The 72,089-nt window shown below is 39.6% G+C and overlaps 1 protein-coding gene across 1 annotated transcript; it reads left to right on the top strand.

Annotated features, from left to right (window-relative positions):
• The first annotated feature begins 37,737 nt into the window (after positions 1-37,737).
• Positions 37,738-53,320, top strand: has2 (hyaluronan synthase 2). The gene is made up of 4 exons (XM_059339750.1): positions 37,738-37,753; positions 48,759-49,385; positions 51,994-52,095; positions 52,234-53,320. Exons 2-4 carry the CDS (start codon positions 48,759-48,761, stop codon positions 53,161-53,163), a joined length of 1,659 nt encoding a protein of 552 aa, XP_059195733.1. The 5' UTR covers positions 37,738-37,753; the 3' UTR covers positions 53,164-53,320.
• Positions 53,321-72,089: the final 18,769 nt, after the last annotated feature.

The following is a 72,089-nucleotide window of genomic DNA, read 5'->3' as shown; positions in this document are numbered from 1 at the left end:
CATGCTAGCTTATTTATTCTACCCCTTCACACCATGACCGTGACAGGAGCAATGACCCCCTGTGATGGCTGCATAAAGTTTAACCGGTTGTAGGGGGGTCTATATTCCATTACTGAACTTGTTACATAATAATCCAGGGACAGAGGCTAATATTTTTTAAACACCCACCGGCCACTAAGCCCCTAAATTTGGTGGCCAAAATAAATTTTTGTTGGCCCATCTTTAACACTGAAATAACCATCATGATGAATTGAAGATGAATAAACTTCCATGGAAAGGGGGCTAGATCTGTGGTTTTTTTTCTATTGACTTGGTAAAAAGCTACATATTTGATCTACAATAGTTGATTAAAAATAAAAAAAATTAGCACTCTTAAATGGAACCATGTGCTAATGCCATGGTAAAGCAGCCTATATAATATGGACATTTTTCATGGAACTGGAGGTGCGTTACTCTGTCTTGTGTACTGCAACATTGATTGGGGTTTCATACAGCACTCCGTTGACTGACAGTGCTTGCAGTTGCTGTCAAGACCATAAAAGAGGGGAAGAGAGGAAGGAAACTAACTCCTGATGGGCTATCACTACCCAACATTTTCCTTGCCAATGCACAGTCTGTGGCAAACAAAATGGATGAATTGCAGATGTGATTATGCTATTTTTGAGCTGTGTAAAGATAAGACTGTGAGAGAAATGTCATCATGTTTGGTTGTCAGTTATGAGTGGTACTACATTGCACAGCAAGCCACTGACAAAACCCACTGACAGCAAAATACCCAAAAACCGGAGGTTGGGGTTGGGGTTGGGTTGTGCAATAAGTACACTCTTAATCTGGCCTTGATAACTAATGTTGACAAACAAGGAGACAATTACACAATACAGGAGGTGCTGACCAGGAACAGCTGTAGTAATGTAGGTTAAATAAGAAACATCTATAAGTATGTGTTTATGTACTGGATGATTTTAGAAAACCTCACCTCCTTGTGTTTTCATTAAATAAGATCTGCAGCTTAAGCTTCTGGAGCCATGTGTATTAGACCACCCATTGATCTTCCCGCAGGCCTCAGAGATGGTTTACTTGTATCTCAGAGTACAACAAGTTTCTCTGGCTCTGACCCTGGATGTAAGGTTTGGAGTTTTCATTTAAATCCTGAAGGGAAGAATGTTTTGATTTTTACTTGGCTGAGGCTCAGACATGGATTTGATCAGTGATTGTGATGGATGGAAGGGTCTATAGCTCTCTTTCTCTCTGACTTCCTCTCTGTCTTTCCCCCATGTGTCTCCCTTAGACAACATCAATCAAAGGCACTGAAAATGTGATGAAGCCTGGTACTAAAAGTGAATTAACATGACAGGGATGAACCAACATTTGATCAGGAAAATACATCTGCCAGCAGTTAACAGCTAATGGACAACATACCACCTGGCAAAGAGCATCTCTGATTGTGCAAAGTTGCCAGTTAACTTTCTGGTTCTTTGTATATGGTGTTTTACTGCAAATATGGTTATGCAATATTAAAGCCAAAAATGTAAATGGTCGGACTGTGTGATGTTCAATACTCATATTTACTTTTTAAATTGCATTTAACCAAAATAAACATTTCTGTGAGGATTTTCGAGATTAAACTGTGTGGATTACAAAAAAGGCTGACCTTCTATGTATTTGTTGTAACAGAAAGACTCTGTTTGGTTAGATGACCAAAATGTCCGATGTGCCCACCTTCTCTGGAGTGTGTTTCAGTAATTGACAATGCTGACACGTAAGTAGGTGATATTTACCATCTTCACCATATAAGTAGAGCATGCTTACATTTTTAGGGAGCATGAAAAACTAAGGAAACATGAATGTCTCTACAAAAAGTGATACTTCGGTCTGGAACAAAGTGAATAACCAACTGACTTACGGTCAGTCCAATATTGACACCCCCAGAGCCACAATGCCAGCATGGCTAAAAACTGGAGGCACTTACTGGAGGTAATCATTGTGAGTAACACATTACTGTACATGAGTAACACATTACTGTACTTTTCTCCACCTAAAATACTACTGCAAATTATGATTCAAATGTTTTTATCTACAGAGGATGAGTAAACCATGAGCAATGGTTAATATTGAAAAGAAACTAATTAAAAATAATGTCTTAAGCCAATTTTCATCAAACTCAATAAAAAAACCCATGCACATTAGAGCCCCACTACACATGTGAATCAGAGGTAAACAGAAGGGATGTGCATGGGCAAATGTGAGAAAAGATTGTTGTGCAATAGCTGCTTTTTTAGTCTTGGTCTCGGGGTAACCCTGTTCCCCTAACAGACCTGATGGGAGAGATAAAGAAAAAATGGGGGGTAAGAGCAGAACAGAAATAAATAGGAGAGGAGGGAGCTGGGAATAGGGAGGGAATAGATGAGCGAGTGAGTGACGGAGAAAGAGGGAGAGAAGAAGGAGGACAAACAGGGACGTGTAGAACTGTGGAAGAAGTGGGAATGTGAGAGGGTTAACACAATTTAAGAGAAGTGGAGATGGTGGGGGTCATTCAGGCAAGGAGAGGCAGTGTGTGTGTGTGTGTGTGTGTTTGTGTGTGTGTGTGTGTGTGTGTGTGTGTGTGTGTGTGTGTGTGTGTGTGTGTGTGTGTGTGTGTGTGTGTGTGACTCACTGGTAGCAGGCAACAGATGTCATTGCAGGGGGTAAGGCTTTCTCCAAATTGAACAGCCCCCCCAGGAACATACCAAAAGGAGAGGACGTGGGGTGAAGAGGGGGAGGAGATGCAATGAAAGTAAGAGAGGGGGTAGAAGAAAAGAGGAGGAAAGAGACATTAAAACAGGAGATCACAGGAGAGGATGTGGCCTCAAATGTGGGGCAAAAGTCACATTGTTAATTCAAAGGTCCTCAAAGGCAAAGTTGAGCCAACGAGGGGTGTTGGTGGCAGACACACGGTCACAAATAATACTCATCACAATTTATTTTTTTTGCACTACATTTCAAATAGGAGGTGAGGGGAGTAGGTTAAAGTGTATTTGGATTTACTGCTTCACCAATTTAATGGTTGGAGCTGTGGCAAATCAGAAATATAAGCAGCAAATTCCATATAACGAACTATGGTCACTGTGTCATTGTGATAAGTCCCCCTCTAGCAGCATGTGGTGAATAAATATATAGAGCTCCAACATTGGGGCTTCAAAAACCTTGATTACAAAAAGTTGAATTGAACTTATTTTACTTAAACAGCATGAAACCTGTACTGCAGAACACAAAGGACCAGACAAACCTATGAAATTGATATAATAGCATGTTGATTTAGTTTTCCCTGTGACAAATAACACTTTTTGAGTTTAAATGTAATTTACTACCTTTGTTGCACTTTGACATTCTCTCTTTCACCCTTTTCAGTGAGGTACAATAAAGAGATTAAGTCAACCTAAAACAACATAGTAGTAGATTCAGAACTATAGTTTTTCCTCCACTACCTTTCCTCATCACATTTTATTTATTCATTCTGGGGGGTTACAGTTGACAAACAGTTTCTGGAAACGCTTTCTTTTGCCAAAGAGTCTAAAGCAGATGGGTTTGGATGACAGCTTCTCTGACAAAAAATGGAACCAAATCTGTGTTGAAAATGTGTCGATCCGCCATAAACACATTCCACCGCTGACCAAATAAACTGACTGTTATCCCTGAAAGCACTTCCTGTTGGCGAACAACAACTGTGAAACCACAGAGTCCCTTCAGAGGCTTCCTAGAAGCTTTGAAAAATAAAGCATTCTTAGAATCAGTCAGTCTTCAGATTATTCACATTATTTGTACATCAGTTTTCAATCTACCCTCACTTCTCTCTTGCAGTGGTATAATAAACACAAATACCCCACAATATTATCAATTCGCTTGGGACAAAGTTTTTTTTTCCCTTCCTCTACTATTGATGCTGGCATGAGCCAACAGTCAACAATCAACTCCTTAACTTATAGAAATTCAATTAATATAGAATGACAAAGAGGGCAGAGGATCATTCATGACCAATATTATCTCATTTAGCAACTCACTCACTGAACAACAAGGAGAATCTAATACACTTATGTTACTTAAGTTAAAATTACATCCATTGTATCGCTCAACAACAAAAAAGAAGTGTATCTCTGCACAAACCGCATTTTACTGACCATCAAAAGTGCTGAGTAACTGTAACACAGTCGTTAGCCACTATACAACTATTAGTGGGAAATCAGTAGTATTTGATATATAGGGAGTAGTATTTTAATTAGTACGTCCTTATTTGGAGATATGGTTCTCTTTTTGTCCAAACTGGAAAAGTACATACTCATGCCAGGTTCTGTACACCTTTCCTTGATACATCTCAATCAACGTGAAATCGCACATACATGAGCCACATATGCCGCACTAGCTCTTCCAGCAAATGATGATACAAATGACATGACATGACTATAAATATGTCATCTTGTTAGCTTGCTGTCCAAAGAACAATGGCTAAACAAACTGCTCCAAGGAAAAAGAAAAAATCACTGCATACAGGATTGAAGTGCTAATGTCTGTGGTGGCCTCAGCACTGAGATCAGCGACAAGGGAAAACAGACGGAGTGGCGCTATGGCTGTGAAGCAAGTGTCAGGGACCTGTAAATTTAAAATAACAATGTCAGTGGGGATTCATTTTAGTTTAGTTCAATTTATTTCTAATATGAAGTGAAAAACATTGCAAGTGGAGCATAAAAGACCGTAGTTTCTTCCAGACAATAGTTTGCGGTGCAGCCTGTTTGTGGTTATGACTGCTTGAGACTCTCAAGTACTGCACCATGGTTCTCACATTGTAATGGCAAGTTTCCTTTTCATACATGTGGCGTGTGTGTTACATGAGGATCCTGCTCACTGATATTGGTAGCAGAAGGTCCTTCAGAGAGGTTATGACATGCTGATATAACTGACATTCAAAACATAACCTCAACTCTTATGGTTCATTTGCTTAGTACAAGTAGTAGCCTGAATACAGTTGTGTATTTCCATGACTTCATAAATAATCAGTGTGCACACATGGCCAACATAAGGTGAGGCAAATGAAAACAAAAATTACATATGCAGCCATGGGGAAATCCCAACTACTTCTGTCCAGCATTACTTCAGATTACATGTTACTTAGAGGTCAGCGGTGATCACTCGACATATAGACCTTCAAATGACCTTCTACACCATGCAAAAAGATCCACATTATGGCAAACATGTATATGGAATAGTGGCTTGATGCAGTTTTAGGTTATTTTGCATTGTTATCTAGTTTGTAGTAGCAATGACAGCAGTAAATTTCCAAAGGTTTCTAGCTTGAAAAAATTGGCAAATAACAATCATTGCCTGTTACAAAGCTCCTTGACCATGTTTCTTCCTATGTAACTGACCATGAGAAGAATTGTGTGTTGTTGTGATCGCTGTAGGAAGGCATGCTGTCGACCGACAATACAATGATTTGATGGTAGAGAAGCAAAGACTATGTTGAGAAGCACCAACAAATGTGTTGTGGAATCGATCATTGGTAGGGCAGGATGGCGATTGTCTCATTGTCCAGGTCCTGCAGAACAATAAGCTGAATGTGATTAGGTGTGCGGGCCAGCCTGAGAATAATTGGGCTTCACCTGTGTGTTGCCAGGGAAACAGTGGCAGCAGAGAAGCTTACCATACCACAAAGAGTAAATTAAAATAATGAAAAAAACTGTATAATTCAATGAATGAAAATTTTACAGCATGACTACACATCACAGACAATTTTCTCACGTCATGGTAGTCAGCAATAGCAGCAATGATGGTTTCATTCTATACCAGTGTACTGATAAGCATGCACAGTACCAGGACCCATTCACCTCTATTCTACTGAGTGGCAGAAGAAGTCTTACAATGCAGTATAAGAACAATATCTGCAGTGACTACTGCATCATAATAGTGCAATTAAAGGTAAGGATTTTTAGAATAAAGTACATACTCTAACCCTATATTGCAGTCAATCTATCTCTTTTACCACCTTTACTCACACTCATTCACTGGTTGTCATACCCACAGCTACTCAACCAGACGCATTCCGACAAAAACCTTTTAACTGCAGTGAGAGCAGCTGAGGTATGAGAGACGCGTCGCCACACCACAAAATTCATCTAATCCCCTGAAGCGGCTGCTTCAGAGTGTGCCGAGAGCCTGCTGGAAAATGTCTATCTCAACATGTTGGCCTGCCAACTGCAGCGCCTTGCCCTCGTCAGAGCCATGATTAGTAGTGTAAAAAGAGTGAGATTAATGATGTGACATAATGTGATTTCAACTCCTGGAGTTTTGTCGTATCCATTCTCCAGCTCAGGTCCAGTGTTTCCTACTCAGGTTGTCTGGTTAGGAAGGTGCCTGGACGGTTGCTGGTTTAATTCCAGCTGAGAAAACGAATCTGAATGCAATGCCAATAAAATGAATCTCCGCACTGCCAACAAGTGCTTTATGTAATGTGGTCAGAGCCCACTTTAAATCAAATTAGATGAGTGAATTTGCTGCTTCTTTTTATCTGTAACTGCATCTTGCCCTTCATAATTATATCCAACGACCTTTGGGCTAAACCAAACCTAATAATCCAGACCTCAAAACCCCTTCTCCCCTTTGGGGTCCTGCTCTTGAACACCAACTACCCATATTTGTCCTGATTGCTCAAAGCCAGAGCTTTAGCCATCCCCCTTCCAACACTAAATCAATCCCATCTCCAGCTTTAGATGCTCTGCCTTGCCTAATAACCTTTGCTCCAACTACCCTAAAATGCCCCAGCCTCAGGTCTGGTTACATTCTCTTAGTCACACCTCCCAGGTCTCCTTCCCCTGATTCTCCCTTCAGCAGTATTAGTTTCAGCTTGGCCCAATTCATACCTCGGCCCAATCCAAACAAGGCCCTAGCCAGTGTAAAACAGGGTGCACTTCATAAAAAGGTGATGTCAGCTAGCAACGTGGACAGACAGGACTCTGTACTCTGAGCATCTGACCGCGTGTGCTGGTGCACGCATGCCTGGATGTGTGAATGTTGTGTATGTGTGTCACTGTGACCCTGTCTCCATCAACAGACAGTTTTCAGTGAGCTACGAAGCTTGCTTTGAAGTGATCTCATGGGAGCCATTAGCCAAAGCAACAGCCGTGTTAGAAGAAGCATGGCATCATGGAATAAAGAGAGGTGACAGCATTCGAAAAGCACGTTTTTGGATGACAGAAACAGTTAACGAGTGCTTACAAACTGTCTGGAGCCCGGACAACACCTTTTAATATATTATATAGCCTTCTTTCAAACCTACACCAATAAATGATTTTTGACTAATCTACTTCAAAGCAAAATTGTAAAAGATGCTAGTAAAATCTAGCTTGTAAAAGTAAAAATGTATATTATTTAAGTTATGTGGGGTCCTTGACTTTCTTAACTTACTCAATTAAGAGTGAGTTGAAATTATTTTCAGTCTTTCAAATCTTATCAAGATTTAAATTTGTAATGTGTAATGTATTCCTTACTGTATTATTTAATATTTAAAGCTGCTACTTTAAATGTTTAAATGTTTTATAATAACAATGGCTCAAATAACTGTGTGTAATGTGAAAGGGGTCAATGTTAGTGATGAACCCACAGTGGAATGTCATGTGACTCTGAAGCTCTACAGAACTTTATTGTGTCTTTCAGCATTTTGTTTTGGTTCTCAAAAGCACAACTTTACAATCTCAAAGCCCCATTTTTGGACCCAGCAAAACAGCTCTAAAAACTCACTATACACAACCTGCCCAAGACCAAACAGTAGACAGACACAGTTAGCAACAACCTGGTTGTGCTTTATAGTGTAGCATTTAGCAGTTTAAGAGCCACTGAATGAAATGACCTGTTCTGACCTCTGTGATAACCACAACCTCATGAAACTTTACAACCACAAACTAGAGACCTAGGGTATTCAGATTATGTTTATCAATTCTCAAGTAGTAAAAATGGTTACAATTAGCACCAAATTGTTGTAACAAATTGCTGCAACAACTTATGAGACACAAGTGAGCATGGGTATGGCCATCATATACTCTCATAATGTTTCCACTTCTATGTGAAATCCACTGTTGATCTTTTAATCTACCTCTGAACATCCCCTAACCCGCCTGTGAGCACAATTATAGGAAACGATGCTAAAATATTGCCTCTTACTCACTAACAGGTTAAAAACATCAAATGAAACACCAGGAGCTTACTGGTAGCTACCATAAATATGAGTGAGTGTGTATGCTTGACAATTTATCATATGCTAAAACAGAAAAAAATGCTTTACACTGTAAAAGAAGATTTCAAAACTTTGCAAAGTCATCTTGGTGGCCAATATTTTTTACTCTCTGTTTTGACAATTTCATGGCAAACAGTGTCAATTTATCCTGCGGTCGACAGTAACGTGTCAATACTTTGACTTTGTCAAGTCTTTGATGGACCAACGCAAAGCCTTGATGGATTATGTAACCCTACATTGAGGAAAAAGTTGAGCCAGGTTGAACTTTTTTTCTGGGCTATACTATGTATTTATGCTGAAGCCCAGCTTTGCCGTGGTCCATTTAAAAATGTTTGAGGGAGCTGCATTTTTTATGCTGTGCTAATGTTGGTCTGAAAATAGCCAAAAACACTTCTGCCACATCTTTAAAGAAATAGTTTGGAGATTTGTGGAAATCATTTTCTTTTTTTCCCCCATTTCTTTCTCCCCACATTCATGCATTATTGTCATTCATGCATAATTTTCATTATATTTGAGATCAGTCAGTAGCAGAAACACTAAGTCAGCTTTCCAGACTTCTGGCTGTCTACTTATTCACCAGAAGTAGGTTTTTCGTATTTAAGTCACTGGTTTTGAGGCAATTAAACAATAAATCAACCAGTTACTCAATCAAAATAAATCAATAATAAATGAATCACTAAAACGACATTGTAATGGACATGTTTCCTTTTCTATCCAATTCTTTTTTTATTTTCTGTCCATCTGCTTTTCTTTCTCTAAGCCCTTCTTTCCTTCATTATGCTCCTCTTCCTCTCTATTTCTCTTCTGTTCCCAATGTTTTATCCACCTTGTTGTCTTCTCTCTCCCTCTTCTCTTTCATCCCCCTCATCTTTCAAGCACACAGAATGAAACACACACTCTCCCTCCATTTGTCTCACATATACACATCTAGTAACAAATAATTTCGAGGCACCACACCCTGGTGGAGTCACGCCTTGATGCATTACAAGGTTACACCCCTGTTTGCTCTGGCTCTTGTTCCAATTGGACAAAGTAGGCAAGAGCCCATTTTTCCCATTGGGCGATATCGATGAGGGCGATTTGGCATTTGGAGCAGAACCCACACTCACACGCACGAAAACAAAAACCCACACAAAGAGGATTTACTGATAGATGAATCATCAAACATGCCAAATTGCTGAGCCTCATTAACCCATGTTCTCCTCTTTTTCCCCTGTTTATGTGTCTTATATTTGGCCATTATTGCCGCCTTGTTCCAACACATTTTTCTTCTCATCTCCTTAAAACAAATCTTGTTTGTGAAGTGAAGTGTATTAAAAAGGTCTGACACATATTGTTTCTGTTCTAATCTTTGACAGCTGCACTTGATGGAATTAAACAAAAATATTTTTACCTACAGTAATAGCTATTGTTGGTTTTTGGCTTGGCATTCCCAGTTTAAGAGAGCATGTCTGAACTGAATTGAAAAATGCTTGATTAAAGAAATATGGGGGAAATTGCCAAGAATTATAAACTAAAAAAAGGAAAATGGATCCAAAAAAAATTTGAATGTTACTCATTAACCAACAATTTCTGTTCTCAAAAACAAAGAAAGGAAAAAGGGTACATTTATGTTCTAAAAGTGAGTGTAAGCATGCATGTGTTGCTTAAAACATTTGGTGAGCAAGAAAAGGAGCAGTTTTCTTCTTTCTAAGAAGTGGGACGTAATTGTTATTTGGCTCTAGCTGCTCACAGCTGCTGTGCTGTGCATGCACAGAAGTGTGTGTGTATGCCTAAAAACAGACAAACGTGCATGCATATATATTGGAACCTTAAAAAGTATTTGGACATTATGAGGTTTATACATGTTTATTTTCCGCAACATCTGCACACCACTGTCTATTTAGCAGTATTCATGCTTTAGCATGTCAAATGACTTTGAGTGCATCTTCATCTTCGCGCAGACCCTAATGTGTGTACAAGTTTCCACCCAAACACAGAGTGTTTCCTAGAAGGCTAGCTAGCTGATGTGAAGCGTGGTGGTCTGGCTGTTTGGGCTGAGAGCAGGGGATTTTCCCCAGCAACCTAATTAGACTCAGCAATGATGTCATAAGGCAACCATGGGTCACTGTTGTCAAGACGACAGGTACTGTGTAAACCCAGAGCCATTCAGACGCAGTTTAGTTCAGCAATTGCAGTTGAATAAGTAGACAGTTTAGGTAGAAAGCACTGCTTCACGGTGCCTGATAACAACCTTTTAATTCAGTAGTTAAGGTCACCTGTTCCTCACATTCACTGGTTGTGTTCATTTTTCAGCCACCAAAATCATTGTAACATCAATAACTAATGTTGCTATGTTATGAGAAACATAAAGTAAAAAGCACTGACAATTTTAATGGGATTTTAAGTCATTAAAACCCAGTTGCAGCAATACATACACAGAAGTCGTTTATCAATATGAACTGTGAAACTTAGCTGTCCTACACTAACCTGACCACTTAAACACTCCCATGCATGCCTACATCCTGGTAGGTCAATCACACACATGTGCTCTGCTGCAGGATGTTTGTGTGTGTTAGTCTCAAAACAATACTGTCTTTCTCTGTACTGAAGGAGCTATAAAGGATGGATGGCCAGATGTTGCCAGGGTAGTTGTCTACCAGTTTTACAAAAGAACGAGAGCGAGAGCGAGAGAGATAGATAGAGAGAGAGAGAGAGAGAGGGAGAGAGAGCGTTCCCTCAATGTGTTCCTCATTTGATCAGGCATAGTGACACACCACAGACCCACTATCTCCATTTAAAGGCACACACACACAAAAGACACACAGATGAATAAACTCTCTGTCTCCAGGTTTCCTGGAAGTGTGTAAACACACATGCATGTACACACATCCCATCCACATTTTACATTCAGCACTTGTGTGCCCATATTGTATTTAACATAATGGCCCTCATTTATCAAACGAGCATATGTATATTTGGTCTTACGACAGGGTTCACGTGGGATTTATCAAACGATCGTATCTCTCCAATCACAGTGTAAAAATGATCAGCTGTTGATAAATTAGGTGGCTCGAAACGAGCGTCATTTGAATGTCACGCCTTAATATATACCCGACTGAGAAGGCTCGCCTCCAGAGTTTACGACACCAAAGGACACAATGCGGCCAAAAAGAGGATTTTTCCCCCCCTAAAGTCAACTTTATTAGCAATGTGCACCGTTACATATAATAAAAGGGGCAATATAGACATATTACAGAAATAAGCAGTGACAGAGGTTTATGAAATAAAAGTACTTATAGTTACAAACAAGTTCAGTGAATATTTTACATTTGGAGCACGAACTTAGAAGTTTTCACAGATTTTTGCTTGAAGGAGGTAAACAATGTTTTAAAGTAAGTTTTAATTCAAAAAGAAGAGGAATTTCTCAGAGCCAGAAAGTGAAACGCTGACGTCCAACAGCTGCAACACTACAAACAAACTGGTTTTGTTTGGCAGCCTAAAAAGTGCAAAGGAAGGAAATCAGTGCCACTGTCAGCAAAGTAGCGGACCATTAAACTCCTGGCGAGGTTTGAGTAATTCATTTATACATTGTGATATATAAAGCCTAATAATCTATATAATATCCGAATACCTCTTTACATTTACTAAGAGTTATATCCCAGTCAGAGGAGCGTGTGGCAGCGCTGATTGGAAATGTTTCTGTCCAGTCAGAACCGCTGGTGAAGGAGACGTTGAGGCTCCGGTGTCCAGCAGGATAACGGTAAATAGCAGAAGACAACATTTAATATCCTCGGCTAGTATTCTGTTTAAAGAATTTCACGATCGCAGGGTGTATTTATTTTGGATTATGTTTTAGTGATAAATTATGTAGTATAAACATGTTTTGCTTTGTCACCATTAAAAATCAAAACACCACAGAGTTTTATCAGCTCCAGGCATCGATACTATAGTCTAAGATCAATTCTCCGACTCAGACGTGTGGACTTCGCGCTGACTCAAATTTGCGTACACGAGCTGAGAGCAGACGTGAGATCTGATCGTACCCTCCGCTCACGTCCAAATTGATAAATGCCGAGGCTTGCGTAGAAATTATCTTACACCCACTTTACGCTCACTTTCTGACGTAAGCTCGTTTGATAAATGAGGGCCAATGTCACCAAAGGGTTGACAGGGCCAACCATCCTTTTCCTATTGGAGTTAAGGTCAGTGTCCTTAGAAAAAGCCGAGCTTTTCACAATACATACTGTAAAGCACACATTGGTTTGATAAAAAAAAATGTGTGGCAGATTAAAGCATTTCCCACTACTGTCTTATGGAAAACCAAACACATAAAACACAGTCACAGAAAAAGTGTATATGTTACCTCCAAAGACGAAACCCTCTAAGAGGGTAAAAGTGATTAATGATTCACTCAGTGAGTAACAATCAACTCAAAGTAGATGGGATTCTGGGAAGAGAGAAGAGGAGACCGTGCTGTTTATCACCCAAATACAGACCTGGCCAACAAATGGAAACAACCTGGTAGTGATTTTACAAGACAAAAGGTAGTCTGTCTTTTCCTTACACAATTCAAGCTCTGCTGTTGAACAATGTTCTACGCTACATGTACATGATGATGATAATATAATGGTGTAGCTGGAAAGCAGATGACAGTTGGCAGTGTGTGAGAGAAGAGGGAGATGGAGAGGCAGGGAGAAACAGATATAAGCGCTCCTGGGAAGTAAAGAGAAGGCAAGAGCTGCAGGGACATGACTGTAAAACTCAAAGGGAGTCTGGTGAGACAAAAAGGAGGGTGGGAGAATGCAGAAAAGCAAAAGGGAGAATGGAAAGGTGAGTAAGTGATATAGTATAACTCTGGGTGAAATTGATGGTGTGGCGAGAAATCTTTTGTTGTGTATTGAGCTGCCACGTTCTACAGTTGACAGCAGAGAAAAACATACTTGTACCAATCTGCAATCAGCCTGCAGAAATGATGTGGGAATACAATGTATGCTGATTTGTTTATAGAGAATGAGGTAAGCAACCTTGAATGAGTGAATGAAGCTTCATTGGAAACACATTAGCTGCATTTACACTGACTAAATAGAAAAATAAAGTCACTTGTAAGCCAGCAAAGTAATCCATCAATGTTGTGAAACACTGAGCCTTTTTAAAACAATTTTATATGTTGTCGACAGTGTGTGAGAGGGATGGCAGTTCCCCTTTCGCTAATTTTTTTTTTTTAGCTGCCACTACCAACCGCTGCTTTTATTGTTGTTTGGATTACACTACACTGCCAGGGCTCAACAATAAGGATTGCCCGATTGCCCGTGGAAAGTAAAATGCCGAGAAATCGGCCAAGTAAATCTCGCAACATCGGGCAAAAGAAGCAGGTTTGTCTGTATAGATACATGGGACTCTTTCTTCTCTACTTCCTCTATCACAGAAAGTTGACGTTGACTACTGCCCCGTCTCCTCTCCCTCACCCAGTGTTGACTCTTGTTACTTGTCTCACTTCTCCGGTTGAATATAATAATTTGAGTGTTTTGTGATTCCACCCTCTGTCAATGGTGGTATTTAGCTTGACAGCAGAATGCAGAAATATCTCCTTACATATAAAACTCGCGCTTAGTCTGTTCACTCAATGCTAAATTCATACAGCCATGTTACTCTTTTCCAATTACTTTGGATTTTAATAATTTGAATATTTTTAATATCCATGCTTGCTTGTGTGATCTCTATTAGTTTCCATGAAATTTCTGGCTACATAGTGTGTCATTGCTGCCATCCTTCTTTTAATAAAAATCACATGTGTAAACCATTATTATTAGGTCCATGCAGGTTTTATTGATTTCTGAAGCTCAACCATGCAGGAGTGCTGGATTCAGACTATTATTTATGTCAGAGCTCCTCTTTCAAATTGCTTATTATAGAGTGTGTAAATAGGACACCATATCCCATCATTTTATTTGGAGCCCATGTAAATACTTTGGTGGTAGTCATCAACTACATTTGGACAGAAAACATTTAGCCCATGTAACCACAGCAACTATTGTTTTAACCACCAAAGCCAAAATGAGTAAGTTCAGTGTGTCCTGGGACTCCTGGGTCATTAACACTTGCTGAAACCCCCTCGCATGTTTGGCCACAACACACCCACGTGCAAACCCATCATTATCCTCCCTGCATCTCCCCTGCATGAGCCATGGGTTCGCTTACGTTCACATACATGCTGCACTTCCTGGCATCTGTAATGTGTCACCTTTTCAGGAAGAGAGGAAAAAGCTGCTCAGTTTCACCACTGACCTCAAAGATTTTTGACATGGGACAATGCATCATCAGTGCATATGTAGCATTTTAAAACAACATTTCTTCATTTAGAAAATCACGTCTGTTGTGAAACCGAGAAAAAGCTGATCACTAAATTTGGATGACATCTAATTGGCTTCTTAATACGTTGACATGTTACAAATTGGCAGCATAGGTTCCAGATTATGTTGCTCTAACCGCAAAATTAAGCAGGTTAAGGATGAAATGGCCCGAAGGAAACTCTGTGGTGGTCAGGTCTTCCTATGAAAAATAAATAGGGACTGAGCAGTTTATTTTCACTGTGGCTAAATAGGGGGGACTGAGAGAGAGAGAGAAAGAGAAAGAGAGAGAGAGAGAGAGAGAGAGAGAGAGAGAGAGAGAGAGAGGTTTATTTTCACTGTGGCAAAATGGGTTTGTTTTAACTCTGCAGTGTTTGGAGTTGGAGTTATCCCCTGTGTGAGGCAGACAGAACGTCAAAGAAAAACAGAAGAGAGAGGAAGGTGACAGAGCAGCAGGAAGGTGTAACACAAGAAGGAACTGTAAATGTAATACTCAAGAAAAGGTTCGGGAAGAGAGAGTGAACAGAAAGGGTGGCTGGGCTCATATGTTCATGCTTAGTGTTGGGAAATCAGAGGATGAAACAAGAGATCCCAAGAGTACCACTGCTGTGCCACAGCCAATTCTCTCTCTTATCCTGAGTCCTTCTATTAGTTTCTGTCTTGTTTCATCACAATACACACACCATTTCCCTGGTGTGAAAGTCAAAAGCAACTCCACTATTGACGCATTCATGACGCCACTGGCCTAATTGATCCCTGCATCTGTCCACAAAACAAAGGAGGCAGGAGGTGCAGGGGGTCTCTGATTTTTAGCATGTAATGGCTCCGTCTATTGGGCTGTAATGTTATTAAAAAATAACTTCCATACATATGCAGGTTTTTTTAGATGATGCAGATTCAGTTTGGCCTCAAGGAACATTGGAAATATTCAAGGAAACAAAATCAATGCCATTAATACAGTGGACAAGAGGCAAGAATGACATTGGAAAAGCACTGTCAAGGTGAATATGAGTTGTTTCAGAACAACTTAAAAAAAGTTAGGGCTATCTTCAAAGGCAACTTCAGGTCATCATAGACCCAATTTACACCTGACATTAACATGAGATGATCTGATACTAGAGAAGGAAAAGCACATGGTCATGCAAAAAAATAAATGCATGCAGAACTAATTTTTATTAGACTGTGTTTGTTTTGGCTAAACAACATCTGAAGGTGGTCTGGTTTGCATGATCAGATCTCAATCAGTTGTACCTAGTTTTCGCATGGCCGGCTGGAGCTAATAATAGCAGTTGGTTGCAAGTGTTCTTGGCAAAAAATGATTTAAAATAATTGACACCCATGGCATTGGTTTCCTTTCCTGAGCATGTTTTACTTCTTTTAAATAGCGTTTGAAGAAGCATGTAACCAGCTTTAGGTTAGGTACTGAAGTTGTGACCAGTGGTCACATGTGTAAGCTAATTGCTCCTCAGCTCTTGCAGATGATATGGTTGTATTGGCTTAAGACTGTGACCTCCAGCGCGTACAGGGGGTTTGCAGATGAGTGTGAAGTGGTCGGGATGAGAGTCAGTACCTCCAGGTCTGAGGTCATGGCTCTCTACTGGAAAATGCTGAATTGCCCCCTCTGGGTTGGGAGTGAGTTGCTGCTCAAAGTAAAGGAGTTCAAGTATCTTGGGGTCTTGTTCAAGAGTGAGGGGAAAATGGTTGTGGTGAAGACGGAACTGAGCCAGAAGGTAAGGCTCTCGACATACTTGTTTGTCTGCGTTCCAACCTTCACCTATCGTAACAAGCTTTGGGTAGTAACCAAAAGACTGAGATTGTGGATATAAGCAGCTATACAAGTTCTTCTGCAGGATGGCTGGGTTCAGCTCTAGAGATCAAGTGATGAGCTCCGTCATCCAGGGGGAGCTCTGAGAAGAGCCACTGCTCCTTCATCTCGAACAGGTCCAGTTGAGGTGGTTTGCCATCTGATCAGAATGCCTCCAGGACACCTCTTTTTCTAGGCATGTCCAACTCTTAAGTGTAGAACCATCTGGAAAACTTTGGTGGGGAGAGGGATGTCCTTTCTTGGCCTGCTTCATCAGCGACCTAGCACTGAATAAGCAGATGAAAATGAATGGCTGATTCATTCATGTCAGAATGGTTCCTGCTGCGGCTACCTCCACCTCCCCAACCTTTGACTTTACTGAGATATAATGTTCATGTGTTGTGTATGGGGGATTAGTTCTTCAGGTTTTGACAGCCCCCTTGAAAAGGAGAGGCTTTTCCACCAAAGCTATATTACCATTTGCTATGAATGATGAATTTCTTGAGGTAAATGTCTCTGACTGAGATGTTTTTGTTTTTGAATAATACTGCCATTAAAAAACCTACCTCCCGGCGAAACCACTATTGCTCAATATTATGTCTCAAAGATTCTTAAAGATAGAGTTTCAGCAAGTTATGGTTCTAATTATAGAGAATCATGTTAGGAGCAGTATTGCATAATTTCAAATGCAAATGCCCCAGTTATGAAGACCCAAAGCTAAGTTTCACCAAGTTAAATCCAGGTAGGTCACATTTGGTCAGTTGGTTCCCAGACTACAAATGTATAAATGTCGAGAGACCACTGTATATAGTTAAAACGCTCGCTATACAGTGTGACCTCTCTCAAAAAAGAACCCTTCAGAAAAATCCTCTGGGCTTTCTAAAGTAAAACAAAAGTGAAGTAAGGTTAGCAGAACTGTAGCACACTGATTTCTTATGGACATAAAGTGTGATTCACAGTTGCTGTAATGCTCGTTACAAGACCCAGACTGCCACACATCTTGTGCCCACATTATCTCGATTTATAAGTAATTCTCATGAAAACCATGCAATTTCCCAACATTTGACAATATCCTAACCATTATGTATGAAAGAAAAAGATCAGAAATCTTCATGTGCCACACGTGGTGAATAACAGATCAGGTAACTGTTAACTTAATGACACAAAGGCCATTATAGATCTCTTAGAGATATAAAATGAGAGGCTTGCCACATCATCTGAGAAAAGATACTACAACAGAAACAAAGGCCCACATCGGCCCAGTAGCTTTACCACATTTATAACACAAACAGTTTAATAAAACATTACTCTTATAATAAATTAAAATCATTCAGTTTAAATTATATTGGCAGGGTTTTATCATTTTGATTCAAAGCCTTATACTACTCATGAGCTAAACGTGCCTTGTAAATGTATGTAAAGTTTTATTGGTTGAAGTAAAACAGGCCTGTATCATAGTGTATATCTGTAGCACCTGAAATGTAAGGCACACCCTTTGAACATTTGTATTGGCAGCGATCTTTGCAAGTTCTGATTGAGTGTCCAGTCTGCTTTTCATCAGTCTGTGATACATTTCACTTTGCTACCAAGAAAAAATGGTGTCAAACCTCCATTGGACCACAACTCCCGTAACCAAATCCAACTGGAGAGCAATCATCTGTAGCATCCCATCAACGTCTCCACCCTAGACAGGCGGATTTCCACTTTTATTGTAATTCTGCAATTCTACAATGTCATTTAGCAGACGCTTTTATCCAATGCGACGTAAAAATGAGAGTAATATAACACAAGCAAGGATGAAGTCAAAAAACATAGCAAGAGTAAGTGCCGTGGGTTAAGTTCGAGTCCATTAGGACACAAGTGCTTTATAGGTCGCAAGAGCGGTCAGTGCAATACTTGTCATAGTCGTCAGTGTAGGTCTAGAGTGAAGGTATTCAGTAAAGAGCAGGGTCTCAGTCTCTTCTTAAAGATTGAGAAGGACTCAGTGGGGCTCTACAGAGGAGAAGAGTCTGTTTTGAGACGCAGAGGCCTTCAGCGGTGGAGGAGCCAGACGTCTTTCACTCGAGGAGCGTAGTGGATGGAAGGGTTTGTGAATCTGAACAAAGGAGTGGGCTGTGCTGTGGGCAATTGCTATTTTGTAGGCAAGAGACAAGGTTTTTAATTTGATGCGCAGAGAGATGAGGAGTGGAGTGACATGTGCTCTCCTGGGCTGGTTGAAGACCAGACATGCAGCCGCGTTCTGGATCATCTGCAGAGGCTTGGTGGTGCATGCAAGAAGACCCGCCAGTAGCGAGTTGCACTAGTCTAAACACAAGGGCCTGAACCAGCGGTTGTGTCAATTGCTCGGTCAGATAGGATCTGATTTTCCTGATGTTGTACAGGGCAAATCAACAAGATCGGGCAATTAAGGATACATAAACCTTGAAGGTCATTTGGTCCTCAATCATGACACCCAAGTTTTCTTGCAGTGCTTGTGGGTAAAAGTTGCATGGATCCAAGCTGAAGATTGATTGGCTGATATAAGGTCGGACGGGGTGGGATGACAAGGAGCTCGTCTTTGAAAGGTTAAGCTGAAAGGGGTGTTCTGTCATCCATGTGGAGATGTCCACAAGACCAGCGGAGATGCGGGCCGAGACAGTGGGGTCAGTTGGTGGTAAGGAAAAGAACAGCTGGGTATCATCGGCGTAACAATGGTATGAGAAGCCATGATTGCGGATGATTGTGCCAAGTGAGGTGGTGTAAATTGAGAAGAGAAGGGGGCCAAGCACTGATCCTTGAGGCACCCCAGTGGAAAGGTTTTGTAGTTTGGACACTTCTCCCTTCCAAGATACTCTAAAAGATCTCCTTGATAGGTAGGATGCGAACCATCGGAGGGCAGAACCTGAGATACCAAGTTCTGCGAGTGAGAGACTGAACTGAATAAAGAAGTGGTCGGAAAGATGTAGGGGTGTGACCATCAAGTTTGCAGTGGAGCAGTTGCGAGTCAAAATCAAGTCAAGTGTATTTCCCGCTCTGTGAGTAGGAGGGGTGGCAACCTGTTCAAGGTCAAAGGATGACAGAAGAGACAGGAAGTCATAAGCCTGGGCTTTCTCAGTGTGGATATTCATGTCCCCCATGACAATCAGTGGTGTTTCATCATCAGGGAGGGCCGAGAGTAGCATGTCAAGTTCTACAACAAAGTTCTCAAGTTGACACCCTGGCGGGCGGTATGTAATGACAACAAAGAGTTTAACTGTTTATTCTACAAGTCTACTTAATGCCCATACGGCCACAAAACAGCATGAAACCTAGAAAAACTCAAACGAAAATACCACAAAACCTTACTGACCTGTCTCTGTCTCTAACATACAACACAGTGCTTGTTTATTGAGTCAAATATTTACATCTAGAAAAACATTCAGTGGTCAAGTTGATCACTTGTCTGTTTGAGAAGACAAAACTAAACCCCAGCACTCCATAAACCTTCAACATATGAATGAATGCAACATGTTTTCATTGAAAATGTGTAAATCAAGTAAATCTGAAAATGTCCACACCAGTGTGTTTCCTGTTTTTTTCCCCAAAAAGTTCTCTAGCCACATTAAGAGTCAAAACAAAAGGCAAAAAATAAGTTTAAATACTTTTTCTATTCACTTCCAATTTGCAGGGGAAAGAAGTGCAATACAACCATTATCTGGTGATGAGTTGGGCAGACAACTCAGTACAATTAGTTTCAACAGTTTAAGCATACGTTCTACCAGACACATGGGCTATCACATCTTTCAAGTCATAAAATCATTCTGTTTTTATTATCTTATACAACTATACAATAGTGGTATTGTTGATGCTTATGAATCTACCCACTGTAGTGTCCGTACTGCTGCAAACTAAGGTTGAGTCAAATTCTGCAAATAATGTTTGCTTTTTGATGCAAAGATCACAAGGTAAATAAATATGAATGCTGTCAGTCTGAATGTGGCCTTAGTCTTTTTTCACATTTTGTTCTACGACAAATTTGTATTTCAAATTTCTATTATTACTTAAATATGTGTTCAAAATATGGCTTAAGGTGTGTGTTGATTTTTGGAAATAACCTTGAAAAAACATTTTTGATTAAAAAAAATTTTTTTTTTTAATATAAAAGAAGCAAAAATGAATTTGGAAATATGCTGCCAGAATTGTGAGCAGAGCCAACTTCAACAAGGGGTGGCTAAACAAATGAAAGGTGTGATACTGAGAGTAAGGACACTAAACACAAGGATCACACAGACTAATGACAAATGAAAATAATGACAGAGACTTTAGTATTTGGGTCAGAGAGAATTAGTGTGAAAGACCAGGTTACTAGGAATGAGAAGGTCCAAGAGCCACAGAGCAGAAGATCAATGGGTCGGTCAGAGGGTTTGGGGGGGTTGGCTTGTGGTGACTGGAACCTCCCGATTATTGATTACTGCAGGCACCAGTCCATCTCACCCCTGGACAGCTGTGGCTTGTCCACTCTGACCTCTGGATGAAATATACCTGCGCCTCAACAGCATGGCCTATATTCTTTCTGCTTTATCTACGCCAGGCCTGCTGGGAGAGGAATGAAAAAAGGAAGATTGACAGGCCTTCTATTTAAAGGCTGTAATGAGACAGGACCGCAGTGCCTTTAACATGAAAGCTGAAAAAGTGCAATTTAAATCCCCCCCCCCATTAGTAGGTATGCATTCTGCTTTGTAAGGCACTGCCTACAACACCACTGATGCCCTTTGAGCCTCTTATCACTAACTTAACAGGTATCCTAAAGGATGACTGGATCCTCTTTGTAGTGTTAAAGTAGGAAGCAGTGTTTACAAATCACTGACAGTGATCTATCTGGAAGATAGAGAGCTGATAGGCCGCTCTGTGGGTGTGTTTTGCTCTCTGTGGTACTGTACTCATGGAGCATTATGACTAAAATCACAAGGCAAGATATACTTTAAATTATCATTGTTAGGATTGATTGATCAATTCTACACAGACAGGAGCTTCAAGGGGCCTTTGCATGACTTAAAAAAGTCAGATAGCATTAGTCATAACATTACATTATCCACCTCCATTTTATATCAATAGATCCCATGCAGTTCTAATCACTGTATTGGGAGAGATTCAGGCCAACGGAAGCAGAAGAAACTGAGGTGGATGACTTCATGAGATGCAGCTGGGAATGACTGTATTGACGGCTAAGTCCTGATAAAACAATACAAAGATATGCATGCCAAAAACTACACATGTTGTGTCAAAACAGAAAATAAATGGGAATGAAATCACTGAGAAAGACATGTTTTCCTGAATTTGTTATCAAATTCTCAGAAGAGTAACTGTAATTCACTACGTAATGATGAGAGGAGTTGTTGCAAATTTTGACTGAAATTTTCCTCAGGAATGAAAATTAAAATCTCACATTTTTTTAGTAAACACCTTTGCACCACAGGGCAAAAAGGTCAAGTCCTCTAAATACTGTTGCCTTTTCAGATGTTCCTGTTTCTGCTGGAGGCTTATAAAAGGTTTCAGACCCCCTCCTTTTTGGGTCAGACAGGACTTTACAGCTGGTTCTATGACCATAGCCCCAAAGGGTCAAATGTGACCCTTGAACTTCTGGGATCCCGGACATTCTACACTCTGACCCCTGAGGCTAGAGATCGTGCTGGCGATTATGTTTGGCCACTGATCACGTCTGAATCAAAGGAAAAGTTGGGCTTTGGTTTATGTGTGTGCGTGTTATGCAGATAATTGTGGCCATCCAGTCAACAAATCAACTTTAGGATGAAAGTATATACGCTGAAGTAGTTTGTAGTTAGTAGTTAGTAGGGTTTGTTTTTCTGCATGAGAGAGCAGGTGTGTCTAACACCAAAGGCGGAGGTGTTGCAGAGAGAGAAGAATTTGACCCAAACTTTCTCTGATCCTGAACTAGCAGGGGTCCTGTTCTGTCACATGTTCGCCTGTCTGTTCAGATAAGACCAACGAACACGAAGAAAAGTCCGCTTAGTCGTCAGACAGCAGGGTATTCTGATGATGTAATGGGTTAAAGCCCACATATCCAACATTATCACAGGGTCTTATCCAGATCGTAAATAAGATGACAGATAAGATTAAATTATTTTATCCCATCATGCTGCACGGCAGCAGCAGAATCAAGAATTTGCTAAATGAAGACATGCTTAAAGGATATTTAGAAGGTTAAACTAAGGTGTAGATAACATTTAGTCCACAGCAATAAAGCAAACCCAACATTACAGACAGTGTGGATAAGCAGCAGGTCCAACTGCATAACGGATGTTCTTTTTGTCCTAAATGTGATTTATGTAAGTGCCAAATCTAAACCCCTGTCCTGTAATACAGGGTTCCAGAATGAGCATTATATATGGATGGGTTCCTGGATCAGCTGGAGCAGCATTAGCTCAACTCAATTTAGGTTCACGTTTTATTTTCCACACAGTTACAACCAGGTGGTAAAGCAAAAACAAAAGGTCATAAATTGACACAGTCACAGTGGGCAGATCACAGGAGATGTCTGATTCACACATGTTTGATGTACATGTCTTCTGATTGCCCTTATGAAGACATCTTACATAACACACTCTGATATATGAAGGCTAGGGCTTTGGTGAGACATCGGTAAGTAATGTCATGCTTGTGGCCATTATTCACCCACTGTGTGACTGTTGTACAGTTGAGTTAAGGCTTCTCTGTGTGTTGCCGTGTGTTCTACACAGCAAGGTCCCCCCAACTGTTCTACCATCTCTCGTGTCACAGTGATTGTTACATTCATTCACTGATTCATCTACTGCTTAAATGTATTTTACAAGTTAATTTGATGAACAGTTTTAAAACAGTCAAAACATGTCAACTACATTAAAGTCCAATCCTATATCAGCACTAGGGCTTAAGCAGTCCAATCCTTACCCATCAATTATCAATCTCTAGTGGGGAATTCCTGATCAAGACTTTTTGGCGTTAACACAAGTAAGGTAACTCAGAAAATGAACAGCATTTTCTACTGACAGTCTACATCGAATGGTGTTGGTTTTGGTGTTTTTTTAAAAATGCCTTTTTTGGTTTGGTTTGGTTTTTGGAAATTAACTCTTCATATCTAAATGTCACTTTGATTTTGACAATGTTCTAGTATATAAGGATTTATTTTTAAGAAAGATTTGTGGATGGAAAGATGGGTTGAAAACACATCATCGGGTAATTCTTAGTCAAGCAAAAATGCAAAGGGAGTGTTCTCAAACCTTAAACTCTCCACAACAAATCACAAAATTATCCAGCGGCTGCATACTTTCAACGGCCATCCTGTAAATTTTACATAGAAGTCCTGTTCATAAGGATATTACAGTTTGCAGTTTAAATGTACCCCATTCACATACAGCAAGCAGCTCCACAGTTCGTAATGACTTGAAATAATGAAGCAGGTTACTGACAGTAATGAGGGTGGGCTGTTGGTTATTGGTTTTTGTGACATGTTGCCTAAAGCAAAGTTTCTCACCATCTCTCACAGTGGTGCAAAAAAAATGCAAATATAGAGAGCTGAAACGTCATGGAAACAAACTTTGTCCCAAAAGAAGACTGAATCTGGCATTAACTTTTTTACTTTTGTTAGCCAGGGAGGAGGGGGCGATCTTAACTATTATGTTTCCATACAATACGCAACCATTTCTGCACCATATGCCTTTAACCTTAATGTAAGTACAGACTGAATAATTAGTACCGCTGCACAATAAAAGGGCCTTGTATGGCAAAGACAAACTTTTTTCATTGTCCATTTGATACTTCTTATTCTTTCTTGGAAAATAGATCTTAATCGCATTGTGACTGCCTGATTAAATAAAGATTAAATTCAAATTATTAAGGGAAAACTCCCTCTGCTGAGGATTGTGTAATATTAATAATATTATAACAGTTACTTTCCAGTCAGAACTTTTTTGCAAATGTTCATATGAATTAAAAAAAGTATGTCTAACATCATGTACAGAGATCTGCATCACCATAAAGTTCTAAATTCTTATCATTTACAACCAGGTGACTGCAAAAGAGAAAACAAATCTATAAACAAATAACACTTTACAACTCAATTGTTACCTTAACCCACTTTCAATGTGTATGTTGAAGACTATCGAAATAATCAGGACTCATGGCTACGTGGATAATATAAAGTGATAACACATGAAAGACTGTGTGGTCATTATGTCATCTCACACTCACAGTCATTCTTTAGGTCTATAATAAGACCCATAATTTTCATGGAGGACTTGCTCCATCCTTTGTAACATCCATTACAGGAAGCATGGGAGGAGGGGGGCAAGGCATGTTTCCCTTTAGTAACCGCTTCCAGTCTCACTGTTGTCCTGCTCATTTATCAGAAAAAAGCTGGGGTGCCACTGCAATGTCTGGAAGTGTTTACCTGAAAATTTCAGGTTTTGATACTAAACTGAACTCAAGGCCAGCAGTTACTTTACAAATGAGTAATGTGTCATTATCAAGGAGAATCAAATGTTAGTTCTAATGTTTGTTCTAGTGTTATAACTAGTGCACTTGATGTTAAAGTTCAAAATAATAAAATGAATAACATAGTCCTCCGGCCAACTTAAGGAATAGCCCATCCTGAAATGCAGCATTTATGATAGTTTTGACAATACACTGTATGTCTGAGATTTTGATACCAACCACTCTACAACTATCCAACAACGGTAGTTTTCCGGCCACAGTGAAAACACTAAAAGAAGCCATTAGTAACTTAAATCTGTCATTTAGCTCTCAGATAAAAGCCACCGAGTCCCCTGAGTGAGACCATTACTCTGATAATAGCAGCTCTTTGAAGCAAGGAGAGGACAGTTAAGGCAGTAAAGAATGACCAGCAGACTTCCTGCTTAGGTTAATTGTTTGTGTTGGACTGTCCAAGGGGGAGTGTGAAAGAGTATTCATTAATACTCATACATCTCTTTATTGTTTGCCATGATGTTATAAAACAAATGTTTTAAATAATCAATGTATTGGCATAGCTGAACTTTTACTATTTTTTAAACGCCTTTACAAAATAAATGGTCATACATGTCTGATATTTTAAGTTCAAAGCATATTAGTGTAACAGCATAGTAAAACTGTATGCTACTTTAAAAACAATGACATTTGGTCTCATAAACTATTAAAGCAGAGCTAATCATTATAGGGAAAACAAATTAGTTTGCTATTTAATTATATTCCGTTCCATTACAGTAAATATTGTGCGTTACAAGGTAATTTTGGAGTAATTTCAGTCTTAGTCTCAAATCGAAAGTGAAGTTATTGTCATGTGTAAAATCTGTGGGATGCCCCTTTAAATTAGAGCTTTCTTAACATAACCTTCTATAAATGTTTTAACATGAAAGGTTAGTTCAACAAAAGTTTATTCTTTGGCAACAGAATTGGAAAGTTACTTAATAAGATGGATGTCTCTCAGAGGACATTAAGGGGGGCTCTGATGACATATTTCATCTGGAATTATATAGGAGCAATCAATCAATTTCAGATTTTTTAACCCATGTTGCCTTGAATACTCTGAAGATTATTACTCATGCCATCATCATGGGCCAACCCTTAAGTTGAGTTAGATAAAGTGTAAAATCACCAGAGCAATATCTGTGTCTCAATCACTCTTTAAAAAGATCATTGCTAGTGAAGGAGACTGATAAATTATAAGTCATAAATCATGGCTCTGGTGGTTTTTGAATAAATAACTAAATAACACTAAATCGAAAACATTATTACCAAAATTGTCAATACAATTATGTGAGGAAGCATCACCTCCCACACTTGCTGTTGCTTAAACCCCTTTTTCTTTAACAAAGTGAACAGACTCATACATGGTTTCCTTTACTTTGTATCAAACGGTTACAGGATAAATTTAGAAATACTATTATTGGTCAAAGGATGTATAATGAAAATGACAGCTAATTAAGATAAATCTTGAATGATAAAGAAATGATTTACTTAATTTGAATGTATAATATTGATTAAATATTGAAGATCTTAAATGGGGTTTGTTGGTGTGAGCAAACTAAGAATAACGATGTATATTTGTGTTTAACCTTGTCACCTCTCATGTTATAGTGCTGACCTGATAAGCCAGTTTGAATTGGCAAGGTGGGCTCTCATACTACATATGAGTGAAATGACTGAGGCAGAGGTCTAATAGAGGGAGAGCGGCGCCTGAACTGTTTGAGCTGTGACCAGTTTTTTAGTTCATATTTTATTTTGTCTTTTTCTATTTTTTGAGACTGAAAAAAAAGTCTGACTTATTTTTCAGCATAACTCCTGGCTATTGTGATGTTTTGTTGTCCTCCCCAAGTCTCACTATATTTCCCTGCACCTCACATTGCAACAAATTACAAAGTAAAAAATACTGATGATGCTATTTTGTATATGTGTACATTTCCGACATTTTACAGGAGCTGATGACCCAAATGTGATCCCAGTGTGGTATTTTACACAAATGACAACATGGCAACACTGATGTGTCAGTAGCACATCAAAGCATCCACTGCTCTCAGCAAACAGCACACAATTCAATGCAATACATAAACATAGACAATGCACTTAATACTCTACGTGCTGTAACCACAGGCATCTTCTAAGGATAGTTTTTAAACATTGTTGTGAGAATCATACGATTTAGTAGCAGGTAATTAACATATATATTCAAATGTTTAGTAGGATTATGCCAAAGAACTGACTATAGCAAATGGAAGTTAGATTTGGTGTTGATGGTTTGGTGTTAAATCAACTAAACAAACTACCACATAAGGAGAGGTTGGGGTGGTGGCAGCAAAAGTTGCAGGCTTGATTATCAGCCTAACAGTGGTAAGTATGATGTCTGCACTGTATGGACATAACTGGATGTTAGAAGCCACAAATTGGGCCAATCATGAGTGTATTGCAAACTGCTGATGCCAATCAGCCAGTCCATGATCCACTTGAGAGCTTTGCCTCAACGAACACTGTGCTTCAATAATACATGCAAGGAACACACATTTTGATAACTTGTAAGATTGTGAAACAGTTTGTATGAAAAGAAAACTACCTTAACCATAAAGGTCACAGTTTGATATAACAAGGTTGGATACAGTAACAATGCTGAAGCACCTTAAACACGTCTGAATTGAATGTCTCCAAAAGCACATCTTGTTTGTCTTATTAAAAAAGTGCATTCAGTAGAAGCTTCGCTGCTAGTCATTAAGTATACACTTGTCAACCACATTTGACACATTTGTGTACATGTGCATCATTTTTGGCTTGAAATATCATAATCTCTCTGTGCCGCCATGTTGCAGACATATGGAGCTGTTGTAAATGCTGCTCATTGTCCTGTGAGGGGGGTGAATGATGATTGAATACATGTCAACTGTAATTCTCACAGGTTGTGGCCCTAAGGTCTGCGTGGCCTCAAATAACACCCAGCAGAGGCTGAGACGTCAGACTGACGAGGACGGGGGCCACTGGAGGAGGGGAGAGGTGGGTGGGGGGCAGGAGATATGGAAACAGTATGAGGGAAAAAGGAAGACTGGCAGACAGGGAGAAGTGTAAGGAGATAGTTATCCTTTAAAACCTTTAAATTATGCTTCTAATTCTGCACGGTGGTCTGGGCTTAGAAATCACCATGGTAACAATACCACAACAAGATGGGTGGGGTATCCCCGTCCAGACCCTCTTTCCCCACTCGTTCAGGCTCTCAACACACACACAGTCTCTCTGCTGCACTGAGGCATTCGTGTCCCACCACAGCTCCCTAATGAGCACACACACACTCACTCTCAAATCAACAAGTACCATCCTGATTGCTCCAATCTTCTTTTTTCCTAAAAAAAAAATCAACTCCCTCTCTAACTCAGTTCTGTGAAAGTACAGTGTTGTGGCCAAGCTCTTGTTTGTGTGTGTGTGTGTGTGTGTGTGTGTGTGTTTGGTGTGCCTGACAATAGGTTCCATCCACAGATGATAACAGCTGACCAGGTCATCGTGGCATTAGTGGAAACTCTGAGCCAGCATGCAGGGAAAGGATGGGGGAGGATGAGGAAGAGAAGGAAGATGCTTTCCTCTAAGGGTTCAAAGGTTATTTTTATCCATTACCAACACTGCTCCACCTTAACTGTCTGTTTGGAGGAAGAGATTAAAACGTCTATGTGTGTGTAGTTTCATCCCTGGTTGGATTTGCGTTTAAGTAATCTCGTCAATATAGCATCTGTTATTTTATTGAAATTAAAAGCCCTTTTTAACTCACTGCCTTGCTTCTAATATGGTTTCATTGCAAATAAAAGACGTCACAAAAGATCTGATTGGTTTACTCTTTCTTACTGCCCTCGTCACACCAGTATCATACATTTGGGCACCAAATGTCAGAGTCTTAAGGGGAAAAACTACTGGATCAACTTCTATATAATATCATTTCCAGCTGCAACCATAGCTTTTATGGATGAGTTCCAGCATTAGTCTGGGTGTGAAAGGATCAACATTTTCAAGGCTGTATCTTGGCAAAATACTAAAGTTTAAACAATTCTGCAGAACTCTATGCTGAAAATGCTTATCTGTCCACAGTGTATCCATTCAATTGCAGGATAACAAATCAAATCAATTTTACTGCTTTCTGAGACAAACTCAGTGCTTGACTTCTGCCCTGCCTAAATGTCGTTCCTTCCTGATGACTTATTACCTTTTTAGGGAGGTCTTAGAAGAACGTTTTCCCAATTTTCTTAAATTTGGGAAAATCATAGCTTAACATACAGCCCTCTAGAGAGATGGGAGGAAATCATAGACTGAAGGTTGCGACATATTTAAGAGCACCGACACGTGGTACCAATTGGACCTAAACTCCTGCAGTAACACTTTTTATGTCAGGGCGGAGAGAGTCTGCTCTGTGTGTACATGTGTATTGGATAATACTATACGACTGTGACGGTCCCAGATTCGATCCATTTCATTTGTGTGTCTGCACTTGAGTCTCTGTTTCTGACAAAATCCCACCAGAGCTGATGTCAACATCCAATCAGCATCCTGTTTTCAGTGGCTTTCTGATTGAGCTGTCTAGAAACTACTCTTCACGCCCTAAAACCACGCCTTCAGACGATGCTGATTTGCGACTGCGGTTGAACTTCACTTAGCCCTGATTTATACCTTCCACCCATTTAACTACACTCAATCAAACTTTCAGCTTCTTTCAGGCCCATCCCTTGGACAGGGAGTCATATTAAAAATCTGTCCATGTTTAAACCCATGTGTATTGAATGCACTTTTAACACCAGGGATTTAGATTTTAGAACATTGAATCATATATATACCTCCTACAATAAAGCAAATACTGGGATCTAGTTTGCTTATTAAACGAACACATCATGAAATTGTGTACAACAAACAAGTCAAATCTAGTGGACACGTAATGGAGAAAAAATGCTATATTAATGTTACTCATTTACATTTTGCTGTTCTTAAAGCACAGGAAACATAGGGGAAAAGTCATGCCATCATGTGAGATAAATGAAGTTGAGAAAAGCCTCTCAAGTCACTGTGTCCAGCCTTTTATCACCCAAGTAAAAAGTAAGAGGAGGAAAATGTGTGCCAGTGATTCCCGATCTGGGGTTCCTGTATATGTAAAGGTGATAGAGTAGCTCAACAAATTTTAAAGAAATTCAATTTCATTTTAAAAACAAATTCAGCATATTGAGTGGACCGAACTGTGGTATGACCGAGAGCACATGACAAGTAGTTAGCAAGCAAAACTGAGAGAGGGAGAGAGCTATAAGTAAAAAATACATGGTTTATATTGTAATAAATAAATATTTAATATGTCAATCGTCTGACAATCTAAGTCGTAGTAGTAGTATGACTGTTTATTTGACTGACCAAAATATCGCCACTTCAACTGTGTGAAAATAGTTATCCCCTTTTATCAAGTTAGAAGTGCAAAATAGCATCCAGTTGAGGATGAAGGGGTACTTAAGTTCATAAGACAGGGCTATGGGGTGTATCAGAATTAGAGGTTTGGGATCACTGTCGGTTGACTGAAACACTTTATCACCAAAGGGGTGGTGGGGATGAAGTGACAGTGTATATTTTTCACTTCAAAGCAGTCACTGAAAGATGAGTAAAACAGAACACACACAAATATACACACTATTTAAGGTAAGAAAAGCAAGAGAAGACAGCTAACTCCAGTGTTTTCAGCACCATGACACACCTGCAACCTTTCATCCCAACACCTGAAGCTCAACTAGTGCAAAACTGCTAGCATGGTACGGACAGCTGAAAGTGATAGAAGTTGGAGTGGAAGCTATGGCTTATTAAAACAGTTTCACTTATACTGTTTATACATCTCATTCAGGCCACTTACCACCCTGAATATAAAGAATTAGGAGAATTATACAATTTATTACAATTTAATACGTCTAAACATATCTCACTTGCCTGTTTCTTACCTTTTTTAGTCATTGGTGGTTTTTCACGGCAAGTCCATTACCTTCACCTTCCACTGGGATAGGCCGGCCTTATCCAGTGCTGTAGACAGAGAGATACTTTGTGTACTGTTCTACTCAAAATGTGAAAACACAGCAAGATAAACAACAGATTAAAAATCCAGGCTTACCAGCACTCACCGAAGCATCATGCCCAGACTCTGTGGCATGCTGGAGCTCCTCTATACTAATAAACATTTGCTTAGGCTGTCCAAAGCTAAAGATCCTACATTGTGCTGCTTTGATTTCTGCTGCAATGTCCCCCTACAGCAAATTTTAAAAAAGGACAAGTAAGGACAACTAAGATAGTGCGTGTATCTAACGTATTTAACTTATTTGCTCATGCCAAAGTGTTCATTATCATATTAAAACAGAACAGAGGGACTAGGCTACCATATTCTCCCGCGGACATGTGACTGGCACAATTGGCAAAAATGTGAACATGCACACGGGTAAACACTGCTCACAAGTGCCAAAGAGGATTTAGAGGAAACAATCCAACTGTACTGCTGAGGGCCAGGTACGTATGCAAGAGCTCACTTAGAAATGCAGCTCTTTTTTTGGCAATTTGAATGTGAAGACTAGATATTAAATAACATAAGTCATTGTGAATAATAACAAAAGCAGCCACGCAGCTTGTCTTATATTTTTATATTCACACGCAACAGACACTAAATAATTATGAATAAGATTGTCTATCTTGCTTAAGGCAGATGGTTAAATGTAGCATCTTGGCTACAGGACATAATGTGGCTTGGTTGCTAGCTGGCTGACTGATAGTCAAACTCATTCATGACACAACTGTAGTTAACTTTTGTGTCTACCGTCATTTAAGCAAAGTTACAGCAACACTTACTAATGTACATTAGCTCAGTAACTTACCTTGCATGCGACCGTAACAGATGTACCGAGTGTGTTCTCTCCTCTTCTTGAAAAGGGCGACCACTCTATCGTCAGAAGTGAAGGGGAGTTTAATTTTGATGTTGTAAGCAGTTGTTATTAACTCCTCCACGTGTTGGATTGTTTCTTTGGCTGTAGGGCCATTGCTTCTGTCAAACGCTGCTTGTAGTAGTTCACTATTCAGAGTAACAGCAATAACAGGATCACTGTATGCAAGGGTACAATAAATAATACCATACACGAATAATCAGATGGTCAATGACCTCCACAAAGACAGTGAATCAGTTGTAGGGGTATACCACATTTCTCTCATTTTCATCTTTTCTTTGGGAAATGGGACATCCTTGTTCACTTGAGTGTCACTTTTAAGTAATATCCTTTTGTTATGCCTTGTGAACAACTGTATCACCTGTCTCTGGGTCGCATGCAAAAGAAATCCAACACTGACATACAAGTTTACATATAGTTTTAATGTTTATTTGAAATTAATTCTTCAGTCCCTTTTATCAATGAGATTAAATGCATTAATTTTGTTCACATATTTGTGATTCCATGTCTGAAATGTAAAATTTCTACCTTGAAGACTGAATACACCTTGATTGTTCTGCGCTTCATGGAGGAGTAGCATAGTTTGGTAGCTCTCTGATTTAAACCTCTAGCCTGTCTCATTATTCCAGAGTTACCAGACTAACTGAATTTCCCCTCTGGGATAAATAAAGTAATTTTGATTTGATTTTGACCCTCATGAAATAAATAACTGATAATGCATTTCACACAACTGTAAGCACTTAAATTTGTGAAGTGGTGCTTGTCCCAGCATTGCTTGTTTACATTTTGCCAGCTGTAGGGCTGGGGATGAAGCATTTATAGCTGTGTGTCTATAACACATCTGCATAGGCTGTACCCATGTATCCTCACTTATCTCTACTTTGGAAGCCTCTCATTTCAGAAATTGGGACCAAATGATCAAGGAGAGAGGAGTCAAGGTCGGCTATTATGACAAGTCAGAGAAATAGTCTCTTCCGAGTCAATTCATAGCCAAGGAATTGAGTTGTGTGCTAGTGAATGTGTGTCTGGTGCTAACCTTGATTTTATCCTACTACTGTTGCAGGAAGAGGGGAAGTTTGGCAGGCTTTGGCTCTAGGATCTTCTGTTCAGGAATCCAGGGATCTTGAGGTCTCAGCCGGGTTGCCTTGCCATCAGTTTCAATCAACTGCAAAAAGCCTGACCTGCAGTTAATAACATGGCCAAAATTAATTTCTCACTTAAATAAAACATTACACATATTTTGATGTAAACATTACATGCAGTATTATGCTCCTTTTAGGTCAGACTCACTATACAAAATTGTATAACTGAAAATTCAGCTCATCAGAGATGTTGCTTGAGCATTAAAACATGAACCAAATACAACAAGTGCAGAAAAAAACGTTACGTAACTGAACACTGTTCAGGTCACATTTAACATTATTACCTTTAAATTGTCAAAACCGCTGGTGGACAGGGCACAAAGCCACACTGACAATTTCTTGATAAGGGTAAAGAGTATGTGCTTTCAGCCCCCTTTCAATGTTGTTGTTGTTGTTGTTGTTGTTGTGTAAATAACTTAAACTTAAATAATAAATAATAATAATAATAAATAAAAAACTTAAACAAAAATATTTAACCCAGCAGATTACCATTGCATACTTTAAAACCGTTCCAGAGGGGGACTGCTATAGTCAGCTAGCTTTAATTCAATATTTTTGCTAGCACACTAATTTAGCATTGGCAGCTCATGGCGTAGCATTTAATTATTTATTTCCATCGTAACTCACCAATTCGGAAGCTCCACTCTTGCACTCGACAGGACTCATTAAGCAGGGCCTCTTTAGCACACATAAACAGGCTTATAAACAAGTACCTGCTGCAAAACCTCATATTTGACAGTTTTATATTGTGTTTTTACTCTTTTATTAAAGTTAGCTGCTCGTCCTACAGTGTCACCAAGCGTCTGATTAGCGTACAACGTCACCAGCGTAAGGTGCTACTGTCATGCGTTCTGATTGGCTAAGGCGCATCTTATTTTTAAACGTTTGTGGCCTGGGTGAAATAAAGCAGTAACACAGGCAAAATTATTTTTGCTTATTTTCCTGTTAAATTTTCCAGTTGAAGCTGTCTGTGTAGGAAAGTCAAACATTAAACTGATATGATGATCAAGAACAAGCAGATTTGAAACCTAATATAAACTTTACATAAAACAACATTTATGGACAATATTTCAGAGCATTGGTTGTGAATGTTGATGTTGCTGATTTTGTGTAAGCAGTGCAGGCCGGTGACATCATAGGCCTAATGATTGCAGCTGAGATATCAAGTTGCACATCTTATATCCATAAGCCATTTATTCACCTTTTCCTGGTCCTGATAAAACTAAGAGCTGAAACACAGTCTCTGCCTTTTTTGAAATATCTCTACTCTTATATGTGTGTTTTTACACTGTTTCCTTGGCTGTTTGCAGTAGGTGCAGCAATAAATAATCATCATTTTCAACAGGAGAGTGACAGCTTTACTATCCCTGGAAAAGCACTGTCCAAAGACCTACTGACAGCTGTCCACGTGGGAACAGCATTGCTCATTTAATCTTGCCCCATTGAGTATTTCCTTGAATTGAATCACCCGTATTATATTATGCTCATAATTTACACTTTGGTGGAGGCGTGCTTGTGTCAGTGAGGGGGATTTGTGTTGAATCTCAGGCTGCCATAATGGATAAGGCAAAAGTAAAACAAACCTCAGATTGACAGTGTGACATGTTTTGTGAACTTAGGCCCACTGCTAACTATACCTCCCAGAATAATTGCTCAATATATTCCCCAATGCTCCACTGCTGTTTCCTGCCTGTAGAGTCTCACAGCAGTAGACATACAACATATAGAATATGTGTATTTCCATATGGAAGCTCTACAACAACCATGTGGTGCAATCTGTTGATTTTGATGGAAATTGAATTGACAAACAGCACTTTTCATTCTTAACACACAGTGTATGATGGATATTGTTAATTATCAGCATTGATAGCATGTTTGCTCCCATCAGCCCTCGCTGTTTTCTAAGTGAAATGTCCTGCAGATGCTAAAACAAACAGGAAAGAAAATGTTTCAAAGTATTTGGGTCAAGAATGCTTATTCCTGTGTGAAATAAACGTACTACTGCTACATCTAACAGAAGCCCAACAAAATGATTTGCTATGGGTGCAATTTCAATTTCAGAGAAACAACATAACTGAATTTTAACGACTGAGGCCTTTATTTTGAAAGTTTCTCCTGTGACATCGCTGTTCTACACTGTGTTAGCTCTACACTTTCTTCCAGGAAGCCTTTAGGTCTGCATGTGATTTTGTATTTCCTTGTTTAAATAAATACTCAAGTAAATGTGCTTGTATAAAGGTAAAAGAAAAAGAAGAAAAATGCAAAGAGTAGGGGGCTCATTTGGCACCAAACAATATGGCCCCTGTGACAATGTTGCTCACTGACAGGTACAGTCAAGGGTAGACCCACTGGAGCTTGGAAACTGTGTGTTTTTGCTGCATAATACGTATACAATGCAGGTCTACTGGGGGTTGCTTCCACAGGCCCCACTTTCTATTCATCACCTCGTCTCAAATGTGCTCATGTTCTGACTGTGATGTTTTACAAAAAGGATGTTTTTTTTATGTGAGCCTGGAGCTTTGACACAGATTCCAGAGTTGGCACAAAACATGACATCATTATGAGCAAAACCTTTTGGGTTTAATGAGAATATTGTCAATATCAATCAAGTTCCCTTCACAAAGAACCAATTCACACATTTGCCCAAACAGATGATGTAATCTTTACAAGACACTAAATTCAAATGAGGAAAATGTGATTCAGAAATCACAACAAAGTGACACACATAAACCTGTTCAAACCTATCCATGAAGCATTTGAATCACCTTAAAGGAAATTTTCTTATAACATCACAAAATTTCCATAATTTATGTCGGTTTTTGTTGTTGTTGTTTTTACAGTGTAAGGTAAAAGATTACAATGGCACTCATGCGACTTTACACATTCACTGTGCTACTCTGCCTGTGAACAGTCATAACATAATACTGACATAATACTGTATCTCTTGTCGGCTGGAGGAGCTTTTTGAAATTTGAGAAAATAACCCTGATAATGTGGGAAGACTAGTTTCTTGTGCTTTGCATCTTACTAGAAACAACAGCAAAACAAAACGAAGTTAGTTTTATTATTAATAATAATAATAATAATAATAATAATAATTGTGAATGTTTAATTAGTGCGTATGTGAAAACTGTTCTGTGTGACTTTGAAGTTGTAAAAGACATCTTCATCTCAATAAAATAGCCTGAATAAATCAAGCAAGAAATCTATTATATTAATATAAGCCATGTTGTGTACAGATGTCTCCTGAAATAAAAGTGAGGGAGTCATTAAAAAAGACCTCCCAGAAATGAAAATAAAAATACCCAAATGTTAACTGGTCAGCAATAATATGCAACCCTTTTTTCCTCCTAACTTTAGATTTCCTGCAAATTATGAACACTTGTCTCCTGGTGGTAGGAGTGACATGATTCCTCATTGTTGGTTGGATGTTCCTTTTAGACAGCCTTTCAGAGGAGCCACTGTACACTTCAAAGCCCACACTCTGGTTTCTGCATTACACAGCACTGCCTGCTGGTCAAAATTAGGAACTGCGCTCTCCTGAATCAATGAAATGACTGAAATTCCATAACATCAAAGCTCCGGCTTACACGTGCATGTGTGCGCTTCCTGCTTCCAGCTGTTCTCTCAGCGTGAAACAGCTCCTTGGATGAATATTTCTGATCATATGCATTATTTTCACTGTCAGTGGCAATTTACACTGGCTCACTCTAAAGCTCAACAGTCAACTTTGAACTCTGCCAGTTTTCACACTATGTAAGCTATAGAGGTAATTAAAGATGAGCTGTGCCAGTTTCCACACAGAGTATAGGGGTGATTAAAGACAAAACGTGCAGGTTTAACTGCCTCTCAGGAACATGCTATAATCCTCTGCGCTCAGGTTTGGGTTTGAATGGGGGAATGGACACTCTCTCCCTCTCTCTGGTGACGCTACCTCAGAATGAATGAGTGAGTCTCTCTCTCTCTCTCTCTCTCTCTCTCTCTCTCTCTCTCTCTCTTCTCCTCTCTCTCTCTCGCTCCTCCTCATACCCCCCTAACCATCCCCTCTTATTAAAACAACACGCCAATCTGTTGTAGCCCGGTAAAAGGGGTTTGGGAGCCGAGGAAGCCGTAAAGGAGGCTCCACACACACAGCCGTCTGGAAGGAATTAGACAGCAGCACAGAGACTTCTGGCCACTTCTCTGCGCTCTGTGTAACCTGGATGCTTGGAGAAACTATAGAAATATTACCTGCATGCCCCTTAAGACAGCACAGATACACAGATCTGACTCATATTTTATTATTAGTCATTGCTGGAAACCTTTTTTTTTAAAAGCATGAGTATTTAAGAGTATGACTGCCAGAGTTAATGGCGTTTTAAAAACTTTTAAAATATGAATGAAACTGTCAGAAGTTGATGGAGATAAATATTTATCATTTTTGCATAGTGTATTTTTTATTTATATTTTTTTACATGAATGATGCCAAAGTTGACTGACATGATGTTTGTACACTCAAGAAGCATGCGGTGCATAGTTAATGACTGCAGACAGACTGTTAGAAACTAGAGGAGACAAGCAGTCGTGAATATTTTTGAGCATCCAGCTGAACAAACTTAGGGGAAAGTGCGTGAAGCTTATTTTTTTCCTTCTTATGAATGAGGATCAATGTCAGCGGATTCATGAGAATCATTACCACACAAGTGTCCTTTGAAACTTTCTCGATACTTTTTCTCCCTGTGGAGCGGTACCAGAGCCGCCGGAGCTGACCGCATCCTTTCTCAAGGACGAACAGAGAGGACAGCAGCTGCTTCAAGGTAGGCGGCCAGTGATCATTTGGTCTGGTGAGTCTGCAGCTTCTTAACAGACAATGAGAAATGTTTCATCAGAGACCATAATGTTTATGAACTGCATTTAAATATTATTTTTTGGCATGTTGATGCTCCAGACTTTAATTTTAATTCATTTAGAGGATGCGCTACATAGAGAAGTTTCTTTCACAATTTAAATAATAAACATTATGTCCGATATTTGAGCTCAATAAAGGGTGTGAGGCTTTAAGTTTGGGGGCATGCCAGCTGTCACTACAATAGTGAGTTTTGTCACAAGTCGTGCGTAAAATGCGGATATAATTTCTGGATTTTTTTCCAATTGAAAAGGAATTGCGTTCCTCTATATATTACCTTATGTATTAAAATGACATTACATTAAAACTGAAAAAAAATGTGTCACAAAAGTTTAATTTGGCACGAAAATCTGCATTACATTCATTACACTCTGCCCAGCAGTGCCAGATGTGGAAATGTGCGAAACATATCCGCCCAGACTAGTCTTTCAATCATACCTTTGCCAGTTAATCATCAGCCTGAGAATAAAATAAATGAATGACGTCGCAAAGCGTACGTCATTCTTTGAGGTCTGTGAGCCAATGGGAATGCTGGATTTGGACACGTTCAGCGTGACTCCTGGTTGGAGCGCGTAATTTGATGCCAAATGTAAAAGACCGCTATTTGCGCACACGTGAATCCTGAATGCCTTTCAAGTTTCAGAATTTTGTTTTAAAAAAGTAACTGTTTATGATAATGTAATCGGAGTGGCTGTATAGTGGTGGCAGCCTGATATGTTCATTCAGCACCTCTAAGCTCCAGACTGATCTTGTCTTCTTGTGCAGATGCGTGAAAACTTGACTGACAGCTCATGCAGTAGTCTCCAGAACACAGTGACCTTAAGAAATAATGTTTGCACATTTCTTGCTTGCTGTTGGCGTTATAACTTCCTCACTAACCCACGGCTGCACATTATACACAAATGCAAATGAACATCTGTCACACTCTTTTGCCATAGTCTCTCCCTCCACCCGCCTACACTGAACTCTCAGTGCACAGATACCGATGTTCACTCTTATAAAGCCCACACAAGGAATGTCCATCTGTGAGTTGGATGGCAAGGCATTCCTGGCATCAATCTAATGATGTACAGAACATAGTTTCTATCCTACATGGGGAATCCACTTCCTACCGACCTGGTTAATAAAGTCCATGATGCATTGTAGTGCAAGCTGGAACCCTGGTGGTACCAACCTGTACATTTTTGTCTCCTGTCAGTATTAATTCATCATTGCAGGGTCCCCTTGCCCCCCTACTGTGTAGGAACTCAGATATGCCTGCTTTTTTAACACTATGTGAACCATGGATGCAGTTTATGCACAATATCTTGGCTTATCGAAGTAGAAACAATAGACTTTTTCACATTAGCTGCTAATTTTAGAGAAATATGTCCAGTATTACTGTACCTCTGGGGAAACTTTTACAGTAGCTACCACAGCAATCAGCAATTATTATTTTAAAATGCATGGAGTTTTAGGACACAAGTTCTTTGTATAATCAGTGCATGTGTGGACCCTGTGAATGCACACATGTATCCAGACTAATACCAACTTACTGTCCATAATAGCAGCCCCCGAGGGAGTTTCTCTGCTGAGCATTTGGCTCAGTGTACAGTGAGGAAGGCAATCCATTTCGGGTGCCTGCTAGTGGAACACTAAGGACTTAAATAGAGATTTAATTCATATGTGCAGCAATGAAGATTGCCTATAATAGTTGGTGATCCCAAAAGAGGAAGAAAAGTCCCTTTTTTGCACTCTTCTATAGGTGAGTCAGACATGCTGTTCACTGTAGACTCATCATTGCTACAGGATGTACTTCAGTGCACCAAGCAGTTTACTGCTTAGCAGAGGAAGACATTCCATGGCTGGTGTCCATTAGGGCTCACAACAAGTCTCACGTGCCATTACTGCTCACAGCAGGGGATCTTCAGTGTATAGGGCCTTTGGGCTGCCAACTACTGAAGTTAGGGACAGAGTGCATACAGTATGTGCAGCCCCTCCCGAACACACAACACCATCACCTACCTCATCTATTTTACATTTGTAGAATAGATGAGGTATGCCACAGTTTTTTTCCAGGTTCCCTTGCTAAAATAGCAGTGAAGCCAACCAGTAAAAGTGAAATATTGAAAGTCAGCAAGGTTCTGAGTTAGATCCCACTACCTCATAGTGAGTCACAGGGTCTCACAGGGAGGGCTGATGCCAATGTTAATGCATAGGTCCAAGAGTTACGGTATACCGTGAAGTAACCCAGGAGCTGTATGAAGTAAGCTGTGTTTCAGTAGCTGCATGGCAGATATAGTTAGCTTCTGGACTTTTTCAATTTCTGATGTCTTACCTACTGGTACATCTTGTGGAAGAGGTCAGACAACTAAAGGTCAGACATTTTAGTGGTATATCATAATCACATCCTTTCTTATCCCTTTAATATCTCCATCTATCTTTTCATTCAGCCACTTAGACGGCTCCTCGATCTCGCTCTTATGTTATCTATAAACTGATAATACAGAGGGCTTGAATAGAATTTTCTTCCATGTAGGGAGGAAGCCAGTTATTTTCAGGCACTGCTGATATCTGTCTGAAGTCAGATAAGTGAAAGTGTTGGCTCAATGGATGAGACACAGGCTGTTATAAAATGAGAAACAATTTAAACTTTTTAGAGCTATTTTCTTCTGGCATTCAGACCTAGGAAAAACTAAACGTAACGGGGGTTTTTTGTGAAAGTCTTTGTGAAAATGCATTATATAGATAAGAAATCCATGCAAATTACCAGACAGTGTAGTGGCTGTATAGGGAGGCTTTCTAGACTGAGTCACATATGTAATTTGGCTGAAACTCTTGGAGCCTGCCATAGTGGCGTAAGTCCAGTGCCTCAGCTGGCAGTGAACTGAGCCAAGTCCACCACCATGCCTCCAGTCTTTTCCCCCCTCCTTCTTTTGGTGTCTACCATCCCTCCCTCTCTCACTAACTTATTTTCATCCAACCCACTTTCTCTCTTTTCTTACTGAATACCGTGGTACTCAATTTTTTCCTCCATCTGCCTCTAACACCCTCTCCATAGTACAATCCAATCTGCTCATTCACAGAAAAAGAGAGAGCCACAGGGATGAGTCAAAGGAAGGAGAACATGCCAAGAAACCAAACATAGTTTGGTTTTGACATTGAGAATGGTTTTACCACAACATTTTATTGAATAATGAACTACAGCTTCACCATGCACCTTCACTTTCAAATTGATTTTTTTTTTTAAATGATGCAACCTAATAAGTCGTAAAAGAATGAGATGACGCACAATAAAGAAACCGATGTAGAGTAATTCAAAACAGTCTACTCAGATGTTGTAACCTTTGTGCCGTTGCCAATTTGAGTCCTATCGCACCTGATTCTAATGGCATACAGAAGTTGAGGAAATAAAAAGACAGCGTTGGAGAATGGGAATGTAAAAGTCAACTCCCATGTTATGTTGTAACATCATACCTTTGCCAGTTGTGGCCCTGTCCACCTGATTTCAATCATGTTAGAGTAGTGCAGTGTAGCACAGTGGGTGGTGTTACTGTTTAGTTCTGGTTCTTATAATGCCATGCTCCCATAACAACAATGCACTGTGACCACATGGTGGGTTTATTAGAGGAAGAAAGAAGAGGAGGAGGAAGGGGAGGAGTGAGAAGGGTCAGCTACTTCCTATCGGCACCTTTGAACACTCACATGACCTTTCAGTTCAGTTGGAGTGACGTTTCATATATGCTAGAGTCTTAAACAGTGCAGCATGGAAAATGCACTTTTACAGCAATGCAAGATAAGTTAAAGTAGTGTCTAAAACTCTGTTTTCCCTTTCTAGATGTCGATACTCGACAGAGGTATGCAAAAGCTCTGTTTTCAGTGACCTAAAACCATAGACTGTGTATAAATAGTGGACAAAGTCATCGTGACATCACCCATTGGTTTGTGGGCTCTGATTTTGAAGCCTCACGTTCAGCAATTTGGCCATCGCCATCTTGCTTTTTTTTCATGTGCAGAACAGAATGGAATGACGCTCGGGCTAGTGTTAGCTAGCTTGGTTTATCAAGAGGCAATCATTATTTGTAAATAAATCAAGTGGGGTCATTTTCCTAACGACTTTAATACAAACTGACTTCTTTTTGCAAAAGTGGAGGCGTCTCCTGTTTGCCATTAGATATAATGTCGTTTGAAGGCACTTCCACATTGGCATCACTTTTCAGAACCTGAGAATGTTGCTTTCCTAAAACCCATAAATTTGTAATATATGAATTTATATTATCTTTTGAGACTCATTTTTCTAAGGTTTGATTTTTTTTCTTATAAACCATAAAAATAACACATTTCTGGTAGACCGTACATTAGAAAGTAGTTCAAGAAAGCAGGGAGGAAGTGACAACTTGAGTGTTTCAAGTGTGTTTCGCAGCCAACACTTGAGTCTTTCCCAGCCACTCCCTCTCCTCTGTCTCATCATCTTCTTAGGAACATGTGAGCCTTTCACTGCATCCTGCTACAACCGTCACGAGGGCCATCTCCACATTTAATGCTTTTAAAATGCATCCTGGCCTTTCCAGCCCTGCCCAGCCCACATACACATGCACACTCTCCCTATGTGCATTGCTTGTTCATGTTCCAGACTTTGCATCTCTCCATTTTTGCACATGTGCATTTTCTGTTGGCAGGACATCATGCATTTGAGATTTCAAAGGTGTGTATGACTTCAGCTGGCCTGGTTTTCCAATACTGTCTTACTGATAGCATAGACTTTGTCCAGCAATTACTTCAATGCATCAACACTAATATATCTTCATTAGCCTGTTTGTATTGTAGATTTGTAAAGATAAAGCCATTGTCATAACTATGTCCTCAGTTTATTGAATATTAGTCCTTTGTCCGTTCTATTAAAGCTCAAAGCATACCAGCCACAGGTGTGAGCTGGCTCACTCTTCAGAGCAACATTAAAGTTTTACGTGAATACCACTCATCTGGCCAGAGGCGCTGATTTATGAATGTTACACTTCTAGCTAGTGACTGCTGAGTCACAATAATATAAAGATGTAAGCTTTATGTTATCTCAGCTCCACACAGACCAGCAAGCTGTCTTTTTTGGCTCTGCTTCAGATTTATACTGCCTGTGCAGAGCATACAGTAACACACACACAAATTCACATACACATATATTACTTAGTGTATAAAGACACAGGCACGGAGTCTGGCGAGCCTTGTTATATTTTACGTCCCGTCACAGGCCTTGGAAGTGGGACCCTGCTGTCAGGGATTCCACTGCTCTCTTGTGAGTTTAGTCGAATCATCTCTTCCTCTCTGCAGTGCACATATACATACATTCACACACACACATTTCTTCCTGTGTGCATGTACACACACTGACTAAATGCACACACTACATATTATGCTTAGCTCACATTTTTGCACATGCACATGCACACATGTGCACATGGCCAGCGTTTAGCAGCTGCGGCGAGACTTAATGGCATTCACATTTACCAAGTCAAACCACATATACAGTATATGTGACATATATCTACTGTTGCGTAACATACACATGAGTTATTACAGCATGTGGTGATTCTCATGACTATACTAAATCATAATTTTAATGATATTAAAGGACCTAATGGGTAAAAAAGTTCACTGTGGACTAGGAACACTAATATGAGTGCGAAACCCAATTCAATGTCAAACGTTTGACACGAACAATTATATATGAACATTTCAGGAGATGAATAGAAGACGAATACCTGTTGTATATTCCCATGAAGAATGTTGTATTCTAACTAGGGCTGGGTATTGCCACTTGATACCTTAAAGGTATCAATCAAAATAACCCAGTATAAAGTAGTATTGAATCTTTTCCAGTCAAATGATACCTGCATTCAATCCTTTTTTGTACCCAGATCAAGAAAAATGTATGCTTTTGCTGGCAGCCAATCACAGCAATCATTCTTTCATTTAATGTTTGAATGTCCCACTGCTGCAGCCGCTGCATCCCCTCCTTGATGGAGATGGCAGTTCAATGTACGATGTATTTGTGTAAAAAAACATTTGGATGAAATTCCATTCATATGATGGGCTCAAATGAAGTAGAAAAAAAGACGAAGTGCCCTAGTGGTATCACTTTAAGGGTACTGGTATTGATACTTGCAACTTTTTTAGATACCCAGCCCAAATTCTATGTCGCTTAAGGTCAACACATTCATTATAGCATCATTTTTAGATAGCTGCATGATACAGATAATTAGCTTTTCTCTGTTATGGATGGTATTCTGACTGTTGGTCAGTTGACCACTTTGATCCAGAACATAGACTGTATAATAGAAATGGACGTTATCACAGTGACGTCACTGGTTTATGGAATCCGGCTTTGAAAACTAGATGTTTCATCCAATTTAACCAGTAAAATATCTCCAAGATTTTGTTCACACATTCATAGTTCCCAGACACTGAATCGTACTGACTTTGGTGGTCCCTCCACATCCCCTCTAGCACCACCATGAGGTTCACATTTGTGGTAATTCCATCAGGACTCTTAGTCTTGTTTGTCAGTAACCACACAACTCATTGGCAGTTATGCCTTACACATTGGACAGATGTTAAACATAAATGAACAAATGTTTGAAGTATGTACATTCACAGTAAAGACTGTTGTAATAAATGTTTGTACATATGGTAACATGCTATAAATTAGTTGAACACTATACTGTGCATAACAGTACATAATGTATAGTTAACGTTTGTGCAGTATGAAAGTTATAAGCAGGTCTATTCATGTTTTAAAAGGTTATCAACTCAGATCCAAAAGCTCAAATGACTGAAACACACATCACTTATGATTTTTATAGTCTCCAGGGATCTTCTGCTCTTCAGTGAGAAAGCATCAGTGAGAAGGATTTAGTTTCTGTTACAGCTGGAGGGTTCAGTGCCTTGCTCAATGGTGCCTGGGAACTTAAATGTTTTCCCAACTTGTTCAAGCATTCAAAGCAGTTACCTTCACCCCATGGACACTGTTCTAAACATCAAGACTGCTGCCATTCCTGGTGCAACGCTTGTTTCTTTTTTACTGTTAAATTTCAGAAGGAAATAGACTGTAAAGTTGGACATAGCCAAATGGAGGCCACACCACTGAAAACTCATTCATTCATTCAAAAGTTAATCCTGCTGCTAACCTAACATCTACTCTCCATACTAAAGATTTTTGTAAAATTATCCCTGAGACGGAGCCAATTTTTACCCAAGAGACTGTTAATGACGTTTGTGGGACTGCTAAAGCATCCAACCCAAGGTCACCATAAGGTTGGACACACACACAGAGTGATGGTTTTCTATCACACACATATGCCAAGATACAAAAACAAACAGAAGGATGGGGTGATATCATTCACATGTGCAAATTACACCATCAGCTCAAATGCGCATAGCGACACACACGCAGATATGCACTATTCCAAAGTGACAACATCCACATGTGTCAATGACACCTTCACTGTCATAGATACTCTGATTAGAGGCTTTATGTCTCTGGGGCTGGGGCCAAGTATGGATGACCATCATGACTTTTTCTCTTTGTCTGCAGTTAATATTCCTGCAGTCTGAGCTAATTGTTAGTTTTGACCTTTACATTGGATCACACGCCCATGTATAAGATAAAGAGCTGATCATCCTCACAAATGGCAATGTGAGAGCTGTGTCTTTTGACTAAATCACCGTTTGACAGCATTCTGTTGGTTTGCAACACAGCTGTATAGCCACCATGACATCATCCATTGGTTTGTGGATAACTAAGTAGTTGCCATCTTGGTTTTTGTAGCCAGAAATGACCATATTTGGATGAGAGGGTGGAGCTGGGTAGGAGGTTGCTGAGTCACCAGCTAATGCTAGTGCTAGCTAGCTTGCTAGGTTCGCATGGTGCATCTGTAATTAAGAATGAATAGACAACTTATTAGAGTGTCTTTTAGTACAACCGAACAATGAACATGCTCGTATGCGTAAAGCATAGAAAATTAATTTCCATAAACTGAAAACTCACTTTAAAAAGGGTTAAAGCTCTAAGATGAAAACACAATGTCAATCACAAGCTAGCGCTCTCAAAAGCATTGCCTGCTTCACTGTCTATTTTACTCTTTAAATGGGACCATAATTCACAAATTGACAGCAGGCCACAAGCTCATTAGGAAAACATTTACTGAGGTAATAAATCAAATGAGAGGTAGGGTCATTTTCTCATTGACTTTAATACAATCTGACTTATTTTCAGGCACAGAGGTTGTAGCTTGGTTTAAATGAGGAAAGAGCTTTACATCTGTGAATTATTACTTGAATTGAATTAAACAGTTTGGTTTTGTACTTTACCCACAAACCTTTTCACTAGAGCAAGCACTTCATGTCAATAAAGTACAGATCATAAATAAACAAGCAGTCAAAAAACACTGTGTAAAGTGTGCATGTTCTCCCTCCTCCAAGTTCTCAGATATCTTGCTACAGCCCAAAGAAATGCAGGCTAGATGAATTGGAAACTGAAAATTCTCAGTTGGTGAGAATGTGTTAGTCATGCCCTGGTCATGGAGGTGTATCAACAGAATTATGATGACTTCCTCTGCTAATATCAAATATATTTACAATATAATCTCTAATCCAAACATTCACAAATCAAATGGTTATGGTGAAATAAATTTCCTTCTCAGCAGGCCGAGTTCATTCAAAGTTGTTGCAGGGAGACAGGGTGAAAGAGTTTGTTCTACACTACCTTATATAGTTGTAAACTATCGCACACACATATGTGCACAAACTAAAGGAGGTCTAAGGTGAAAGGCACTCTCAGCTTAACGCAATTAAAAATGTGTATTTTTACAGACACACACACACACACACACACACTCTCCTCCCTGGTGTAATAAGCTTTTATACGTGCATTTGTGTGCATGTGTGTATGTGTGTGTGGTGTGTGTGTCAGGGGTCTTGTAAATGAGCGTCTGACGTTAAGAGCCCTGCCACGTGCCAGAGGAGGCCTGCTACACTGGTTGTGGCCTTCTCATCCAACGATCAAATGAACAAGGCATTATGTCTGAGCCAAGGGGTGTGTGTGCATATTCCTCTCTCTCAGCTTAGCCCCTCTCTCTTCTTCTGCTCCTATCTCAGTGTCTCTTGCTTGTTTTCTTTCTTACCGTCTATGTAGATATCTTCTTATTTTCTACTTAGTGTTGACCGCTTTTACTCACTTTCTTTTTTCTTACACTCTCTCTGCCCCTCTCCCCTTCTGTCTTTACAATTCTTTCTCTTTTTAACTCGGCCCATTGCTCTCTCCCTTCCTCCATCTGTCTTGTGTGTTTAGGTGTGGTGTGAAGAGCTCTTGCCAAATCACAAACACTGCTGGGCTCTGTGTACTCTTCTTTTGATGACTTTACTGCTTTCCTGATTTACATGTCTTGCTTTGCTTGACTAAACTTACTTGTGTAATTTGCATACAATCATATATCACGATGAAATAAGCAATAATGCAAATTATTTTTAAGGCACATTAAATGCAGTGGCATCAAAAATAAATTTAGTTTAAAATGTTGGTTTCACAGCCCAAGGTGTTAAAATGATGTCCCACAAGGGGGCGCTGTGCTGACTCAGTGACTAAAAAAACATACTTTGAGGTCAAAGGTCAAACCATCAATCAATCATCAATCTTTTCTGTATGTGAGGCAAACTGGCATGATCTTCATAATATTTAAAGCAATAGAATGTCATAGCCTTCCTCTCTTAAGTGTGCACCTTTATCTTTGTATCTATTCAGTCCTAGAAGTCATGTGCTCTTCTTGTACTTTTTATTGGGAGTCACAGAGGGGAAGGAGCACACGTGCAGCATTAGAAAATCTAAAAAGCTCTTGTCTTCTTCTTCCCACGGAGATATAAACAGATGACATCACAGGGTGGTCCGCTCTGCGTTGAGCCGAGCTGAGCCACGCTGAGTGGGTCTCTGCTGCTCTGCCAAACAGATGGCGGTAGCAACATAATGAGGGCTGGAAGCAAACTTTAGGATTCTAAGCAGAAGATTTTGTGCAGTGGTGCTTGTGTCACTCAGTGTTTTAGACACAAGAGCAGGGAATGTTCTTCACTGGCCCCCACATTAAAACACACAATGATCTTTCATGGTCTAGACCAGAGTTCCTTGTCTGAAAATCATTTTGAACTCCTTCTTTACAACACAGACGAAAAAAATAAATAAATCATAATAGTTTCCCCCAGGTATTTAGAATGCACTCGGACATTTGGCAGGGGCAGCCAGCTTGTTGGTTAATTAGGTCTTGTAATGTGCGCCCACCCACACTAAAGGAGAGTTGGAACAATCGGCTACTCACAACTGTCTGACATTTAGACAAGGATTTTGGGGAGGGGTAGAGTGAGGCAGAGGGGGAAGAAGGGAGTAAAAAAAGGGGAGAAACTTTACTGCTCTCTATGCCTGGGTTTGTTGCAATAAAACAAGGTTGTGTGTGCCCGAGAAGAATATGCTGATCAGCTATGAATAAGCACTTTTCACGTTGTATCTTCTTAAAACTTAATAAATTCTACTGCAGGCATCGAAGTCAATGTTTTCTTTGTATGCCGAGTGTTATTTTACAACCCATATTCCATAAAAATGTTTGGTCGCTGTGAAAAAAGTATGCATCAAATTCAGAATTCAGAGTTTATATTTATGAAAAAAAGTTTTTCAGTTTAAAAATAAACCTCTTAAAACCCACCTACACAGGGTTTATTTACATTTGAGACAACATCCCAATTTTGCTTGTACGTTTGTAGTTGCAGAGTACTTTATACTTGAACAATGACCTCAATGACTTCATCCCATGGCATTTGGCTTGTAATAAATACTCTAAAATACAATAATTGTTGTATTACTTTGACTTAGTGTAATCCTTGTCTCCACATTTTGTCCCTAGATGAGGTGTCAGAGAGTCCTCACCTATCTGCGGATATTTGGGACCACTATGTTTGGCGTGTCCCTCCTGGTTGGCATCTCCACGGCCTACATCATGGGCTACCAGTTCTTCACCACAGCCCGCAATCACCTATCCTTCGGCCTGTACGGTGCCATCTTGGTCGTCCACCTAATCATCCAGAGCCTCTTTGCGCTTTTAGAACACAGAAACATGCGGCGGTCACTAGAGACGCCCATCAAACTGAATAAATCCCTGGCGTTGTGCATCGCAGCATATCAAGAGGACCCAAACTACCTGAGGAAGTGCCTGGTGTCGGTAAAGAGGCTGACATACCCGGGGATCAAAGTGATCATGGTGATAGACGGGAATGCAACAGATGACTTGTACATGATGGAGATTTTTAAAGAGATAATGGGATGGGACAAGTCGGCCACTTACGTGTGGCGGAGTAACTATCACAGCAGAGGGCCGGAGGAGACAGATGAGAGCTATGCTGAGAGCCTTCAGCAGGTTTCCAGGCTGGTGCTGAACAACAAGTGTGTGTGCATCATGCAGAAGTGGGGAGGGAAGAGAGAGGTCATGTACACAGCCTTCAAAGCACTGGGGAGGAGCATGGACTATGTGCAGGTAAGTCAGTCAAACTAGAAATGGATATGAAGGGAAAGAGTTTCTGAAGCATGGTTGTATGAGATACTTATCCATAATCAGTATGCTCCCAGTTTGGAGAAGCAGGCAGGAGTACATGGAAGCTAAACAATGTACTGTTATGGATGGGGGCAGCAGAAAAATAATTTTAGAAATAATCAAAATGAATATGAGGCGTTTGCTATATTTACAATATTTTTGCTTCTTTACCTTGCCGTGAGACAGCCCTGTTTAAATTTACGTTTTGTTATTCTGTGCTGACGTCATCGCCACCAGACACCACTGACAAAAATTGCAACTTTACCTTGCAGAACAAGTGAGTTGCTGATTCTATTGGTGCCTTGATCATTCAGTGTGTTTGTGTTATTGAGTGACTATGGTGTTTTAACGGGTTCACCAAAGTCACACAATAAAGCAAACAAACTAATCAACTGAGGCAGCAGTAGAGCAGCAACTCCCTTTTTCTGCAAGGTAAAATTATTGCTTTTGCTAATAATTGAAGAGAGAATGGAGCAGCACAATTTCTCATGGTGAGGTAAAGCAATGAAACATTATAGCCCAAATTTTAGGTGAGCCTTTTTTTAGGTGGCCAAAATACATTTTGCCGCTACCCCCGGCCACAGCAGTACATTGCTTAGCTTCTGTGCTGGTACTTCTGTCTGCTTCTACAAACTGGGGGCATGTCTACCGCCATCTACTGTAGGTAATACACTGATTATGGAAAAGTGCGTCATACAACCTTAATTCAAATTTGGATCAAAAACATGATCTATCCCTTTAACATAGGTATTTTTTAGAATAATAAAAGAATGGTGAAATGGGGAAAGCGTGCATAGTACAAACGACTAGAATAAATGCACAAGAAATGGTAAGAGAGACAAAAGGAAGTAAGATAATGAAGAGTGTCACTAGTGCAAATTAGACACCATTATATAAGAGATGAAATATTCAGTGGCTGTGCCTGTGTGTGTATCTTTATAGACACACACACACACACACACACACACACACACACACACAGGTAAGACGAGGACAGCTGACATCAGTGTGGGCTGAAGATAGAAAGAAAGGGAAGAGAGATGGAGAAAGAGATGGCTGGAGAGGGTGAGGGGGGCTCTGCCAAACCAAACATGGGGTCCACAAAGAGTCTTTTGTGTTGCTTTTAGACTAACGGTGGCTGTGTGCATCGTGTTGTGAAGTGTAGCGTGAAGAAGGGCAGCAGTAGCTTATGTCTAATAACAGATCTGTTTCACAGAGCTCAGTGTTACATCATCTACATGAGTAGTATTTAGAGTCAGGGCCCAAAACTGTGTCAAAGAAAGGTTATATTTCATATGCTTCTGTTTGCTGGTCAGGTTTAACGACATTTCTGTTGGAATAAAAGCTATTTTAGAATTAAATAAATACTGGTGAAAATAAGTTTAACAATAATAATCTTGGTGTATGTTAATGGAACTTTAACTATATATTTTTGGAAAAGCCATTTTAAATGGGCTAATACAGTCTGGTAATGCTAATAGTGTGTGGTGGCGCAGAAAAAAAATAATAACAGGAGCTAAAAACATTAACCCCAATGCCAAGCTTGGCAACACACAAGCTGATGATGTGCCAGGAAACCTGTTTTTATCCAGTACCCAGTATGTGAAATATGAAACAATGTAACTTCCATAGTTTGGCCAAAACACAAAGTGTCCTCACGTCATATTTGTTCTGCATTATTCAGCTGGTGGTGTTTCATAAAGACATCTTGAGCAATGAATAAAACTGAACAAGCTCATTATACCTCAATATTAAAATTATTTTAATACATTTTATTACACAAAAGGCAGACTTCAAGCTTTGAAAAAAAAAAGCTCGGATATGATGCTGTCTAACACCTGCAGCTGGGTGCAGCCTGCCAGAAACATTTTGTTTAACAGAGATTTCAAAAGAAGTTAGTGCAGTGCTGCCAGTAATCATGCCAGCACTCTGCAACAAAGGAGGGACCGTGTTGCATGCTTTTTTTTTACTATCATCAAGCTCGGCCTGTAACAGATGTGTTCTGTTAATGGGGATTGGGCTCTAGATCTGTTTTCATCACCTGATATTGTTAGGGAGGAAAATGACCATTTATAGATGAAAATGGAGAGAGCTGAAGATCTGAAAGATACTGGGTGGTGTTTTAGTTTAAAGCAGTTATTCTTCATTGCAGGGGACTTTCCAGTGGCCACATTGTTATTACCTCCACCAAGGATTATGTTTTCAGTGTGGTTTGTGTGTTTGTGTGTTTGTTTGTCTGTCTGTCTGTCACCAGGATAACAGAAAAACAACTGACCCAATTTTCATGAAACTTGGTGGAAGGGTGTAGCATGGGCCCAGAAGGAACCCATTAAATTCTGGAGCTGATCTAAATCACGAGACGGAATTACAAATGAATGTATCACTTTCGTAAATATTGTGGGAGAGTTCATTTGTGAATTGATCATAAACACATATTTCATGGCTGATTAAGACAAGGAAAAACTCTCTAAGCTGGAACTGTTACACATGACCTTTGGTAAAAGGTTTAAAACACAGTAAACGAATTGCTTATTCTGTGGGTTCTACTCAGGTGTGTGACTCTGACACTATGTTGGACCCAGCATCATCGGTGGAGATGGTGAAGGTTCTAGAAGAAGACCCAATGGTGGGAGGTGTTGGAGGAGATGTGCAGGTTGGTTACGGAACAATTTTTTTCTCATTCCATGGAAGTGACCAATTAAACAAACCGTGCATTTCATATGAATTACTTTTTTTTCATGTTCAACCCTTTAATTAAACCAAAATTAACTTTTGCCTGTCAACTCCCTAGATCCTAAACAAATACGAGTCGTGGATCTCCTTCCTGAGCAGTGTGCGGTACTGGATGGCCTTTAACATTGAGCGGGCTTGCCAGTCCTACTTTGGTTGCGTGCAGTGCATCAGTGGGCCTTTAGGAATGTACCGGAACTCCCTCCTGCACGAGTTCCTTGAGGACTGGTACAATCAGACTTTCATGGGATCCCACTGCAGTTTTGGGGATGATCGTCATCTCACAAACAGAGTTCTAAGCCTTGGCTATGCAACCAAATATACTGCTCGATCAAAGTGCCTCACTGAGACGCCGATTACATACCTGCGGTGGCTCAATCAACAGACTCGATGGAGTAAGTCATATTTTAGAGAATGGCTTTACAACTCCATGTGGTTCCACAAACACCATCTATGGATGACTTATGAGGCTGTGATCACGGGATTCTTCCCGTTTTTCCTGATCGCAACTGCAATTCAGCTTTTCTACCAAGGAAGGCTCTGGAATATTCTGTTGTTTCTACTCATTGTGCAGGCGGTGGCGCTGATCAAGGCTTCATTTGCCAGCTGTCTCAGAGGTAACATTGTCATGGTGTTCATGTCGTTCTACTCCGTACTGTACATGTCAAGCCTGTTGCCAGCCAAAATGTTTGCAATAGCAACAATCAACAAGTCTGGATGGGGGACCTCTGGAAGGAAAACAATAGTGGTGAATTTCATTGGTCTGATTCCTATATCAGTTTGGTTCACCATCCTCTTCTTTGGGATTATCTACACAGTAATCCTGCAGACTAGAAAACCCTTTCCTGAATCAGAAAAGATAGTTCTGGTCATAGGGGCAGTCGTGTATGCCAGTTACTGGGTCATACTCTTGACGTTGTATGCAGTGCTCATAAATAAGTGTGGGAAGAGGAAGAAGGAACCACACTATGATATGGTGCTGGATGTATGACTTGCAGTCATCATTTACCACTGAACTTTCTCTTTTTGGGTGGTTTTCACTCTCATGTTGTTACATAAATGTTTTGCAGATACAGAGCAGCTCTGGAGGCAAAACTGGTTGAGTTCAACCAAAATGGGCAAAGACCCAGGGTTTTATCAAACTTGAATGGAAAAACATGTAAATGGCAGTGGCGACTTTTTTCTTCAAGTTCATTCATGACCATAGCATTCATGATCTTGGAACAGCATGGTAGCTAATTAGCTTACCTACATTTTCAGCTGAATATCAGCAACTGTAAACTTACTAGCTAAACTTGATTGCTCAGAAAAGCAAAATTAAATATATTGCAGTTGGCAGCAAGAGTGCTAGGCTTTGTAATATTAGCTACCTCTTACCCATGTCATTTTCACTGGGATTCAGTCTAAAGTTTGCAACTCAGCCAAAGAAACTGTGGACTTTTATCTCCACCCATTGGGGTTTAACTTGACCAGTAACAATATTTTTCCTCCAGAGCATCAATGTGTCTCCAAGAAATGTTTGTACACCTTGATGAGAAGCAAATGTATATATTGCTCTCAACTAAGGGAACTCATAACTTCAAGTCAAACTGAAACTACCAGCGCCCTGCTCTGCCAGACTCCACTGTAAAGGATTAGATTTAATTTCTAGTTGGTGAATTTGTAATTGGCAAGTATCTGGATGGTCTGTGTGGACCTCATGACCCCTAGACTGTATATAAAGATGGACAGCCTGACAGCTCCACAAAAGTGGAGACAAAACATCTCGATCGCACCCTGGTTGCTGGCTTCAGAGTAGGTTATAAATCCCAACCACTCCATGTTAGCGGATGAACATGGGCCATGTGGAAAAAAATTACATTTAGATACATTTTTCCCAAAGATGATTCGATGACTTTAGGTAATTCCTATCACCGTAATGATTGGGTGTAACCCTCTGTTATTGACTCGCAATTGAGTTGGGAGAATGGGCGGGGCCTTGATACGAGGCCAATCACTACTGCGCAGACTCTGGCTCCAAATGTGCAAGGTGGCATTGCTCGTATCCATTCATTTTTGAAGACATGACATGTCCTCCATCTTAATATACAGTGTATGTCATGAACAGGTGAGGTTAGCCACTTTACTGTTAAAACTTAACAGAACATTCTGAAAGAAGTTATACTGCATCTGTTGATTTTATACCACACCTTTAAAGTTCTTAGCTCTGGGGGCAAAGCTTAGGTGAACCTTTCCAGTGTTTTGGAATCTCTCTTAAGAAGAGTTAAAGCATTGATTTACAAAGAGTGAAAGGGTGCAGAAAGGGCTTTATAATGAAAAGCTGCTCTCTTTCTTTTGTTGCACTCATGTCATATGGGAAGATACTTATACAGCATATTCTTCTTATCAATTTACAATTGAAACTCCTTATTGGTAGTGCACTGTGCAGTGCAGTGATTTGCTGTTTCAAATGAATCATATCCCTGTGGTGGATGTGTGTCCAATGTGAAAAGGTGCACCATCCATAGAAGTCTGGACACTTACAAGTCTCGTTGTTATTCCCATATGACGTGAATGCAGTATTTTTCTCAACGTTTACAAAGTGAAGAATCTCAAACTGATCACTGATTGGTAGATATAATCTCCACCAGATCAGGTGACCAGGTGAACATGTGACCAGAAGAGAGACGGTGTATCATTGCTGCTGTGACTGTTTCATTTTTACAGAAACAATGACTTTTGTTTCTTTTTTTTATATGAATGATGTTGCAAATTGTTTTAACACTATTATTGTTAATGTATTTCTTTCTACAAAGTTGAATGATAACCACCAAGTAGACACGATGGACATGTTCCAATCCAAATATTTTGTGATTGCTTTGCCTTCCATGTGTCCTTGCGCTCTTCCTTTCTTCACATACTGTATTGAAGATCGCTACATCCCTCTGTTTCCTTGCATTGTGTTGAATGACCTGCAAGAAAAGGAGCAAATGTGAGAGAATACATGAATGCACCAAATGGAGAAAAGTACTACCTGATAACAGGAATGTGAATAGGGCACTTGATGGAAGGGAACAGCATTTTGGAATGAAACAAGTCCAGTGTTTGCTAAAGACCAGGAGCAGACATGAGTTTAATTCTTATGCACTTTTATGTCTCTCCCGCCGTCAGGCATGATGCTTGACGTATACAAGATGAAATACCTCAGTGGTTCTTTTTACATTGCATCAAGGCATTAGGATGCCGTCCAAAGACTGATGCATTCTGAAGGTCTCAAGTAATTTATGATCTGTTTGTGATATTAAATAAAAAGTTGTCCTTTTTTATACGCAGTTCCTTATTAAGTCAAAGCTGGATTTCTCTGCCTTGTCGGCCCTTTGCTGTAGCCGTTTACTTCTTGTTACATTGTATTTCAATGCATTTTATATATATAGACATTTTTATTCTATTTTTGCTTTGCTACCAAAGATTCTCTATTTTCACTCATGTTTTTATAAGAAAAATGGGAAAATGTATTTGTTGTGCTTTCAACTGTTCTGACAATGACTTGTATATCTGACCAAAAAATGTGAAATTATGAGCTGGGGGGTTTGTCTGCAATAACAACAATAAAAATGCAATTTGTAGGGATAAGTTATTGATTTCAAGAGAAGTGATGAACCTGTGTTTTTGTACTTAGATAGAATACCAGCATATTTATGTAAGATAATTCTGTGGTTTATAGGATTCTGTAATTATTAAGATGTCCTGTAGTATACATGTTTAACCCCTAAGGTTCCATATGTCTACGCTGCAAAAACAATGAATACATTTAGAAATTATTTTTTAATATATATATATAACATGAACAGAATTGTTAGGCTTCACATTTTTTGCAGTGTTGATACACTAACCTGTGTTCAGTTCTTGATATAATGGATAGTAAAGCCAAAGCAGACTGAAAACTTTCATCCGAAACATTTGCACAAAAATGTAATTATCTGCAAATTATGTGTTTTAAAGGTGCCTTACTGCGCAATAAGAAACTGAAAGACTGAGTGACATTTTTATACACTTTTAAGGATAGGTTTTATTTTGACGTTTAATGAATGAGACCAACAATTGAACCATGAGGTTGTTTCCATGCCAATCTAGTCATGGGCAGTGTTATCGTAAAGCACTTTTGTGTTGTGCCAAATAAAAACAACTATTGTTTTCATCTGATGTTGTTGTAGTTTTTATTTAACTTTTTATTCATCTATTAGATGGCTCTTGGGATGCCCTGGGACACATTATCAGTGATGTAACCTGGTGCCATTGGGTGTTTTGTTTTGGGTCTTTCAACGTCAGGCATCCTCACCCAGATCACCCCATTAGGCTTGATCAACACATGGCTTGTGTCCCAGTAATCTCTATAAACTTTTGTTTCCATTTGTAGTTTGAGTAGTATTGACCAATCACTTTTGAGCAGGCTTTGGTTGAATGCAGGTTCAGTTTGTGTGGAAAGCAACTGAGGGGGAACACATTGGCCAATATGCAATCCCCATAGACTATTGAGTGACAACGTTTTAGCTTTTTTAAAAATGTGTCTTTTTTCATATGCAGATATCTGTTTATAGAAATAAGCTGAAATGTCCTAAAATACCTACAAAAAGTATAGATGAAGTTGCTTATTGGACTGTAGACATTTTCCGGCAAACAGAAGAGGAAGTCTCGAGGGCGGCTGTGGCTCAGTTGGTAGAGCGGTCACACACTGATTGGGTGGTTGGTGGTTCGATCCCAGACCATGACAGTGGAAGTATCCTTGGGCAAGATACTGAACCCCAAATGTCTCCTGACGCTGCGTTCATCAGTGTGTGAAAGAATTCCCAATGGTGACTGGTGGCACCAGTGTCGGCCACCAGCATGAACGTTGTGTGAACGGGTGAATGAGCGCAGTCTGTAGTGTAAAGCAATTTGGATAAAAGAGCTATATAAGTGCAGTCCATTTACCTGAATGTCTATTGTCCGTTACCTAGATAATCACTGGCTACACTGGAACCTCAGAAACATTGGCTGTTGCTACATCAGACAGATAGCTGATGGGTTCTGAGACTGGCCCAGTAGAACTAACACTCTGAGGCTTGTTCCATTTGATCCAGCCATGTTTTTACACCTTCTGTCATCTGTGAAAAGAAAAAAATATAAAGAATTTGTACCCAAAAAGACTCAGGTCATTGGTTTATTAACTATAAATGATGTAATGTGAAAACCACACACTTCTCACTGAATTACCACCTTTACTGCAAGAGATGAGTGTGCACTATGCACAATATATTTTTTCTACATTCTGTCATTCACAGAAGACTGAGCACTTTGCTGAAGGACAAACCTGCAAAGTCTCAACATCCACATTATTACAACATTCACTTTAACCATCAGGTCTTCATACATGGACCTATTGTCTTCCCAAATCTGGTCTTAGAGGTATCATATTTTAAAGTCAAAGCAAGATACTGCTCCATCCCATGAGCATAACCTTAACATCCCATAATGCAACTCGCCACACAGTGGGAACCTTTTATGGTGCTCAGAAAAAAATGATCCATTTGTGAACTGAAACAGGTTTTCTTCAGCATGTGTGGAGGACAACATACACACATCTGTCCCTTTAAAAGCAATGCATTATGGGTAAAAAAAAACTGGATGAATCCATTATGGAGAGTACAGTCTTCTTCCAAATAAATACTTGTCCAATTGTGGGAGGTGAAGGATTGGCATGTATTAGTATGGGTTGGAAGAAAAATGTTAAATCTTAATTAAATAAGTAAAATAATTTAATTCATTTGGGAATCAATCTGGCCCAAAATTTTTGAAAGCCTTAAAGCTACAAAATAGTCAATAACGGAATTTATTGGCCTTTATTGGCCTAGTCTGAGCAGGTTGGTAATGGAAATATAAAGCCTGGTAATCAACCCGTTTTTGGCTGCTTGGTCATTACTGAGCTGTGCTCAACAGTTTCTTCTTTTTGACCTCTCCATTTCATTCAGTTCAGAGAGCGATGGGATCTTTATGTATAACAGAGTAAATTAAAGCTAAACCTGAAATATGATTTAGACAAACAGAAGACCTACAGTATAAAGCAGCATGAATACAGATACAATGTGAGCTTTATTATAGCCATTACTGTTATTTTATCCTCTTTCATTTGATTTCTCTTGATCTGAGTTTCTTTGGATGGCTGCTTTTGTCTGTATAGTAGCAGAGGTCACATAATGACACATCACTTTCTGTGTATCCCTGAAAAATGCTGTAAAAAGACTTTTGGGAACTGGGAGTTGCTTGGTATTGGGTTATACAGAGAACTTCGGCACCAACTTGTAGGTGAACTGCCATATAATGGCTACACCTTTCATATTTTAATTACAAAATGAAACAATATGCTACCATTAGTAAATAAGTGAGTTATGAGGAAGTGTGCAGTCCAAAGGTGAGTCAGTCCATTTGAATCTTGCCAGGATTCCCAGACGGCCGGTCCAAGCACGGATTTGGCTCTAGAGGAAACTGGATGTTTTTTGTGTGTGCTACAATAGGTGTGTGCAAGCAAAACTAGAGGGGGAATACAGATACATAAATTTATGGACATCAACAAAAGTGCTGCCCAACATGTGCAAACACACATTTACGACACAGTGATCACAGTGATTTGGCTGACTGGAGATGACTTGTTGCTGCTAGAAAATGTGTGTGAGTGTGTGTGAGTGTTTGCTCAAGAGAAGGAGAACAGAGGTCCTTTATCCACCAGTATATCAGAGGGTGAACGGTTGTTAGGGCAGAAGTAAACTTATTTACTGGGTACAAACACACACACACACACACACACACATACACACACACACGCACACACACACACACACACACACACACACACACACACACAGTATCAAAATCAGAGTTGAGTGTAGAGCAGATGGATATGTGCTAATGCTACTTAATTGTTGTTCAAGTTTGGCATTAAATAACAGCTGATGGTGTGAATTACCCCTTAAGGAAAATCTGTCTGTCTGTCAGTTTGTTTCACCGTGTTTCTTTATTCCCTGTCAGACTTCCTCTGCTGGCTGTCTTTGCTGGCACTAATAATGGAAACTTTACACGATCAACAGCCCAAAGGTTTTGTTTTGAAAAATGTTCAAGGGACCAAATTGTTTTTTCCATTGATGTTCTCAAGTTTGTATTGTCATTACAATTTACTGGAAATTAGATGGGGTTATGTTTCAGCAACATTAAAGGAGTCTGGCGACAAAAATAAAAGCAACAATGAATTGATCCAACAAACAAGTATGGCCCACATTGCCAAAGCCTGATATGTTTTATTCCTGAAATACTCACTAGAACATCAAATATGTATTAATCTGCATGAAAAAATTGTTTCCAACTAATGCACCATTGACTTTTTTCCAGTAATGTCTAACTATAGTGCTGTTTGAGGAAATTACAAAGCCTATTTAAATAATGTATCCATACGTTAGCCTAGTTTGAATGTAATTTCTAACTTAGGTTGGAGTTTATGTGCTACCAACATTTTTACGGTTGGCACCAGGGCAGGAATTTCACGCAGAATGAATTCCGAATGGTGGCAGGTGGTACCATTTAGGGTAGCCTCTGCCATCAGTATGAATGTGTGTGTGAATGGGTGAATGAGCGCAGTCTGTAGTGTAAAATGCTTTGAGTGGTCGCAAAGTACAGGTCCATTTACCATTTACACAAATCTATCACCGGCCAAGCAAGGAGACTTCATCAAATGCACTCTAATCTTTCCCGCCATAGTCTCATTTGCTGCGCTAACGTCACATTTCAAGCTACTGAAAGTTTTTTTACATGATCTATAAAATAAAGTTATTTTGCGTTGTGTTGCCGTTGCTCAGCAGAGTGTCTGTCACCCGTCAGTCAGTCAAACCCCGACCCACCTCTCCGTCCTCCTCCGAGACATGCAAGAATTCACATACTTACACATGCACTGATCGCTCCGTGTCTCACCGTCACCGCGCGCCGAACTAAACACTATCAGCTTGTCCGGGCGGTCAGAGGTCCAAATGCACTGTTGCATGTGCCGTTCAGTAGCCGCGAGCTAACATTGACTAAGAGTTAAAGCTGTTTTAATCACACTAAACTGTGACTTACTGTTTTGAATAACTTCCTGTCGCTAAATGCATGCAGCTTTCAAAATATGTTTTAATAGCATTGACCACAGAATTTACAAGAAGACTGTCAAAATAAGATGCCTTAAATAAAATATACAAGAACCTTTATTCTCCTTTAAAATAATTCTTAAAATATGAAATGATTAAGATGAGCGTATGATGGAATAGTTGCATTAGAATGTGTGAGAGGCACCAAATTTGGGCTTTTATGGAAAAAATTGGGCCAGCTGACATTGGGCCAGAGGTGGGGTACACAGGTCACCAGACTATCGCAGGGCTGACACAATCACGCTGTCATTCACACCTATGGGCAATTTAGAGTCACCAATTAAACCTGAGTGCATGTTTTTGGACTGTGGGAGGAAGCCGGAGGACCCGGTGAGAACCCACGCTGACACGGGGAGAACATGCAAACTCCATACAGAAGAGCCACAGGCTGGAGTCAAAGCAGCAACCCTCTTGCTGTGCGGCAAGAATGCTAACCACTAGACCACTGTGTAGTATCCATCCATCCATCCATCCATCCAGGAGAAGGATAACTACACAAAGGTGTGGCTGTGGCTCAGCTAGCAGAGCGATCACCAACTGAAGTATCCTTGGGCAAGATACTGAACCCCAATGTCTCCGATGCTGCGTTCATCGGTGTGTGAATGAATTCCCAATGGTGGCAGGTGGCACCAGTGTGCCCTGGTAGCCTTGGCCATCAGTATGAATGTGTGTGTGGATGGGTGAATGAGCGCAGTCTATAATGTTAAGAGCTTTGGATAAAAAAATCCATCCATTTCCAAATCCATCCATTTATCAAAAAGATGTCAGAGCCTTCAAAAGTCATTGCATTGCTTTTGATCTTGCATACATTTACAGTCGGTAGCTGTGTTGACATCTACCCCTGTGCACAAAGTATACCATATATAATCCCAACCACAACTTACCACTGTCTTGTATTCCTTTTTACAAACTCTCTGTTGTTGTGTCTCTCAGTGAAGTAATTCTCCTCCACGCAGAGGAGAATAGCACATGTGGGCAGAGCAGCAGCACAGTAGAAGCAGCCAGGCTTTCTCTCAGTGCGTCAGCAGTCAACGCCATCATTACTTCATCTCTGCCAAATACATTACAGCACTGCTCAGCGCTGTTGCTCGCTGGCTAATGGCTCCCTACTGGCAAACTGTCTCCAGCAGCTGACTGAATCATACCCTGCTTGTCCCTCTCAGCTGGTCGCTACTTTTCTTGGGGCTTTGCAACTTTACAGCCTAGCCCTTCCCTATCCCCTACCTTCTAAGCCTACCCTTACACCTAAATCCTAACCATAATCCTACCTATTTTTAACTTCAAATCTACAACAATGGACTTCACTAGGACAGATTGCACCACAGGGTCTTAAACTTTGCACAACTAGGCTGACATAAAGTTCTGCTAGCTTCACAACTCCCAGGTGGTGATACTATGTCTAATGTGTTTTGTATGAGTTGGGCCATATACTTTGGAAGGTAATTCTGTATCTGTTTTCTTACTTTTTGTAAAACTCTCAGAATGATCAAATTAAGTAATGACTGTTATCATAGACACTGTTTTTTGCTTGTTTTACTCTTTGGAGTATTTGTTGTAAGATGATAGAGATGTGTCAACCAGTAGTGTAGGCAGTGTATTTTGAAATGAATTAAGTTGTGAAAAGTTGTTGTAAAGTACCTCATACTCTTATAACAGTAATTTAATGGTTTAAGGTTAAAGTTGTGGGATTTAATCCATCTCACCAGTTGTTACCTTTGTCTGGTTTTGTACCTAAAATAACTAGAAGGACAAAACAATAAGCCTTTATTAAAGAATACAAGCATCATATGTCAATCAAGACAGAGGAAGAACAACTTGGCAACGCAGCAGGACTAGTACCAACTGGACAGACCTGTAAAGGATTGGTTACAAATAAAAAGGAATCACTCACTTTTTTCTGAATCAATAAGCAGTCTTGAGTAAACTTGAGGATCATATTTATAATACAATTTACCATCCTTCAGCAGAAAACGATTACGACGACCTCCCCATTATGACATATTCTGGACACAATATTGGCAGTAATAGTGTCGATCTGAGGAACAAGCTGCTTTGCATTGACCTGCTGCCTTTTTCCATTCATACTAGTCAGAAAAATGACCGGTAGCTCAGCTGGTGGTGAAACTTTGCCAGGACGGAATATTTGTGATTTTAGAGCTCCAGTACCTCCCCACTGAGAATATGCTCCATGCATCAGAGAAAGAGAGTGGTAGAGGGAAAAACCCCAAAGTAAATGTATGACTTGATGTTTATGTAATGACTATGATTTTCTCTTTGTCCCAGAAGAAAAACTGCATCAGCTTCTGATTGCTGGCAGGCACCATGGTCAACTACAATGCCATATTTACTCAGAGATAGCCAGTCATATTGCTCTTTAATGCAGAGGGGTGCCAATTGTGAACCATAAATTCCAGTGAAGAATGTTATTTGAAATAAATTGTACATGAATAGGAGAATTAGTAAGAACATTCTCAAATACTGGGTTTTCATTGTGTGCTGTGTCATAAATCTGAGAAGATGAATCTAAATAAAGTCAACATGTGCGAAAGAATAGCTGTAAATTACACAGTACATGAATGGGATAGAAAATTTTAGGCTAAGAGTTCTCAGTCGAGTTAGATCAAAGGTGATGGATGGAAGAAGCAGTCCTTTGTTTAGTGCACCAGAGGATTAGTTAAGCAGGAGGCTGTGAAATTGGAAGGCAAACTGGCCGCAAACTTGGCTACAGCGTGTGTAAATTTATGCCAGAGATGCTCACATCATTTTTTTGCCAGTCCAAGTCAAACCTTAAGTCTTTGGATGAATCAAGTTTCAAGTCTGACGGTTGTAAGCCATCCAGACTGCTTAGGACACTGCATTAGGAATTCTGTTATCAACTGTATCATCAATACTACTTAAATGTTAGCATATGGTATCAGTAAATGTTACTTAGGGAAACAGGAAAAACAGCTAATCTAACATTATTAGGCATTAGTACAGCCGCATAAACATGATTTTTGCATTTAAGATCAGTGTACACTGAAAAAAGAACCAACTTAATTGAATTGTTTCATTTGGTAACACCTAAATGAATTAAGTTCTTTCAAATTAATTTAAAATCAATTGTGTTAATCTAACTTATTAAATTAATTTGAAAGAACTTAATTCATTTAGGTGTTACCAAATGAAACAATTCAATTAAGTTGGTTCAACTATTTTCTTTTTTCAGTGTATGATGGTAGCTGGTCCTGGGGTCTTGGGGTCTTGGTTAACTGACATGTCAGGTTGGGTGTTTTTCACAATTTGATGCATCCCATACACCCCTGCCCTGTGGAGTTCTCCCTGTGTTTGGGGGTAAAGACACTTTAATTGAGATATCTGAAGTATAGCCTTCGCCCCTGCTTTCTTCACCACAATAATTCTTCCTCTTCCACTTCACTTCACTTTGCTTTGGTTCTTACTTTTCCTAATTTTTCTTGTCCATGTCTTTCACCTCATATTCATAATCTTCTTCCTTTCACTCCTCCCCACCCCATTCTCTCCATCATACTCCGTTTTACCTTTCTCTTCCTCTTCCTCTCCTCTGAACCCTCTAACCACATAATGAGCCTCATTCAGAGCTAATTGTTTTAAAAACTCCCATGTGTTCCAAAGCCTCAGAGAGAATTAAGCAGTCACTGATGATAGCAAAACCATTTTCTTTTTGCACGCCATGCACCAAATATTTGAAGATTAAATACCACAATATTTGTTTGGTATAGGAGTCCTCATAAAGTACACAAATTAAACCAGAAGATGCTATTCATAATATACAATATTAGAAGGTGGTTTCCATCTTTCTCTTGGGAAACTGGAGTTGCTAAGTGGAGCTTTAGTGGGTGACGTTGGTAGAGTCCAGACGTCTGTTGCCCTACAGCTAAATGACTGACCACCCACAGCTTAGCAGACTCAACTTTTCACACACAGTCAGGTGATGTAAGCGTGCTTTGTTGTAAGTTCGGATATCTGTAAGTATTATCAGTTGTGATAAGATATTGCTCAAAAATGTATTCATGCATCTCTGCAATTCAACTGGGACATTTTATAACCATTAGGACTGATGAGAGAAAGTAGGAAGGCAGTAGAGCTTTTGCTATAAGCACTTAATATAAAGTAGAAGTATTCAGATTTCTTATTTGAGTAAAAGTACCAATATCACAGTACACCGTTCAGTGGTTCCCAATGTAGGGGTCGGGCCCCTCCAAAGTGTCACAAGATAAATTAGAGCGGCTGTGAGATGAATATCTAAATTGAAAAAGTAACTTAAACCATATTTAGGTGACTAGAATGTTATAATTGATGCTTTCAATAAAGCATAATTTACAAGGTAGCTCTCAAAGCATACCCTGCTCTATCATCTATTTTACTCTAAATGGGACCATAATTTATAATATGAACATCATTGTGTACTAAATAAGACAAGAGATAAGTTATTAAGGCCATAAACCCATTAAGAAAATGTTTATTGAGGTAAAACATCAAGTTAAAGTAGGTCTATTTTTCATAGAGTTCTACAGAGTCAGACTTCTGTCTTCTTCAACCAATGGAGTCACCCCCTTCTGGCCATTAGAAAGAATGAAGGCTAATGGCCTTTTTGTACAGGCTTCACTTTTCAGACCTGGAGGTTGCCGCTTACCTGCTTCAGACCAACCTGAAGCAAGTAAGACTCTTTGCGTGGTACTTGTGTCTTATATCTGTGTGTGTGTGTGTGTACTGTATGCGTAAGCTCACACTCAATATGTGAAAGACAGCGAGACAAAAAGGGAGAGAGATCTCCAGCTGTGGCCTGATTCCCATAGGGAGGGGGAAATAAGATTATGCGTTAATGTCTGGAGAGGAGTTCACAGCTGGGAGGATGGAGAACAGAGAATGAATGTGTGTGTGTGTGTGTGTGTGTGTGTGTGTGTGTGTGTGTGTGTGTGTGTGTGTGTGTGTGAGTCTGTCTTAACTGAGAGACTGCCTGCCAATGTGAGTGTGGTGAGTAATGTTTCTGAATTGTGATATATATTGTGAGTGTGTATTGTGAAAAACTCAATCTTCATAATGAACATTGTTCAGTTTATTTTTATTCCTATGCAAACCTTCTATCCAGACAGTTCACAGAGAGAGAGAGAGAGAGAGAGAGAGAGAGAGAGAGAGAGAGAGTTTCTCCTTTTGATGTTTTTAGCTGTTATTCGCTGCTATTTAAAACATTACCCCCCCAAAAAAGTTAGAAAGCATCTTGGGACAATAATTTGATAAAACGTAATAAGGTATAAGAAAAAGACCAAATCTGATATATCCATTATAGAAGTCACTTAAATGCCTTTGTGAAAATTAAATTAATTTTAAAATGAGGGCATATGCATTGACTTTATATCAATTACATGTCAGTGGAATTACATAATTTCTTATTTTAATAATTAATACTAATTTAGAATATTTGCAAGGGTCACAACGGTCAAAACTGTAGGAGGTTATGATGTTTGAGAAGATATACAAATCTTTGTTTGAAGGGCACACAGCATAAACAAACAGCCATACAAATAAACTACATGTAGAAAAATGGTCTTCGAATCATAATATAAAGGTAAAAAAAATATATTTGTATGTTAATCACCTCATCTGGCAGGAGGCCAGATATCCCTGCTTGTACTGTAACTCCAGGCTCTACTGTCAGATAGTTAGGCTCTAAATTGGGCCCACAGTGAGTAGTGAGACGGAGGGTACATGTTTGTTGTTTGGGTGTGTGTAATAATCAATTTGTAGAGTATATCCAGTCTTCCCGATCTTAACAGGACCCATGAGTCTTCTTCCTTTTTCTTTCCCCCTGTATTTCAATTTGTGTCTCTTGTTTGCCGTCTGTCTCTTCTTTTTACACACACACACACACACACACACACACCCACACACACACACGCACACACACACCATCCAAATCCCACATTGCCCATTGCACACGCTCTAATTTGATAAAGCTGAGTAAATTTGACCTCTCCCAGTGGAAGCTGATTAAAGAACCATTGATTCTTATGTGGGAGGGTTTCCTTATGTGTGCTTGATGACCACTTCAGGTTCTGGATGGCGATAAAGATGACGACAGTTTGGGGACTGCAGTACATACAGTAAAAACAATCCCCTTCATCAGATCCTCTATGAAAACATAAAGCACAATGTGGAGCAGAGGCTGGTGGAGTGTATGCAGGAAGCAATTTTAGCACTCAGTAGGAACATTTTAACCTTAACTTAGGCAGAATGCTTTTTTATTTTTTCCAGCTCAATACGTGGAGTATTTGAATCACTTTTTCCACTACAAAGACAACAACGTTTACAATTGCTCTAACATCCACAATAAAACCATTAACCAATGCAGCAATTCTCTAATGCTGACAATGATGATAATGAGTAATGAGGGTGGAGTGGCTTTATGTGTTTGAACACCAAAATCCCCACCGGGATAAACAGTGAAACCATTATTATAGCAGAAAACAATGCAGAGTGCTGAGAAAGCCCCGACATGAAGGGAGTATGGTGCACGCACATCTTGACAACAGACAGTCATAACAGATTTCAGACGGACACATTCTGCTTTGTTTAATGCAAGTCAGGGAGCACCACCACGGCCCCGACTTCCATGGTGAACGAAACACCCATCCGGTCTCCTTGGATTCTGATCCAGATCTGGACCAACAATAAGAAACACTCCAATAAGGAAATTCACAATTGGGTTTCTTTCTTTCTCAACCTTGGAATTACTGATTTGACATACACATACACACACACACACACACACACACACACACACACACACACACACACACAAACATCATCCTAACACAAGGTTCACTTACTTAACTTCAGTTTATGTGTTCTGAATAAACAACACATCCTCATGCCAATTTGTCAGATACACTTTGACACACAGACACTTTGACATCCTTTCCTGCCAGCTTTGGACATGTCAGGGATGGTGTGTGGTCTTTTCAAAATAAACATCCGTGTTTACAGGAAATTGTTAACGTTAGGCAATATCTACTTCAGTACATAACTACTGGATGCAGTTATGCAGGTTGACTCCAAATAATCACATTGAGTCTTTTTCTCACATCACACACGAACACTGGTCTCCTATTACTTCTATATAGAATTTGTAGTCTTACTATGTATTGTTACACAGTAAGTGAACATGATTTTACATCTTAACAATTATATGGCATTCCAAACCCAGGTGGTTGTATCAGACACCCTTTAGACTTTGGATCGAAACTTTAAGTGAAGATTTTATAATGCTATTTGACATGCTTGAACATATGCATGCACAATATGTATGAATGCAGGTTAAATTAAAAAATTGACCTCTATGCAGGACATTGAGGGTCACAGATGTACGATGGCTCATTTGTTTTGTAAACTCTCCTCTAAGGTTGCAGCCCTCTTACCAGACCTCTTTCTTGAGGTCAATTCACAAATTGAATAAGTTCAGTTTTCTACGAAAGGACACAGATGGGTTTAATACTCTCCCAAATAGAAATCACAAGGATCAACTAAGAAACAAATGCATTTGCTACAATAGGAAGCTGACCATTTACCATTAAAAGATGCAGTTGGGAACTTCAAAGCAGTGGGGTTTGAAGGACGTGACTTGACTTGATTGTAACATGAGCATGTGACTTATGCTGGGCTTACACCAAACGATTTTCACAGTCCCAGAATAAAAACTGAAAGTCTTTAGTAAATCTAGGAGTTTTACTGGAGTCACAGCACGCTCCCGTCATCTCGATCGTTAAGTGTAAGGTAGTAATCGGCGCTGTTTCATGTCAGTCTTTTGACTTGGGTTTTTGTGTTTGCGATCATATCAAACACGTTTGATATGATCGCAATGACGTAACACAATCAACAACCAATAAATGAGTGGGGAAAAGGTTCCAGACCGGCCAGTAAAACCACTTCGACAGGAAAAAGTAACATCACAATAATGCTAGTAAGCTCAGTCCTAAATAAAAATATTGTGATGTAATATATTTACGGCCACAAGCGGGATTTTGGGGGTGCTGTTTCTTAGTGAAGAGAACAGTTCAACAGTTCAATTCAATCATGATTAAATAGGGCATAAATGTATATCATGAATTCATTTATAAATTTCCCTTACCTTTATTCTTCATTATATCTATTTTTGACTGTAAAATAGTCAACTTTTCATGTCAGAAAAACAGAAACCCTTTTTCAGCTTTGTGAGGGGGCATTTTGTGGCATCTTTTCTTCTTTTTATTGTTTTTGTTTTTTTCAACACAAACCACTGCACACACTAGAGCAGCTGGAGCCAAAAGCTGCTTCTCCTCCATTTTGTAAGTTTTTACATAGAGCATGATGATGAAAAAAATTGCATGGTAGGTAAAAAATGCTAAAAGAATCTAGTTGTAGTCTTGAAATAGTGACCCTGAAAGATTCACAGTCTTTGTAGAATCTCAGTCTGAGACTAGGCTTTGACTAAAAACTCTAAACACTTGTCTTTAGATGTGAGCTGATAGTCTTCCATGAGTCTTTGGTGAATAGGTAGCATCAGGGTTACAATATGTACCCACAGCAATTTAAGGCTCAAATGATTTGCCTGGATTGTGGAGTTTGTTCACATGATGTAACATGTGTGACAGATCAGCAATCTCTGACTCTTTCTCTCAAAGTGTAGTAGCTGTGGTGGTATGACAGTACTGAATGTTTTATTATGACTCATTCTAAGCCTCTACTTTATGCTGTCTCGACATTTTTCCAACAATGCTGGCCACCGCTGCTACAATGAAACAGCAAGGAGCTCTTTCATTGTTTCTCAAGGTTACCACGCTGCTGTCAAGCTCCATCTACTTTCCTTAAAATTAATCCAATTTATTTCCTACACAACAGCAGGGGCTTATTCATACAATTGTCATATGATCATGTTTCAAGTTGACATGTTGGGAGTTTATTCACTTTCTTCTTGAAAGTTGGATAAGAATATTTTTACCACTCTCATGTGTTTGTATATCAGATACAAAGCTACTGTGAGAACCTGGCTAGCTTAGCATAAAGACTGGAAACAGGGAAAAGCTAGCCTGGCTCTGTCCAGTGGCCACAAAATCTGCACACTAGCACCTTTGAAGCTCATTAAATAAACAGATAATCTGTACAATAAATTAATTTATCTGTAAAATAAATAAAGAACTAAAACATTAAAGATGGCAATTTGCAAGACGAGAAATAGTCTGATACAATTATAATGTTTTTACATTTCTTTATTTTATTTTATTAAAATGATTACACAAATGAGATGCTCAGAAATTATGATTTAGACATGTTACCTTTAAACACAGTCAGCTTGGTTATGGCAACAATTATGCACTAGATTTTGAAACAGAAACTCACCTTTGGTTGCTGTCGTGTTGTTTGATTGTTTTTTCATGAGTCCTTTTACAAGAGAAGGACATTAGAATGAGTGGAAGATGAGTGAGTGTTAAGTTGTTGTTTTCTGCCAAGAAAAGCTTTTGCAGATTAATGTGCTGATTTTGCTTTTGGTTTTGACAGGAGGACGTGCTGTAACTGCTGTAACCATGCCACAACCGAATCCATTAATGTGCTCCCAAAAATCTATTTTTCTCTGACACATACACACACTAAAGCCACTATATCCATTGGGAAAATCAAGCAATGAGTAGCTGAGGCTAGTGTTATTCTAATGCCTTTTAAATAATACTTGCTCTTCACGTTACTCAGGAGAAGCCAGTGGGCAACTTTAGGTTTGTCAGTTGATCTTATTACCTCCATGAAGGCGTCATGCTTTTGGCTCAGTTTGCTAGGAGGATTACGGTAAAACTTCTAGCATGATTTATATGAAAACTTTGTGGGAGGGTGTTGTATGGGCCAAGGAAGAACCCATTACTTTAAGAGTGAACCTAAATCACGGGGTGGATACACAATTATTTTTCACTTTCACTGACATTGCAAGATAGAGGGGTTGTGCTATATCCATGAGGTGTCATAATAATCAGAATATTAAACTTGCGACTTGGAAAATTCATGTCAACGTAAAATTGCAAATTAGGCCATGCCTTGGCCTTTTGGAGACACTGTGTGGTGAAAAATAGGGCAGAACACATCCCTCACATGAAACTGTCAGGATGATAATGGAGAAATTGTTCTTAGTAGGCGCACTTATGCATAATAGACCAATCATTTCAAAATACATAAAATTGGGCTGAAATTCTGAGGTTAAGTTGAACTGAATCATTGATCAAGAAGTGATTACAACAAGTTATATGTATTGAAGAGCTTGGCTTTGTCAACAGACTTTTAGCCATTACATACATCACATATGGCACGATGTTAGATAATGGCGCTGTCTCCAGTATAAGTAATGCTTAAGTACTGACTTTTATATCTCCAGGGAGTTAGAAGTCAACACAGGCGAAATACAGTACATCAAAAACACTCATTCTGCAGCTTACATGCACACACACTATCACAATAATACACCCTCTGTTTGTTCTCAGTTTAGAGACTCTTGTTTTTAATTCTCACAGAGATGAACAACCGTTAGATGAGGTCAGATGAAACAATGACTCAAATAGCTAGATTATATGAATGAGATTTAGAAAGACTTTCTTTTGTGGTGGATGGTTTGAATTGAAACAGTGCATGAGATAGATCCTGGCTCTCAGTTGTCTCTGCAGTGTGGCTCATGTCTTTTTGACTCCTTTTTGGAAAGGATGAAAGGAAATGAGTCAGAGACACAAGGCTGGGAGGATTGAGGCCAACAGTGATTCAGTTGAGTAAATCTTACAAATATTAAAGATTTTATTTCAATCAGTCTTATAAACTATTCAAATGCCCATACAAGTGTGTCCAATGTCCATACAAGTCTCAATGTGTATTAAAGAAAAGCGGAAACAATAACTGTTTGACTTTTGCTCTGAGGGGGGTACAGAAAGAGAAGAAAAGATAAAACTGTTTAGCAGTTGGTTAAGAGGGGGATGGTTGGGGTCGCCCTACAGGGAAACGACTTCAGGCTCCGTGCTTCCATGTTCCCAAGGTCAGACATGCCTCATTTCGTCTGCCACTGCACACAAGAGACTTGTAGAAACTCATATTTTTCCCTTAAAAGGTTCTTTGGAGATTTGACTGCAAGCACAACAACATTACTTGTATCTGGGTCCCTTAATTTAATGCTGGAACCCAAAAAACTAACTGAATGAGTCATGTAAGGATTTGTTTTTCACTCATGACCAACTCGATAGAGAGTTTGCTGTTTGAACAGCAAATTGACTTTGTCATTCAATTCAAAACTCCAAATCATCCCAGTAAGTGCAGGATTGTTTTGTATTTTTGTTGGTAACACTGAATGGTTGCACACACAGATACACATACACACAGCCAGGCTACACATGAAATAACACACATACAGCATAGACTGTATAAAATAGGCAGATAGGCAGACCCAGCCTCTGGGTCTGAGGAATGAAGCAAATGCCTTAAGATTAATCTTGGATTCTTTCTAATGTACAGCAGGGGGCAACTTCACTGATTTAAAAAAATAATTGAGGTTGTATAGAAATCTATGAGAAAAGACCCTTCTTCTCACTTGATTTTTTTACCTCAGCAAACATTTCCTCATGACTTTATGGTCTCAATCGTTACTTTCAAGTCTTCTTCCATTCAGCATGATGTTCATTTTGTAAATAATGGTCCCATTTGGAGTAAAATGGAC

Source organism: Centropristis striata, chromosome 8 (assembly GCF_030273125.1).
Source record: "Centropristis striata isolate RG_2023a ecotype Rhode Island chromosome 8, C.striata_1.0, whole genome shotgun sequence".
Classification (NCBI taxonomy): Eukaryota; Metazoa; Chordata; class Actinopteri; order Perciformes; family Serranidae; genus Centropristis; species Centropristis striata.
Note: the sequence above shows the minus strand (reverse complement) of the source record. Positions and strands in the feature narration are given on the sequence as shown.

Coding starts and splice junctions, on each gene's coding strand:
- has2 (XM_059339750.1), top strand. CDS start 48,759: ATGAGGTGTCAGAGAGTCCTCACCTATCTGCGGATATTTGGGACCACT. Junction 49,386..51,993: donor GGAGCATGGACTATGTGCAG/GTAAGTCAGTCA, acceptor GGTTCTACTCAG/GTGTGTGACTCTGACACTAT. Junction 52,096..52,233: donor GTGTTGGAGGAGATGTGCAG/GTTGGTTACGGA, acceptor TCAACTCCCTAG/ATCCTAAACAAATACGAGTC.